This window comes from Leiobunum rupestre, chromosome 1 (genome assembly GCF_980474605.1).
Source record: "Leiobunum rupestre chromosome 1, qqLeiRupe1.1.hap1, whole genome shotgun sequence".
In the NCBI taxonomy this organism is placed as follows: domain Eukaryota; kingdom Metazoa; phylum Arthropoda; class Arachnida; order Opiliones; family Sclerosomatidae; genus Leiobunum; species Leiobunum rupestre.
The window spans coordinates 94968777-95040865 of NC_143384.1; the positions used below are offsets into that span (position 1 = coordinate 94968777).

Here is a 72089-nt window from a genome sequence, read left to right on the forward strand (position 1 = left end):
ACCTATTTTCAGCAATCCCTTATATCGGACCTAATCTAGTAATCTGAATTTGAGGGGGATTTTAAATTGATAACGCCACCCTAACTCGATTCTTCACGTTACATTTTCTATTTCCCCATATTTTAATTGCGCTAATTTTTATTCATATTGTATTCCTCCACCACAAAGGCTACAATAACCCATTAGGACTAAATAGAAATTTAGACAAAATTTAATTCCACCCTTATTTTTCAATTAAGAATATTTTAGGCTACACTTACAATTTTTATTTTAGTCATCCTTATTAACCCTAATTTCTTCAATGACCCAGAAAACTTTAATCGAGCTAACCCTCTTGTTACACCTCCCCATATCCAACCTGAATGATATTTTTTATTTGCTTATGCTATTTTACGCTCAATTCCTAATAAATTGGGGTGCGTTCTAGCTTTAGTTTCTTCGATCTTAATTTTATTAACACTCCCCCTAAGAAAAAGAAAGTTTGAAGGGTTTCAATTCTACCTGTTAAACCAATTTATATTCTGAAGTTTTCTTACACTAGTTATTCTACTAACATCGATTGGAGCCTCCCCAATTGAAGAACCTTACCTCAATTTAGGACAAATTTTTACAATCGCGTACTTCGCCTACTTCTTATTTAACCCTCTAGCTATAAAAATTCAAGATAACAGACTAAATTAATCATTTAGCTAAGTAAAAGCAATTTGCTTTTAAAGCAAAATATAGGTAACCTAATGATTTATTTGATTCAAAACTAAATCCCAAAACACCCTCAGCAAAAGAGATAAAGGAAGGAAAAAAATTCTTGTACTATTACCTGACCTAAGCCCTATTTAAATTCTAAATTTAACTCAATCTATCTGACAAAGTAATTTAAGAATGCTTAAACTAGCACCCCATACAAAAATCCAAAATATCCCAAAACTAAAGGTAAAATACACATTCAAGCTAACATTATTAATTTATCATAACGATAACGAGGAACAGAACCCCGCACCCATAGAAATAAAAATATAACCATGAATAAAACTAAAAAAATCCATAATAAAAAACCAACAGCAGCTAAGCAAACTTATGAAGATAATATTACCATACTCTGCAATAAAAATTAAGGAAAACCCCCAGAGCCATACTCTACATTGAACCCAGATACCAGTTCAGAAATCAAAAGGACTACGGTTAGTTTCTACAAGACAAGATAAGAGCCACACACCCAATAAAACTGATAAAAGACCTAACTTTACTAAAGAGAACACCCAACTCTCTACCAAATTAAAGCTACCAACTAACTGAACAATACTGAATGAAATTAAAGCCAAACTTACCTCGTAAGAAATGGTTTGAGCTACAGCTCGATAACAAACTAACATTCTATAAACAGAATTAGAACTTCAACAAGCCCCCACAAGAGAATAAACACCCAAACTCGACAAAATTAAAAAATAAAATAAACTATACTGGTAAAAAAAACACCTCCTAAGTTACATAAAGCCCAATAAGCCAAAGCTAAAAATAAGCCTACTACCGGTCTTAAATAAAAAATCATTTTATTAGAATACAAGGGCCAAATCTGCTCTTAAGTTAATAATTTTAAACCATCCGAGAAAGGCTGTAAAAGACCCATATAACCAACCCTATATCTATTGATATTAAGTTTAGGAGGGATACCCCCCTATAATTGGATTTTTCCCAAAAATCTTAGTTCTAGCCCTGCTAATTACAAGTGCTAGATACCTACTAATTTTGTTAATATTGCTAGGCTCCATAATAAACTTATATTTTTACCTACGAATAACTTATAGCGCCTTAGTCATATTTAACCAAAGACCCCCTAAGCTACAAAAAGAACAAAATTGGCTTTCAATTTTATTCCTTTTGTCAGGCCCACTAATTATACTAAGCTATTAAAGCTTTAAGTTAAAAAAACTATAAACCTTCAAAGTTTACATTTAATAACGTATATCTTAAAATTTGCAATTTTAAATTTATTTTAAACTTTAAAGCCCTAGTAAAAGGAATAACCCATAAATTTTCAATTTACCTCCTATTTTCAGACCTTTTACCGCGATGATTATGCTCAACTAACCATAAGGATATTGGCTCACTATATATAATTTTTGGAGTTTGGGCCGCAATGGTCGGCTCTGCCCTAAGCATCCTAATTCGAATTGACTTAGGGCAACCGGGCTCAAAAATAGAAAATGAACAGATTTACAACGTATTTGTTACATCCCACGCTTTTGTCATAATTTTCTTTATAGTTATACCTATTATAATGGGTAGTTTTGGAAACTGGCTAGTCCCATTAATGCTAGGAGCCCCAGATATAGCTTTCCCCCGTTTAACCAATATAAGATTTTGGTTATTAGCCACCTCCTTCCTATTACTTTTAAGATCAACTATAGTGGAAAGAGGTGCCGGTACCGGGTGGACTATTTTTTCTTTACATTTAGCAGGTATCTCCTCAATTCTTGGAGCTGTAAATTTCATCACAACTGTAATTAATATACGAACCTCGGGAATAATTTTTGAACGAGTACCTTTATTCGTCTGATCAATTAATATTACAGCAATTCTTCTCCTGCTTTCGCTACCAGTTCTCGCAGGAGCTATTACAATACTCTTAACTGACCGTAATTTAAATACTTCTTCTTTTGATCCAGATGGTGGAGGAGACCCAATTTTATACCAACACCTATTCTGATTTTTTGGCCATCCGGAAGTTTATATTTTAATCCTCCCAGGATTTGGCATAGTCTCCCACGTTATTAGTCACTTAACAGGAAAAAAAGAACCATTTGGGACACTAGGAATAATGTACGCAAAGTTAGCTATTGGTATTTTAGGCTTTGTAGTTTGGGCCCATCACATATTTTCTGTAGGAATAGATGTAGACACTCGAGCTTACTTCACCACTGCCACAATAATCATTGCCGTACCAACAGGAATTAAATTTTGTTAGCTGATTAGCAACAATACACGGATCAAAATTAAACTTAGACCCTTCCCTTTATTGAAGTCTGGGTTTTGTCTTTTTATTTACTGTAGGGGGGCTTACAGGAGTAATCTTGGCAAACTCCTCACTAGATATTATCCTCCATGACACCTATTATGTAGTCGCACATTTTCATTATGTCCTATCAATAGGAGCAGTCTTCGCCATTATAGGGGGAATTGCCCACTGGATACCTCTATTTACAGGACTAATTATAAACCCTAAATGATTAAAAACACATTTTATCCTTATATTTTTAGGAGTTAATTTAACCTTTTTTCCCCAACACTTTCTTGGTTTGGGGGGAATACCCCGACGCTACTCAGATTACCCAGATGCCTACACCTCATGAAATGTCATATCCTCACTTGGTTCCACTCTATCCATGATTGCAATAAAGGCCAATTCAAACTATACATTTAATTGAACCACTTAATGGTATCCAACTAATTGTAAGCAAGAAAATTGTATAGTGTGAACAGAAAAAGTGGGAGTTATTGTTACAATTTTTCTGTTCACACTTTTAAATTTTCTTGCTTACAATTAGTGAGATACAATTAAGTGTCCCATTTAATTGTATAGTGTGAACTGGGCTTAATTTATTAAATTTTCATCATTTGAGAAAGCATAGTAGCCCAACGAGTTATAGTATTCTCCTCACATATACCGACTTCTGTAGAGTGGGCGCATCAACATCCTCCAATAAGTCATACTAACACTCAATTAAATTTCGTATTGAATTATGGAAACTTGAAATAAAATTCTCTTCCCAGACGCAGCTTCCCCTATTATGGAACAAATAATCTTTTTCCACGATCATACTTTCATTATTTCAATCTTTATCACCATCCTAGTTTCCTATATGATAATTAATTCATTAATCAATAGATACTCAAATCGACTTCTATTGCAAGGGCAGGAAATAGGAACTTTCTGAACAATCATCCCCGCTTTCATACTAATTTTTATCGCCTTCCCATCACTACAATTACTCTATATAATAGATAAAACAAACCACCCAAACATAACCATTAGGACAATAGGGCACCAATGGTACTGATCATATGAATATACAGATTTCAAGGACATTATTTTTGACTCAAACATAATTCAAACAAATGACCTTTCAAGAAATAATTTCCGCCTCCTCGAAGTAGACAACCGGGTAGTCATCGCAACTAACTTTAATGTCCACCTTTTAATTTCAGCCACTGATGTGATCCATTCATGAGCTATACCCCCAAAAGGTATCAAAGAAGATGCTGTCCCCGGACGAATCAACCAACTCCCTCTTTTTTTCTCTACGAAATGGGGTCTTCGACAGCCAATGCTCAGAAATTAGTGGAGCTGAATACAGTTTTATACCCATCGTGGTACAAAGTGTTCCAACACAAAATTATATCAATTGGATTAACACGGAAGGTTGGGAGAGTATATAAATAACACCATTAAGTGGCTGAAATTATAAGCAATGGTCTCTTAAACCATCCTATGGGTCCTTCCCTTAATGAAGAGGGTAGTTAACAAATAACAGTATTTTGTCAAGATACAATCGCAATCGCCCCTTTTATTGCCACAAATAGCCCCTATAATATGAACAAGCCTTTTCTTTTACCCTATAATTTTAATAGGATTAACTTTAATCATCCTAAATTTTTACAAAACATTTAATGCTATGAATACAAATAACTTTTTGTTTTGCTTTTTTGGGAACCTAAGTTGACAATGATAACTAATTTATTCTCCACTTTTGACCCTTCCACTTTGCAAAATTTCACAATAAACTGAATTAGTGCCTTTAGCCCTATCTTCATTATACCCTTATGATTTTGACTCTTACCAACTCGAAGCAATACTTTAATAAATTACCTGGTAAATTCCTTAACTAAAGAACTAACAGCTCTATTAGGTTGAATTTCAACGCAAGGGATACCTCTAATTATTATTGCTCTAATGTGAATAATTCTAATCAATAATTTGATAGGAATGCTCTCATTTATCTTCACAGCCACAAGTGATCTTACTAAGCTTAGCCCTACCAATCTGAATTACATTTGGGTAATTCCATGCCAAATCACCCGTTTTCGGAAAAAATTTCCGACGGCACCATGCGCGATTTCGACGTTACTTTACACGTTAGTAATATAGATAGTGTTAGTGGGAAATCCAAATTTTTAGCCCAAAATTCAACGTAGTTTTTAAAATATGATTTTTTTAAAAAATGATGTCTAGGGTGTACATTTTCGAAATGCCGAAAATCTTGGTATATGCGTACGAATAACTCATAACGTATTCAAGATAGACCCACGAAACTTTTTATTCTATAAATATAGGTAACAGTGAGTAACTAGGAGGTTTTTTTCCGAAATATGTAAATTAGGTTTTTAATAAAAAATATTTGAAAATGGCGATTTTAACTGAAATTTCGTTTTTTGAGGTATACTAAAGATGATGTTGTCGCCAAGATATTAAATCGGAGATAAATATGAGAGTTGATATTATGTTAAATGGACCCAATGAACACGAAAATAGCGCTGAAAGAAATCTCAGGAATTTAGTTTTTGAGTTATAGCTACGTGAACCGACCTATTTTTTTGAAAAACTACCAAACATGGTAGTGATTGCGGCAAAATTACGGTACGTAGGGAATTGAAAATCAAAAAAAGATTGCCACCGCTAAAAAGCTAAGATTTTAAGCTACAAAATACGTAAAGAAAAAAGTTGTTTATGGGAGACCTAAATAACCAAAATCAAGATTCAATTTTAAGTTATTTCAACTTGCTACGTAAGTTCCAAAACTTCGCACACGTGTCGCGGCAAACTGTAACGTTTGTTTCTATAGTTTCTACCCTTAGATATTCCTTTTTTACGGATTATGTCGTGGGCTTATCAGATTATAAACAGATAAACTAAAGATTTGGTCTGCTACAAACTTCCAAAATATCGTCTAGTCACAGTATACAGGGTGTTAACTAAAAAACGATACAGAGCCAATTACTCAAAATGTGTTTTATGTAAGAATTGGAAATTTGCAGGTTACATAGAGGGTGCAGGGGGACAAATGACAATGGTAATTTCAATGACCTTGAACCAGGTCTTCAAGGTCATTCAAATTTTATCTCTAGAATCGTTAGGATTAAAAGAATGGTTCCAATTAGAAATGTGTTCTACGTTTAATTTTAAGTCAAAACAGCTTTGACCCGATCTAATTTGACTAATGGGAAGCCGAGAAATGTTAGACCAAAAACAATAAGGTCGTGTGTGGTATTCTAATCAAGACACGACCTTTAAGGGCTTATAAATCGAAAACTACCAGATGTAATGAATCAAAATTGTCGTGAAACTCTAAACTGAGTTCGTAAATTGTAACTTGTGATGACCTTGAAACATTAGCTCAAGGTCATTCAAAATTTATCTCGAGAACCATTTTGCAATAAACGAACTTAAGAACTTAAGAATGGTTCTAATTAGGAAAATGCCCGCCAAGGTTTTTTAAGTCAAATTACTTTTTACCCAAGGTAAATAAACCAATAAAACTCCAAAATAAACGTTAATTAATTGATTTAAGACGTACCAAGTACTTTTATTAACATTTTTTTAGTTTAAATGTTTTAAACACAAAAGAAACTAAATAAGTAATTGAAATAAATTATAAAGTTAGAATTGGGGGTACCGTGAAACGGCTAGTGGCCAAGGCGAGCCTACAGGCAACGAAAACCTCCCAAATACAAAAACCTGAAGAAATGTTCATGTGGTGTACACAAAATGTTAAAAACATCCATTTTAGCTGTTTAGACTTAAAATTAAACGTAGAACACATTTCTAATTGGAACCATTCTTTTAATCCTAACGATTCTAGAGATAAAATTTGAATGACCTTGAAGACCTTGTTCAAGGTCATTGAAATTTCCATTGTCATTTGTCCCCCTGCACCCTCTATGTAACCTGCAAATTTCAAATTCTTACATAAAACCCATTTTGAGTAATTATCTCTGTATCGTTTTTTAGTTAACACCCTGTATACTGTGACTAGACGATATTTTGGAAGTTTGTAGCAGACCAAATCTTTAGTTTATCTGTTTATAATCTGATAAGCCCACGACATAATCCGTAAAAAAGGAATATCTAAGAGTAGAAACTAGAAACAAACGTTATAGTTTGCCGCGCCACGTGTGCGAAGTTTTGGAACTTACGTAGCAAGTTGAAATAAGTTAAAATTGAATCTTGATTTTGGTTATTTAGGTCTCCCATAAACAACTTTTTTACTTACGTATTTTGTAGCTTAAAACCTTAGCTTTTTAGCGGTGGCAACCTTTTTTTGATTTTCAACTCCCTACGTACCGTAATTTTGCCGCAATCACTACCATGTTTGGTAGTTTTTCAAAAAAATAGGTCGGTTCACGTAGCTATAACTCAAAAACTAAATTCCTGAGATTTCTTTCAGCGCTAATTTCGTGTGTGTTCATTGGGTCCATTTAACATAATATCAACTCTCATATTTATCTCCGATTTAATATCTTGGCGACAACATCATCTTTAGTATACCTCAAAAAACTAAATTTCAGTTAAAATCGCCATTTTCAAATATTTTTTATTAAAAACTTAATTTATATATTTCGGAAAAAAACTTTCTAGTTACTCACTGTTACCTATATTTATAGTATAAAAAGTTTCGTGGGTCTATCTTGAATACGTTATGAGTTATTCGTACGCACATACCAAGATTTTCGGCATTTCGAAAGGGTACACCCTAGACATCATTTTTTAAAAAAATCATATTTTAAAAACTACGTTGAATTTTGGGCTAAAAATTTGGATTTCCCTTTAAAACTATCTATATTACTAACGTGTAAAGTAACGTCGAAATCGCGCATGGTGCCGTGGGAAAATTTTTCCGAAAACGGGTGATTTGGCATGGAATTACCCATTTATACTATTCGGGTGGTAAAATAATACAAATAGGATATTTGCACGCTGACTCCCAAACAACACCCCCGTTGCTTTAATAATCTTCATAATTCTAATTGAAACAATTAGTAACACAATTCGACCTATTACCCTCGCTATTCGACTATCTGCTAATATAATTGCTGGGCACCTTCTTCTAACACTCCTAGGTAACCAGGGAACAATTAATTCATTAACTAAAAGAGGAGCAATTATTTCAACACAATTCTTACTCTTAACCCTGGAATGAGCGGTAGTCATAATCCAAGCTTACGTTTTCATTGTTTTAATCACTTTATACTCAACAGAAATTAACTATGAAAAACTTTCACCCCTACCATATTGTAGATCAAAGCCCATGGCCTTTAATAACATCATTTAGTATCATATTTATAACTTCAGGTATTATTAGATGGATATACCTAAAAGTTAACTTTTTGCTATTGATTAGACTAATAATACTATCTCTATCAGCATACCAATGATGATGTGATATCACTCGAGAAGCTACATTCCAAGGAATGCACTCCAACAAAGTTATAATAGGGCTCCGATAGGGTATAATCCTATTTATTTCCTCAGAAGTATTTTTCTTTATCTCTTTCTTCTGAGCTTTTTTACATAGAAGATTATCCCCCAATATCGAAGTAGGAATAATCTGACCACCACAGAGAATCCAACCTTTTAATCCTCTCCAAATCCCCTTACTTAATACAACAATCCTTTTATCTTCAGACATCTAAATTACATGAGCACATCACAGACTTCTACATAATAATTTTTCACAAGCTAAATCAGCCCTCATAATCACCCTAGCACTAGGAGTATACTTCACACTTCTACAAGCCTGAGAGCATATTGAAGCTACTTTTACCATCGCAGATTCAATTTATGGGACCACATTTTTTTGTCTCAACAGGTTTTCATGGATTACATGTAATAGTAGGGTCAACGCTCCTACACTGTTAATGAAAAGGGTTCAATGGTGGTTAAATTTTTAACCCTTAGAGGTTCTTTTGCCAAAAAGTTAAATTTTTCACCTTTTTAGGTTATTATTCCACATAAGGTTCAGAGGCGGTTATAAATTGAACCATACAAGGTTAAAACTTTTAAGTGGTTAAGATATAATCTTTTGTAGGTTCAGATTCAAAGGGGGTTGACCTTTGATCCTCTAAAGGTTAAGATAACATTAAAGACTCATCGATGGTTAAAAATTAAGCCATTCAAGGTTTAGTTATCATAAAAGGTTTAGTAGTGATTAATATTTAAACCATTAAAGGTTCATATTCGAAAAGAGCTTACAAGATAATCTAAATATACACTGTAACAGGTTCAGTTTCCATAAGAAGTTCAAAATAATTATTTCACAAAACATAAATGTGAAAGCCCTGTATATTAATTTCGACTGTCAGTGGCGGATCCAGACCATCTAGTAAGGAAGGGCAGACATTTTTGTAGGGTAAGGAAAAAAGTTAGCACTACCTGGAATTCGTGTTATAAATTGTGAAAATAATCAACCACAACCACCCAAGGTTTCAGATACATTATTAGGCTAACAACTAAACTGTGTAATCTTCATCAAATATATTTCAATTACTTGAAAATTGCTAAAAAAATGTCCCAAGTATTCTAATGGAGCCGCTCGCCCCCAACGCCACATCCCTATAGATCCGTCCCTGGCGACTGTTAGTCAGTGGCGTCGGAGCGTTTTAAGAGCTGAGGGGGGGACAAGGACGTGAAAATATGTACATTATACAACCACATTTTATAAACCACCACTTCTTATAAATGGGCATATATTATAACAAAAACAGTTCTTCGAACATCAACATTTTAAAATTTATTATTATTAGTTTATTTGTTATTTATTGCAGTAATCTGCAACAAAAAATAAACTAATAATAATTAATTTTAAAATTTTAATGTTAAATGAGTAGTGAAGAAAATAAATATAAATACGGATACATTTGTGGGCAAAATTTGACCCAAGATTTTGTGTTAAAAATTGGAGGAGCAGTGGACTGTGATTTGAAAGCTGAATGACGTCTTTCTGTTCTTCACAGGAATATTTTTTAATTTTATTTCAATTAATTTGACAAATTAATCAACAATAAAAAATAATATATGTCCCTTTAAGGCCGCACCTATAACGAGCTCTAAACTGTTTTTTTCAGTTCGAAGAACTGTTTTTGTTATAATACTTCAAGACGTTAAATCTGATTTAGTTTTCCTAATTAGACTTGTCTAATATTAAGTTAAAATTGTTTATCCAAGTCAAAAATGTATATATATTTATATTTTGAGAATGATTATGTCGCGACAATAGACGGTCCCGTTGATAGCCTTTTTCCCCGTCTCACGCGGGGGAAAGGCAAAACATCACTGGCGTTTGATTCCATCGCGTCGGGTGACGAAATTTTTACATATCCAATGAAATATCGGGATTTTTTGATTTGTTATAAGCGTAGGAGCGTACCGCGGGGACCAGAAGGTGGATTAAGAGAAACGCTATAAAACGTCTCGACATATACATTCTCGTATAAATAAATAAATTTATCCTAACATCACTAGAACAATTCATATTTTAATACTATTGGCTTGCGCAATTCGCACTGGGCTAAAAAACGTTAAAGGTGCCTAACACTCTTAGGAACTAGAAATGTTTTACGATAAATTTAAATATTAAAAGATTTATATTGTTGTTAGTTGAAGTCCCGCCAGGGCCGTGCTTAGGTGTTCAGCGGCCTTGGAATAAGTGGCCTTTTTCTATGGGTGAACATATTTTAGCGTATATGTACTTTTCAATGAATGTTAAACGTTTAGCGGTCCTGGGTGGCTGCCCCGCTCGCCCCACCCCCTTAAGCACACTCCCCTGAGTCCCGCTCTATGTGCGGGCTTCAGCTAGATGCAATGGAGATGTTTAAAAAAAAAAACACAATTTCAAAAGTTCTTTATTTTATACTTTGTCCACTCATTGTAGAATGCTAATTAAATAACCTATTTTTCACCCCTCCCTCCCCAAACACCATTCCAATTTAGTCAATGTAAAATATTAATAGAGCGTTCTATGAAATCTACCTAAGCCGGCCAAACTTTCTTACAGACTATAGAGCTAGTTCAGCAGGACTAACAACCTTTGCTATTATTTGGCTAAAAATAATTCGCGTCTGTCTTGGAAATAGTGATATTGTCAACAGGAGTCCTACGGGCCCCACCCCTTATTTTTATTTTTATTGAGGGCCGGAAGTGTGAAATAGGGAAAAGGTTTAAAAATAGGTTGGGAAAATACGAGAATGTTGGTTTTTTTTTACGTTCGTACACTTGTGACGTAAAGGGACTGGCAACTACGTTTATAAAGACGAAAAACTGTACTTAATATTTTAAGGACAAGCGATTTTTCAGTGGCGTAGGAACGGGGGTACATGGGTACAATGCACCCCATTGAAACTCGACAGGGGCGCCATAAGTCACTGGATAAGGGGGCGCCAATTCAATATGAACGTTGTACCCCCTGCTACGCCACTATCAATTTTAGTTTAGATTCAATAATTTATCATAATTTGATCAAAGTAAACTTTATTTTCCACTTTTAGATCAAAGTAAACTTTATTTTCCACTTTTAGATCAAAGTAAACTTTATTTTCCACTTTTAGATACGTTTTAATTTTCAATGGGCCTTGGCTTCTAGCTCGTTAAAGAGACTCTTCGTCTAGGTCACCTGGATGCTACACAGAGCGAGGACAGCGCCATTTTCATTTGAGGAATTATATATGAACTACGTAAATGGGTCGATAATTTTTTATAGCACGAACGCGGTTGCCAGCCCCTTTAATTATTTTTAACAACCAATAGTATTACAGATTTCAGATAAATTTCAAATAAGTATTTTTATTTACTTATTTAATTTTAGCCCCCCGGTGGCCCGCAAACCCTTTCCATTGATTCCTTTTAAGGGCCCCCTGAAATTTTTTAAGAGCCATTGGCCCCAGGACTCCGCTATTTTCAAGTCAGAATCGGCGTTTGTCCGGTCTTTAAATGGGGTGGAAATAAGTCAAATTTTGTAACGACTATTTTTGGTTTTAGCCAGAGAGTCGTACTATTACTGTGCCTAAAAATAAAAGAATAACTTGGAAGAAAAGGGGAAATACCTGTTGTATCCCTAATTGTAGAAGTAAGAATATTTTCTTGATCTGTTTATTATTAAAAGGATGGATTTGGGACTAGTATTTTGTTTATTTGCCATTATAAATATATTACAAATATCAATTAAAATAATAAATTCGGCGCGGAAAGCAGGAAATTAGTTGAGCCTAGGCTAGCAGCTATCTATCTGGAAAATCTCTGTTCTCAAACTCTTAAGGGTTGCCAGATAGATAGTATTATCTCACTCGAAAAACCGGCCAGACCTTCACTTCCTAGGCTCCTCCGTACTCAAAAGGGGAAAAGCACACGTCACCGATTTTATAGAACGGTTTATTATCATTTATTATTTATCAGATCATCTTAGACACTAAGCAATATTTCGCTTAATACATAAATAGTCAAGTTGACATTTGATCTCTGCACCTTCCACCTGTTGCAGTTGATATTATCGGGAACTGTACGGGCGGTTAACGGTTTGACTTTGGAGTACAGGGAAGGTCCTAACAACGAAAATACGGTCTGTTTTCCATTGAAAATTGTTTAACAGTAAGTAACGAGTCTAACTCGGAATTTGAAGAGTGTTTGAAATCGCGAGAAAGTAGAAAAGTCCATCACAAAAGGGGGACTAATATTACAAAAAACCCTAACATAAATTAAAAACATTTAAAATAATAATTAACACGTCAGATAGGCCTTCGAGTCGAAAACAATATAATAATTAATATAAAATACCAGAATTACCACCAATTAATTTGTTGTTATTTGAAATGTTTTTAATTTCTGTTAGGGTTTTTTTTATACCCCCCCCCCCCCCCTTTGTGATGGACCTTTCTACTTTTCGCGATTTCAAACATTCTTTGAACGTTACTCCATCGATTTTTAGTTTTAACTTTACATTTGAAGATACTATCAGCGTCGAAAAAAAATCGGTTACAAAATTAACATTATAGCAATAAGAAGTTATACATATTGTAATTATTCTACTTATGATATAGTCAGTTTTATATCGGTTTAGCTTTCAAAATGTGTTCTATTTTTACTACTCCTTGTAAATAAATATCAGAATAGGGGTTATTTTAAAATATAGCCTAGAATATTTATTTTCAAAGTGGCATAGATCTATTCGAATGCTATAGACCCATATTAAAAGGTGGGTAAAAATGTCAACCCTACCAGCAGAATTTGAATATATATGAAAGCCAATATCCGGCTCAGCGCAGTTTATGGTATTCGGCATATAATAGTCTGCATTTTAGATGACGTGTAACTAAATAGCTGATTCTGATTGGTTTTCATACCAATTCAAATTCCGGAGGGAGGGTTGACAATTTCATCCATCTTTAGTATAGGTCTATTATCAGTTTTGTTTTAAATGTAGTGAAAGGTTTAATAACCAATTATGTTACAGGACAAGATTTAAAATGTACACGGTGCCAAACTTTACTATTGAAATCGAAAATATGATTCTCAACGAAAATGAAGAGGTTTTTCTCGAAGAATTAGATGTAAAATCAAACAAATTTTGTATGAAGATTTGTCCCTCCATACGATGTACGTTAATAATAGAACGTTTTAGATTACTGTCAAAAATTAATATATTTTCCATAAGGCGCTAGTTGACTTAGACCTTGGTGGTGCCTTGGGTGTAAACTTTCTTGTTAGCGAAACCAAGAACGCATAGAGGTAGTAAGAACTTGGAACCTTAACATTAACCCATGCGGGCCATGCTGCCTTGACGTTTTACTTTCAGAATCAGTTTAAGCAGACGACGGTTCTCTCTCTAAAATTCCATTACACCAAGGCCCAAGGTAGGCTTAAGTCATGGGCAATGTATAACTTCATGGTACCACCCAAGGGGGTCTCATGTACGGAAAAAAATGCTATTGGCCGAACCAGGTGACGTCAACTGTAACTTTGAAAAGGCTAGCATTTTCCGAACCAGCGACGCCTGTACTACAGTAGAAGGCTGAGTATCTGACCTAGAATCAGACGACACATAAAACCAAAACCTCTTTTCGAGGCAACCTTTTCCAGTCTAAATCTTACCAACCTTGGGTGCCACCATGTAATTTTTTCATAGTTCGTAGTACCTCTATACGTTCTTGGCGAAGCATTATAAACTCGAATATTGTAGGTATCCTTCCCAATATATTGAGTGTGTTGAAGGATTGGTGCAAAAACACAAAATTTCTCAGTGACCAAAGGCTTACGTAAGTTAATCTTATCTATAATTTCAATATACTTTGTTTTCTTAAAACCTGTAAATGTTTCTCACAGAATTCTTGGTTGAAATCCTTAACAAATAAATTTAGACATGCAAGATTGAAACAACTGAGGAAGTATGTACTTTTTTGGGCCCTTCTGCTGCAATATGTTATGAATTCATTCTGTAAATAAAACTTGGAAAAATAAACAAAGAAAATATCAAAAGTGTTTATATAAAGAATTAATGAGTATAAAAATTGTCTAAAAACAGATTTTATTTAGATTAAATCATGCACCATTATTAAAGTTAGTGCGCCCGCCAAAAAAAATCACGCTTTATAGAAAGAACTATTTCGTACTAGAAAGCGACCGAAACGATTGAGAGTGGCAAGGCAGCGCCGAAATTCGCCAGTTCTTGTGTGTGTGTGGTTGTGTGGGTGTGTGGTTGTGTGTGTGTGGGTGTGTGTGTGTGTGTGTAGCGTCTGCTAGAGCCTAAAATACTTTAATCTGTTAGTTGAGGCTGTTCTATGTTGCATTGTGGTAAAAGAGCGGTACCTCCCAAGAGAAATAATGTATATTATAATAATTGTTAGCGCAATGGGGATATACGCTAATGATAATCCCGGTAGGTTCGTGACCGAGCTAGCGGTCCTCTAAGCGGACGATGTGTTTTTTTATATTTGGGAATAATCCGTCGTCTGCTTAGCGGACCTCGAGCTCGGTCACGAACCTAGCGGGAACATTAGCATAGATCTCAATTTGAAACATTGATTGTCAGTAACGACTGTTACAGTTTTCTGTTAGAGCGTATTATATAATACCGAAATGCACCATAATTCAAACCTATTGTACTATATTGGTACTATTTTTAAATTTTCATCATTTCTACTACTATACATAAAATTGTCACCTTAAAGTAAAACCCACGTAACTCTAGCTATAATTACCATAAAGTTACGTGGTTTCTACTTTCAGGTGACCAAAAATTAAGCCCATGTTCAAGTGCTGCCAGATCACTCGATAGTCGATACCCGATACTGACTACATCCACCCCACCGCAGCCCCATTGCACAGGCTTGCTCCGCTTAGATTCCAACAAAAAAACTACACACGAGAACACTTATCGACATATTTTGCAACCAACACCTTAAATTAAATTTAATTAAAACCATTTTCTATTAGTACCATAATTCATATTGTTGTACTTTAATTTTTTACTTTTTGTGCAATAATTCGGTCAGAAAAATCTGGCAACGCTGGCCACATTCCACAAGTTGGACAGTGCGAAGCAGCGTGGGAAATAAGGCGGTGGCAGTGGGCAAATGACCAATTTAAAAATTGCACGGACCAGTTTATTAATTAAATCCGAGGGGGGTTAGTGGTCCACTGGACCACTTAATTAATTCGAGGTGTTTTAATTTTTTCAAGTGATTCAGCTTGAATATTTTGCAATTGGTAGATCCAAATGTTATATTATTAGTATTTGAATTTGAAGGTATGTGTTTTGGCGGCTGTGGCATGTTTGTACCATAGATATATTAAAGAAATAGATACCGGACGTGTTATTCGCCTAAAATATACGGGAGCGATAAATAGACAAATAAACCTTGCCCGTATTCCTGGTGTACTACGTGTAAAACACCACCTAACGCTTAACAATATTCATGGAGTTAAAAATCACGGGATGATTTTTACCTCTCCGAGGGTACTTTGTACCCTGGAGGGGTTATACAATCACCGTGTCTGTGGGTGGGTGTGTGTGTGGGTTTGTGTGTCCTGCGAACGCGTACGCATTTTCGGGGCAAAGTGTAATCACTGCGTACGCTTGGTGTTGAAATCACCGCGTTCGCAGTTGCTAGGAATTAGGGAGCGAAGTCTAACGGATGGCAAAACCACCGTTTGACGGTGAGCGTTATGGGATTACAATGCGGTTGGGTTTGGTTTTGATGGTTTTACGCTCACCGTCGCTACAGTGTGGATGCAGTTTGATTGGATATTACTTTATTTTTATGTTTATGTGTAAGGCGTGAATGTTTAGTTTGGGTTATGACGGTTGTGGGTGTTGAGTGTGTTATGTTAGTGTTGGTTATGTGTACGTGCATTTGCTCTCCAACGTTTTCTTGTAAACTTTTGGGACGGACCGAATGCTGAGTGTTTAACAACCTCTCAACTTCCAATGGCAGGGTTTCCACCAATTGTTCACGGTATTCGTCTTAGTGTCTATTTGCGATTTCTTGGCGCCGGCCGGGAATCGAACCCGGGTCTGCTGCGTGGAGAGATTTACTCTAACACCTCAGCCACCGACGCTTGTTAAGCTTAGGTGTTTTTCAAAAACAGCTAAGCGATAGTCCTTTACGCTGTTATAAAGTTATTGAAATTAATTTTTTTCCTACAACATTTTACACTTTTGTGAATTATATTGAATTTAAAATTAATTGATTATTTTTATGTAAAATGCGATCGGTAGCAGAAATCGATCCCGGGTCACCTAGTTTTATATACGGCGTAAAAATAACTATATTTGTCTTTATAAAAAATGTCTTTAGTTTCTGATTTATTTTAATTTGTTTAATCTCTTTATTTTCTGGTTGAGATAACGAGTGTTTTCTATTTACCTTTTTTTGGTATTATTGGTGTTGGTAGGTTTTTTCACGTCCATAGTACGCTGTTATCTATTATTTTTTAAGAGTAATAACTTTTTGGTATTGTCAAGGTTTGTGAGATCGTTAATTTTTCGAGGAACCTTTAAGTTGTCGGCATGTACGTCGTTGTCTAATGTTTGATTAACTTAGTCACATATTCGGAATTTATTTAACGAATTCTTTTAACGGCTTAAAATGTGTGATATAATTTTATTAATCGGGTGATACCGGTTTGACGTGTCTTCAATATTTAGACAAGTCGCTTTTTCGTGCTTTGTAGGGTGTGTTCGTTTCTTGCTATTAGAATTGTATGTTAATACAATGCTATTAGTGTGGGTGTTTGGATTGACTTTTGCTTAAATTGTCAGTTAATTTGTTGATTGCGTTGTTTATTTTTCTATTGGTTACCTTTGTTTTGAAGCCTAATTGTTTAAGTTAGTATTATATATTTGAATATTAAAAATTGCGGTAGTATCGAGCGGGGTTTGAACTCGACTCCTTCCGCATGAAAGACAGGCGTCAAACCACGGAACCGACGACGCACCCTCCACTGTGCAGTTATGAAGTTACTTAGATGTAACGAATTTAAGTTTTACGTTACGCGATTTCAAAGTATAATAGCGTTAGTTGCTCTCGAAATATTTTATTAAATATTTTAAATTAAACTCGCTTGTTTCGTCTGAGTCATTTAATCCGTCGCAGGAGGTTTACAATTCCACCGAGGAGAGTTTATATTTGGGGCTTGACCCACTTGTTATTTTATCACCTACTCGATAGGCGTCACTTAAACGTAGTGCCCCAGGAAATGATTGTATGCTTGGCGTCGCTTTCGTATTAACCACCCGTAGAATCTTTTGTCTATTTCTTTATTATGTCTATGGTTTGTACACTCCAACTCAAAGTCACTAGGACTGTGCGAGTAGTGGTTTTAGGCAATCGAGTCGGGTATCGAGTACGAATTTTTTTCATCGAGTATTCAAGTCGAGTCGAGTAATCGAGTACTTGATTAAAGGGAAATTTTCTCTTGTTCGAGTCAAGTAAATCAGAAAAAACATCGAGTAATATTTTTAACGAGTAGGGTTATCGAGTATACTTGATTAGGAGCTGGTCTCATTCGAGTAATTAGGTAATTAAATTTAAAATGAGTATAAACCAGCTTTCAATGCTGAAAAATATTCCTTTAATTGAAATTAACCACAATTTACAGAACTTTAGTAACCTTAATAACTAGCCTAATTATAGTAATTATTAGTAAAATAACAATACAATATACATTTTTTAAATTATTAATGTACCGTCTGTCCGTATATTGCTTAAGAAGTTAAGACTCCTAAGTTCTAACGCCGACCGACATCCGAATTCGTGAAGTGACACTCCAAAACAAAACTAAAACTTAATAATATTGTTTAAATATTAAAAACCGTGATCCATCCCCAAGGTCATTCAAAGCATTTGTTGTTTGTACGTCTTGTAGGTACCGTTTATTATTTCCACCCCAAAAAGTGGCAAAAACCCGTCTTTGAACTTACAGCAGCTTTTTCAAGTAATCAGATACCCGACTATTTAATTTTTTGGTACTCGATAATTGACGAGTGTTTTCCAATTACTTATTAGAGGTCCAGTTCGAGTACTCGATTTCCAAAAATCCCGAGTAATCGATGATGTTAAGTATTCGCACCATAGAAATAGAAATGAGATTAGAATCAAGATTAAACTGTGGTGAGATGTACGAGTAAGAAAGCTGCCATGAGAGTGCCAGTATTCTTTGTGGGAGCACGCCATCTATTTTAAAAAAAAAATTATAGTTCCAATTTATTTAATAGTTGGCGCACTCCTGCGGGGATTAGTAGCGATTCCACTCCCCTGCAAAGCTTCTAGCTTGCCCGTTTCCATTGAGATTACCGGATACCGCAGTGCTGGTTCTAGTCTCATTTCTATTTCTATGACTCGCACAGCCCTAGATTTAATTCTATTAAAAACGGTTAAAAGATAAAACACGCTATTCTAATGTAGCAGACGACGTGCACTGGTCATGGTCCAGTTTATTTATTCTAGGCCAGGGGGTCACTGGTCAACGGGGTCTCGATCGAGAAACGGTTTGAAAGAATTTTTGGATTGCCTCCAAAATTCGTCTGTTACCGACGTCACCCAGATGAGATCGCATTGATTTTCAATTGGATCTCATCTCATTGACGTCACGATGTTCGTTAGCAACGAAGTTACCAACCTTAGCCCTTAGCAACCACAGCGTATCGAGGCAACCTTTTATAGCCTAAAATTTACTAACCTTGGTCACTGGTCACCTGTCCATTTTAAAAAAAATCCTTATTTCCCACCCTGCAGCGGGATTCTGCTGGTCCCCGGTTAACCACGGTTAAGCTTAACCCGCGGTTAAGAGTTATCATAGGCTGAAGTGGCGATGACGTAAGCGTGTTGTAATTGGCTCCTGAAATTTGAAAGGGGAAAGAGTCCCCCCGGCAATTTGGTGTTATCTCTGACTCTTTTCCGGGGGGAAAGAACTTTTAGCTTTGAGGCGCCTTCTGTCTTTGAGCGCGAAAACTAAAATCATAAAAATTCGAACGGATGTGAGATTGTCAAAAGGTCACGGTCAACCGGAAAGAGTGTTAAAGGTCACTTCAAATTTCAAAATGGCGTGTGAAGCTGTGGAAAATGTCCCTCGAACAAGTATGCTAGTGTGGTGTATTAATTTGCAAAAATGTTGAGAAAAATTATATGTAAACCGTAATTTATGCATTCTGGAAGTAGAAAAATGAGGTACGGAGTGCATATTTTTACGAAGAAAGTATATTTGAAGGTTTTAGGTTTCTGGAAGTCGTGCAGTAGTGTAGGCCTGTAACCCTTGCCTTATTGTAAACATGAAGATCTTCGTTTCCAACCGAGGACGTTTCATCTGCAAAAGTAAGATAAGTACACTTGTTATAAGGTATAATTCTTAGACTAATTAAGAACTTATAGATCTCGTTCATGTCAATGTCCTACGAGTAGACTCCAAACATTAGCACTATTTCCTTTAAATACGTCGCGATGAAACCTCCAAAGCGCAAACAAAATGATGGTATGGATAAGAATGGAAATTACTCAATAAACAAAGAATTGGTATGAACATTTTATTGTTGAGAAGTAATTATATTTTTACATTTGTTATAATGGTACCAAAATTTAGAAGGTGGCTTGATGGTTTTGGTTTCATACAATGGCCTTCTCTCATTCTCTACGGATAAATTACGGTTTACATATAATTTTTCTCGACATTTTTGCAAATTAATACACCACACTAGCATACTTGTTCGAGGGACATTTTCCACAGCTTCACACGCCATTTTGAAATTTGAAGTGACCGGTTGACCATGACCTTTTGACAATCTCACTTCCGTTCGAATTTTTATGATTTTAGTTTTCGCGCTCAAAGACAGAAGGCGCCTCAGAGCTAAAAGTTCTTTCCCCCCGGAAAAGAGTCAGAGATAACACCAAATTGCCGGGGGGACTCTTTCCCCTTTCAAATTTCAGGAGCCAATTACAACAGGCCTACGTCATCGCCACTTCAGCCTATGATAACTCTTAACCGCCGGTTAAGCTTAACCGTGGTTAACCGGGGACCAGCAGAATCTAGCCCCTGGTGTGAAGGTCACTTTTGTTATTTTGGGCCGCAACCGGTTTCAGTAGATAGTGCCGGGAAAATTTACGGGCGATTAGGGTAGGCCTAACGGTCGAAGCCAGTCGAAGTTCTACGCTTAGAGCTTCCTACCATACACAACTTTGAAAATACGATCTATTTATTATTAAGGTTGTACCGCGATTTTAAGGTAAATTTAATTAATTTGATTTATCATACTATTTCGGTAATAAGCTTATATTTTATTTGGGGGAGAGGCGACTACCAAGGCTTGGGATCCTTTACACAAAAAAATGAATTTACAATTTTAATGTTTCTAAATGTTATAAAGCTATTATCCATTCATTTATATACTTAAGCCTTTGCCAGTAGCGTTACATCGCGTAAACGGCATCAACAATATTATAATGTGCGATTATTCTATGCTTAGATTTGACACCAGCGTCGCTTTGCCAGAGCACCGAAAGGTAGCAAAACTAACTACCATGATAATGGAGGATACGCGACGCACCTAAATTCACCTCTGGACTTATCTAAAGCAAAACATTTGAAAAATATTTTAAACGAGGGGGGGGGGGATTAATTTATGAATCAGTATTTAAAAGAGGGTAATATTCTCAATTTTTTTAATTTAATATAAATAAATAGATCTATTAATTGCCGTTTAAAACCAATTTAAAATGTTACGGGTTAAATGTACATATAAAATTTAGTTTCGTCGCGTATCCAGCGTTCTAATATAATTTATTTTATCTATCTTTTGGAAGTTTGTCAGATTGACTTTTATAAATAGAACTTAATCAACCTATAATTTGTAGTCGATGCTAAAACCTAAACCAATGTTTTGAAAATGAACGCTTTGAAATCTGGCACCATTTACGATGGGTGCGGTTTGAACTTGGCTAAAATTGAACATTTTAAATTATTTTTTTTCGGACTCGACGAGGAAAACAGCTGTAAAAATAATTTCCAATAGATTTAAATTTTAGCTTTGATTTATATTTGGGCTCCTGCCCGTCTATATGCAAAATGTATCAAGTTGAATCACCAATAGTGAGGTTTTGTTTTAACCGTCAACATAATACACCCTGTTTTTAGGCTTATATTGGGCGATAGTGTCATTTTGCCTTAGAAACCAAAAGAAGAACACGTGACGGGACTAGATTTACATGGACGTTACTCCAGCGATTTTGTTTAGTCTTAGGGATTTAGTCGAAAAACCATTTAATTTACTCAACAATATATAAAACCCGTTTTATATTTTTAAATATAGTTCGTTTTTTTTAATTGTTTACGTATGGTATGTTAAATCATATGTAGAGACAAGTTCAATTTCTGTTAAAAAAATTTTTTGTGTCCATGGTAAAATTATACCTCATTGATATTTTTTATTCTAGGAATTTACAAATTTTAAAATCTGGGTTTTAGTCATTCCATTTTGAGTTGAGTGACATCTGTGTGCAAATTTAGTTTCGTCGCGTATCCTCTTTGATCGTAAAGTTCGTTTTGTTGTAAATTTACATCTCGTCGAAAGTTCCCGACCATTGTCGAAGCGTAGAGGCTGATTTCGAAAGTTAATACTATGATGCCCAACTTTAGGGGCGCGCGTCCATTTCAAGACACTGCTCTGTCCAAAGTTTGACTGTTACTTTCGGTTTATTATTTCTCTTATTACTACTATTAAATACCCCTTTACGAGATGTGTGTTTTATCTATTTATCTAAGCGGAACTAGTATTAAAAAAAAGCTAATTGGGACGGGGATAATTATTTTGGAAAAGGTGTAATTTGTTGTGACAGGAACTACATTTCAATAGCAGTAATTTCACGTTTTCACAAATATTGCTATTTAAATTTAGTGCCTGCCACTAAATGGCATGTTTTCCAAATTATTGCTATTTACATATAGTTCCTGAGACGGAATGGTACGTTTTCCAAAATATTGCTATTTATATTTAGTTCCTTCGAAAATTTTAAAATTGCTCGTATATAATTGTGTAGTTTTGTCCAGTCGATAGACCAAAATTTAAATTTTGTTTTCGCAAGTTGGTTAACATTAAAAAATGGCTTATATTTAACTATTTATCCCTGTCCAAATCCCATATTTTAAATCCTGGTCCGGCTTCGATAAATGAATTAAACATACACTTATCGCTTAAAATATTTCATTCGCGAGTTCGTTAGCATTTAAAATCGAATTTTTGAGAAAAAAAAACAAAGGTAGTCGTCCTCCTTTCATTTTAAATAATTCGTAGTTAAGACTTCAATGATTAAGCTATTTTCGAACTTGGTATTCTTTTTGTATAATTTATATGTATTCTAGATTTGAATGTAATATATACACGTTTAATAATGAAATAATATGCTAAAGATAACTTAAATTCACTAATTTTTTAAAAATAACTTGGATTCACTAAATTTTTAAAAATATTACCTTGATTCACTAAATTTTTAAAAATATTACCTTGATTCACTAAATTTTTAAAAATATTACCTTGATTCACTAAATTTTTAAAAATATTACCTTGATTCATTTAATTTTATCAAATTGCAAGTACGTTTTTAAAGCGAGAACGAGTGTTTTCTGCAATTATGACGAATATTAAGTTAAATTTCAATATCAATGAAATTTTCGAAGGATCATACGCTGGTAATGAACATTTCATAGCAAGTATAGAACGTCTTTAAAAAAGCAATATTTTGTTTTGGTGTCTTGATTGGTTTATCGAAATGACACAGAAAAAAATTCCAATGTTATCTTTGTTATACCAAAAGATGATCACTTTCAACGTATCTAGCTCATATAAGAGACCTTCATAAAGACCGACCTAATTTTAGAGTTCAGTGTTGTATGTTAAACTCACGCTGCCCTAACGTGTTTAAAACATTTTTTGCACTTAAGTCGCATATATATAGCGCACAAGTCAGAAATTAGAAATAAAACTACTAATAACATTGTAAAAGAGCCCAATGTATCTAGCGAAGAATTGTAACGTTATCATGCAGATGATGAAAATGAATTACAGATCCTAAACGAGACGTTATACAAAAACACTTGCAATGATTTAAACGTGTTAAGCAATAACGCAGTACGATTTCTTCTACAAGTACGAGAAGTTCATAAATTACCCATATCAGTAACACAACAAATCGCAAAAGGAGTTTCAAATCTAATCGCACAAGCTCTCGAAATTCAAACCAATAGCTTATCTGGTCCTAGTGATGTTGTGAATAGTTTCACAAATACCATAAAAAATCCCGAAGCGTTGCAAAAGTATTGCTCAACAAATTTACAAATGATCGAACCAATCGAGTATAATCTTGGGCTGTCAAATAAGACTAGGCGAAATGGAATGCCTAATAAGGAATCTTTTCAATATGTGCCAATATTAGACGTTCTTAACTTGTTGCTAAGCAAGAATGACATCTGGATCGAAGTTACTAGATCTAACCAAGCAAATGAAGAGAAAGAGTATCTTTCAGACACAACAGATGGCTCAAATTTTGTTAATCACTGCCTTTTTTCTACAAAACGGTACGCACTTCAATTACATTTATACACTGGCGAAATAGAAGTAGCAAATACGCTCGGTGCAAAGAAAGGAACACAAGATTAGCCTGACGTACATGACGCTTGGGAACAGATTCCAAACACCGTAGCAAATTGTCCAATATATATTTAGTTTGGATAGGTATATTAAAAAATATGGTTATGGGAAAATTTACCAGCCCTGAATTGACGATATTTCGAAATTACACAGTGAGGGTATAACTATATCATTCGGTAACCGAACTGAAATCTTTTACGGGACGGTGTTAACTGTTAGCGGTGATAGTTTATCTTGTCATGCTCTTGCCGGGTTATTTCAATCATTTGCTAAAGGACGTATTTGTAGGTATTGCATGGCATCGCATGAGGAAATTGGATGAAAATTTAAAGAAAGTCAGTTTGTGTTAAGATCGGAGAATGTTATAGATTACCAAGTGAATAATGTTAAAAAAAAACATTTAAATGCTTAAATTTACGGTGTTAGAAATAAATGTTGCTTTAAGCAACTAACTGACTTTAAAGTTTCGCAATCTTTCCCCCCAGATTGCATGCATGATTTATTCGAGGGTATTGCACCAAAATTTCTTCGTTCTTTAATGATGCAATTAGTGAAAGATGGATTTCTTTCTCTAAAGATTATAAATGAAAGGATTTTAAAGTTTAAATATGGTCCAATTACAAAAACCAAGATACCCAGTGTTATCTCTGAGGGGGTAATTTTAGGAAGGTCAAACATTAGTGGATCGGCCTCGCAAAAACAGTGTTTTTTTTCAGCTATTTCCGATAATGTTTGGAGATTTGGTAAATGAAGATAATAAATATTGGGAACGTCTTTTAATTTTATGTGAAATATTCGAAATTATTCGTGCCCCGATAGTAGAAAAGGTGTGACTCCCATATCTCAAAACAATTATTGAGGATTTTCTTTTGTTAGCGGCAGAACTAGAATTAAAAATTTTCATTCCTAAATTACATTATCTTATTCATTATCCCCGTTTAATATCTGAATTCGGGCGACTGATTAAATTGTGGTGTATGAGATATGAGGCCAAACACCAATACTTCAAAGAGATCGTCAAACGTTGCCGAAACTTTATTAACGTTCCCAAAACCGCAGCAAAACGACACCAATATCTTCAGAGTTACGAATTAAGTGGCGCTAACGGATTAGTAACAGATTACGTCGACGGAGGAAAGTCAGTTGTAATTAAATCATCTGTGTTGCCCAAACCTCTACTTGAAAATATAAAACTAAATTTGCAAGCTAAATATCCTTCTAAATCAGTTGAAGATTTTTACAATACGCCAACGCTTCAGCTTCATGGGGTAGGCCCCATGATTTGTCTAAAAAAGTTCTTAAAGTTAAAGAAGATTCTACCTACTTGGATCTCTTAAATGAAATTTTGAAAGCATTCAAAATAAATAATTCAACCGACCAACTAATTTTACAAGTTTTTCAAATTAAATACGATGATTGGCTTGACATTGAAAACGAATTACCCGACGATGGATCACAAGGGCGTATCCAGGATTTTATTTCAGGGGGGGGGTGAGGGAAAATTTCAAGGGGGGGATGCTGACGGAAGTTTTACTGATATTTATTAGGCACCCCGCCCGTCATCAGCATTTCGGGGGGGGGGGGCGTTTTGAACAGCCAAACCCCCCCCCCTTAAATACGCCCTTGATGGATCAAGATTGTAAATAAAATTCATGGCTCAGACTGGCGGGGAATAGACGCCAAAAGAAATTATTCGCTCCAAAATAAAAACCGTCAAAAGGAAGGGTTTTTAAATTAAAAACGCGTGAATCTCGATGATATCGCCCATTTTTTCGTCGCACGTGCAATTATTTATTCTGATAATAAAATAGAATCACGTGGGCTTAGCAATATTTATCCGCATTTGTCTTAGCCAATAAGATTATCCCTTCCGAGCAAGCACGCGCCAATTTACACAATGAACCGATGAAGATTTTCAAATCAATTTCTTTTAAGATCTATTAGCTGATGAAATTATTTATAGTCAACCAATTTCAAATGAATGTGAAACTTCAGAATGTTATAAGTGTGTTATATTATTGTGTTATATAAGTTCAAATCAAAATCAAAATTTTTTATAGTACATCTCAACTAAGGAAACCAAAATTTCCTCTCGTTTATACCGTGTCACGGTTTGCTACGACTATAGAAAATATGTTTTTTTAAAAAAAACGAAGAGGTATTAAATCGCAGCAACCGAAATAAAATTATAAAATCATTATACGAAGACTTATCCCGCTATACAATATACGTTGAAAATGTAAATTTATAGTTAATTTGGGGGGGGGGTGCAGCTCACTATCTTAATTTGTACTAAACTGATAAATGATTAAAGAATATATAATCATCACTAAAAATGATTAATTTTAATATCTGTTTATTTTATTGTATAGATTTTAAAAAGGTTCAGTCGTGAGAGAAAATGAATAATCATAATTTAATTTTAGTTTTGTTCATTATTAGTGACCTGCCCCTCGTTTTTAGCGAATATTATAGTTAGTATAAAATAAAATGTGCTAAAAATGTTAGGTATCCTACTCACGATCAATATATCGAATGTGTAAAGAGACTGGTCCTAAAACACCAATTTCTCAGTGAACGGGATGAGCATGGGAATTTGCACTCGCTCCCAAAGGCTTACGTACGTTCCAGTTAGACTCATCTATACTCGCATTCTTGTTGCAAAAATACTTAAGACTTCTGATTTTTACAGACTACCTGGTGGCAATCATTAAAAAATAAATTCAAGCATGAGAGACTACCCCTAACTAACGACGAAGACGTCGCCAAAGCAAAACAAATTCATGGAACCCTGCAATTAATAATAAAAGACAAAGATCTCAAAGTAAAGAACTGTCTGCAGCAGGTGGTGATAATAACAATCAGCCGCAAAGAAAATGACGTGGGGTATGTTCCACATTTGATTGTCATATAAAGAAACCTTGAATTATGGTAGAATTTGCTTGTTAGTGACTTTGGAGGAGAAGACGATAAGAGCATTAAAGCTCATATTTCCCAGCTTCAAAAGGATTGGACTAAAAGTGAGCCGGACCAAATTTTCATTGATTCTAAAATGACTGTTACCATGAGGTATAGAGAGAAATTGGCTACAAATCCATTATGTCCGATTTCGGAAATATTTCGTCAATTTCCCACCTTATTTTGCGAAAAACAAGTATGTTGAGAAACTGCTAACTTAGGTTAAATGTATTGTAGTTTTTAAATTAATTATTTATTTTATTACAGATATTTAAAGAGATGCACCGTAGAGTTACTTTGAGTAGTGAAGTGGATGAAATAATTTGGAATTTTTCCCAAATTTACCATGAGAAGATATTGACTCTTATTACGAAAAAGCCAAAAAGGAAACCATTTATAACAAAATTGGAATATTTTTGCGACGGACTTAGCTGTGAAAAAGCTAAAGGTATCTATTTTTATTATTTGTCTAAAATTTAAATATTGCCATTTCTCTTCAACGAGGAGTTAAAAACATGGATTTCTGAAACGGTACGCGTGTGTACGCAATCTTTTTTCTCTCCTTCAAATCGCAGAAAATAAACTAATTGGAATAATTTTTAATGTAGGATGACAAATGTGAAACCCCATTGGTCCGAACGTTGCCCGACTCATTTTTTACTAAGCCGATTGCTGTAACTATTGGAAAGGATCGAGTGCCGTGTAGTAGCGTCGTAAATGCCATAGTGGTTAATTGCTCTAGCTACTATATTTGTAATTTAGAATATGAAAATAATGTAAAAAAAACTTTAGAATTTATTCAAACTGTTGTTTTGAAGATAGACCCACCGAAACGCATATCTGCCTCATTTCAGACGATTATTAATTCATTGTCTAAGTAGAGAAAACCCTAATAATACATGGTATTTTTTGCACATTTTGCATTCATTATTGTAAATTGTTAAATGAAACTACCCATCAATAAATCACTTTTCCAAAATTAATTTTTCAAAGTTCGTGTTTGACCTTTTGACAGTTAAGTAATTCAACCTTCACGAAGGTTCTAATATAATTTATTAAACATTTCGCAGGTGCGAAAGTGGACCTTTAGCAGGTGCGAATGTGAACCTTTCGCAGGTATGAAAGTGGACTTATCGCAGGTGCGAATGTGTACCTTTCGCGGGCGTGAAATTGATCCCTTTGTAGGTGAGATATTGATCCTTTCGCAGGTGAAAAATTGATCCATTCGCAGGTGAGAAATTGATCCTTTTGCGGGCGCGACATTGATCCCTTTGCAGGTGCGAAATTGATCCCTTTGTAGGTTATAAATTGATCCTTTCGCGGGCGCGACATTGATCCTTTCGCGGGCGCGACATTGATCCTTTCGCGGGCGCGAAATTGATCCTTTCGCGGGTGCGAAATTGATCCTTTCGCAGGTGCGAAATTGTACCTTTCGCAAGTTGCGACATTGATCCTTTCGCAGGTGAGAAATTGAACTCATTTTTAATGATTGAATATTTAACTATTTAGAAAGGTTCTATATTGCACCATTTGAAAAGGTTCTATATTGCACCATTTAAAAAGGTTCTATGTTGCACCATTTGAAAAGGTTCTATATTGCGCCATTTAAAAAGGTTCAAAATAGAACCAAATAAGGTCATTAATGTGATGCATGAGTTTGAACCTCAAAAGAGTCAATTTTAAACCCTTCTCATTAACAGTGTACTAATCTCTTTGCTACGACATAACAACCTTAATTTCTCAAATCTTCATTACTTAGGATTTGAAGCTTCAGCTTGATACTGGCATTTCTCAGATGTAGTTTGGCTACTACTTTACTCAATAATCTACTGATGGGGCAGTTATCTAATTAGTATAATCAAAGTACAATTAGCTTCCAACTAAAAGGTTTAAATATATTAGATAATCATTATTATACTAGTTTTAATCGCTCTAATAATTAGAATCTCATTTATATTCCTCACCTCTAATTTAGCCTTTACCCCCACAATGCACTAGAGAAGATTTCTCCCTTTAAGTGCGGATTCAACCCTCTCTATAAAAACCGAGTCCTGTTATCTCTACAATTTTTTTTAATTGCATTAATTTTCGTCGTATTTGATATCGAAATTGTAATTGTAACCCGGCCACCTGAATTAAAGGCTTTAAAAGTCGCGCGATGACTAAGGCCTAAGGTGGGGCCTTGGGTATTAGCATAGCTGATTTAGCTCAATCCCTCTCCCTATTAGAGACTTTCTATCAACGACAATAGTAACATCTGTTATTATTCTAATAGTCATCTTAATACTAGGATTACTGCACGAGTGAAACCAAGGGGCACTTAAATTAATTAAAAATAAAGTTTAATTTGCAATTAAAAATTGTAAGTCTACCTAGCCTTAACCCCCGGGCTGAATTTTTACAAACACCTTTATTTAGTGTCTATAAAGGTTGTGTCAAAAGTCCCCTATCATTGGGGTGTATGGAACCTTTTTGGCGGGAAAATGACCGGCAAAAATGTTTTTTTACCAATATCTTTGTTATTATTACTTTAAATTCTATACTAACAATTAAATTTAATGCTGAGCACGTTCTTGACAAGAATGGTCTGTTTTGAATTTAGCTTCTGAGCAGTCGTTTTTGCGCAATCGCAGTGTGTTTTTTGTACGGCTTCAATGTTTTTTTGTGGAAAAAAATATGCCATAACTAAAATTTCACAATTGAAAGAGGTTATGGTCTTATAGAACCTCCCCAAAGTCCTAAAATCTGCGGTGCCAACTTTCACCGCCATCTTGGAAAATGGCTGCCATTTTATATTGACTTATAATTCAAAAAATATTTACCCAAACTCAACATATGAAATGTCATTCTTCTTCAAGTGGTCTTATCCTTCGTTATAAAGGTAAAATATCTTTAAATTATAATGAAAAACGGAACATTTCTGACATATTGCTGATTAATTAAAACTTAAATTAAAGTAGCCCTGTTGCTCTGGAGAAGGTCAAAGTTTAATTGGATTAAATTAATTAGATAGTTATTTTAAAAATAATTGATAAGCCACCCTTCGTTTTCTCATAAAAAACGCAATTGGTTTATAGCCAATTTCGAATGAAGAGTGTTCTAAGGCGAATTCCAAGTCAAGTTGTTGCGCTTAGTTCGAAAAAAATTGTTTCACTCAACCACCAGAGGGTATTCTAGGTCTTTATGACCACAGTACATGCAGTTTCAAAGTGAACAGTACAGAAGATATTTTTGGAAAATATTTTTATAAAATACATATTTCATGATCTACAAAAAAGGTCCTATGCAATTAAGCCGTACGAGCCATCGCTTTCGCTCAATATCAGATGGAACACTTGATTTAAAACGCGTCTTTGAATTTTTCCAGTCTCGGACTAAAAATGCAACCTCGCTCCTTACACTGCTCCGTAAGTTTAAATTTGCGGGAACGGACTGTCATGAATTGCAGTCGTGTTTTCATCCATGTAATGGCGTGGATGCATTTAAAATGGATAACACAGACGACGATTCTTGACTTAAAAATCGAGATAATTTGATAGTAACGCGTGGATTGGATAATTTGATAGAAGCTAGTATCGAGAGAAATGACAGAAAAGAAAAATTACTTCACAGAGTCACTTTAATTAAAGTTCACGTTGAATGCTCTACTGGCCACAGGTCCAGTTTAAATAAATCCGTATTTCTCACCCTGGTTTGGACTCTGTTTATTTGCATAGACAATTTAGCTCGAAACGTTTAATAGATACTTTAGCGTGACTAGGTCAATGCGCAACATACAAAGAAACAGTTCTATTAGCGGCTTCAAGTGTACTACAGCCTCGCCCGTTAATTTCTTCACCAGAAGAGGCGTGTTTTATACAATATGTTTGTGACAACGCCGACCTGATGATGCGACTGAACGGCAGAGAAACTGATCGTGTCTTTTAATAAAACATTTTTAAATTTTACTATGCAAGAGTGGTCATTTTCTCAAACTTTCTACATGTATTTATTTATTCATATTTGATATTTACTTTTTTATTTTTATAAATTTTTTTTTACAAAAATATCTTTGGTACCGTTCGCTTTGAAACTGCATATGCTGTGGTTGTAATGACCTAGAATGCCCTCTGGTGGTTGAATGTCAAGTCGGGCAGTCTTGCCATTCGAAATTGGCGTAAACCAAGGGCGTTGTTTATTAAAAAACGAAGGGTGAGGTATCAATTATAATTTAATATTAAAATAACTCCGTAATAAATTTAATCCAATTAATCTTTGACCTCCTCCAGAGCAACTGGGCTACTTTTTAATATAACTTGAATTTGTATTTAATAAGCAATATGTAAGAAATATACCGTTTTTCATTATAATTTATAGATGTTTTATGTTTTGCAAAGAAGGATAAGACAATTTGAAGAAGAATGACACCTCATATTTTTAGTTTGGGTAACTAGTTTTTACCCTCTCTGTCTCTGTCTGTCTGTCTGTCTATCTGTGTGCGTGCTTGCGTCCGTCCGTCCGTCAGTCCGTCCGTCCGTGCATCCGTGCGTCTGTCTGTCCGTCTGTGGGCTGCAAACACGTTACGAGGGCAAAGTCCAAAACGCGTTACCAGAGCAAAGTCGAAAAACCGTTTTTGCAGTTTAAAGGTTGGCAAAACCACCGTCTGACGGTGAGAGTTAACGGATAAATTTGCGGTTGGTGGGGTTTGGTTTTTTTTTTTCGTTAACGTTCACCGTCGTGACGGTTTCAATTCAGTTTTATTGGAAAGTTTGTTATGTAATGTTTATGTTTAGTGTGGGAATGTTGAGTTTCTGTTTATGTGTAGTGTGGGAATGTTGAGTTTATGTTCATGTGTAGTGTGGGAATGTTGAGTTTGTGTTATGGCGGTTGTGGGTGATGTGTGGGTTGTGTTTACGGTTTGTATGTATAGGTGTTTTCTCTCCAACTTCTGCTTATTGACTTTTGGGACGGACCGAGTGCTGATGGTTACGGTAAACGTCTCAACGTCCAAATGACAGGGTTTCCACGAAATGTTAACCGTATACGTTCTATTATCAATTTGCGATAGTATCGGGCGGGATTTGAACCCGAGCTCTCCTGCATGACAGGCGAGTGTTCTACCACAGAATCACCGATACATGTTACGCTTCATTGAATATTACAAAAACAATTTAGCGGAAAAGTATATTAATAGTTATTAAAGTCTACATTTTCTGCGTATGAAATTTTAAAAGTCAAATCTTGTTTTAGCGTAGTCAGCAGAGATAAGATGGTTAAAGGGTAGAACCCGTGGGTGGTCCACTTAGTTTTTTGTAATTTTTTTACGGGTTTTCTTATTGACTTAGATATATTCGTTTATAGATAAATGAGCTGTCGTCTAGTCATGTGGCTTTCTGTGCTTTGTTAATGGTAAGGTTTTCGCTTCTTGGTAATACATTTTCTATTGGTGTGGATATTTGGATATCTATGATTCCTAATGCAGTCATTGATTTCCTGGGTGTGCGAGTCATTATATGATATTGGAAATTGGACGGTATTGGTCTTTTTCATGCGGTATGTGTCACAACTTAAACAGGAAGTCTACGTGTCTTTCACTACCAGATGTCATCTTCATCAAGGGCGATTGTTGAAATAAAATGAGCGTTAAAGATGCGGCAAGTATTTCGTGAGCGAGAAAAATAGAAATACCCTCTGTAGATATTTATTTCATTAAAATTGGCTTCGTATTATATTTAACTGATAAACGTGTACTGTAAATAGGGTTAAATTGTTTTAGTACGTCTAACTCATTGTTGTAACTACTTAATTTATAATATTCTGAATAAATTAAACTCGGTTGTTTCGTCTCAATTATTTTAATTATAATTAAAATTTTATTCCGGGCGGGATTGAACCGGGATTACGTTTTTAGTAAATAACTCTGAATTGCAGATATATATCTTTAAGGGTCATCTCGACGATTCTTCCGAGGAGAGGTATATTTTGGCTTGCCAACTTGATGAATTATAGTTTTTGAATTATAAGCGAATATAAAATGGCGGCCATTTTCCAAGATGGCGGTGAAAGTTGGCACCGCAGATTTAGGACTTTGGGGAGGTTCTATAAGACCATTACTTCTTTAAATTGTGAAATTTTTAGGTAAGGCATATTTTTTCCAGAAACAAAAATTGAAGCCGTACTAAAAACATCGTTACTGCGAGTGCGTTGAAAGACTGTTCAGACGCTAAATTCAAATAAGACTATTCTTGTCAAGAATTTGCTCAGCATTAATTTTGTTATTGAGATTATAGTTTGACCGAGTTCGACAGTTGCTAACGGGAGTATAGAAGCAAGAACTAATGAAAACTCTCCCTCATTTTTGTGACGTAGTTATACGAGGAGGGACAACTCGCGAACAGCATGGGCGGATGGGGGAATCTTGGCATTCAGTAGGTCAAATAGTGAAAGCTCCGTTCTTCGACCCTACAAAAATTCAACTCACGAAGGGGGTACGGAAAGTTTTCGTCTCTTAACGTAGATAATAGAGAGGGGAATTTGTACATTTGGTGGGCTACAATTTCGAAGCTCACTTTTTCAACGCAGTCCGCTTATTTAAATCGACAGCAAAATGGTTGGCGCATTTTTTCAGGGCAAAAAGAAGAATAACCAAGAACACTTTGAGCTTATATTTAAACAAAGCTCTAAACAGAAGATATTGTATACAATGTCTAAGAAATCAAGTAGAATTTGTGTGCTATTGTGTAACGGTTTTAGAAACGACTCATCATACTCAACATTAATTAGATTGATGAGAAATGAAGAATCTTACAAAGAGTTCAAAAGTACGGGTATAATATTTCAGATAAGAATTTGATTTTTAAATAAATATATTCACAGTAAATATTGAAAAGTGCTATGTGTAAAACTCAATTCATCTAGATTTATCTTTTACAGCTCTCACTAGACTCACTTTATTATATTAATAACAACCAAAGAGAGAATATTAAAAAAAACACCGATTTATAACAAATTTGGCCACAATTTACTTTAATTAGTCTTGGGATATGGCAACGTTACTTGAAAGTTTTAACAATTTTATAAATGCTTAAAATTTTAAAAACCGAGAATTACCGTCTCTTTTTTTATCAATTGTATTAATTATAGTTAAATGCTGAAATCTACAAGTAAACTTTTACGAGTGGGGTTTACCATAGACTTCATTAACAAATTGAATGCATATTAAAGTTTTGATGTCAAAAAAGAGAACAAATGAAGACAAGGAATTATTCAGTCCAGAAAAGAGGCAATTCTTAAAGCGCCAACAAAATCATTGAAATTTAAATGTAAATTAAAATTGATAATTCTATTTTTTACGCTTTCCGAAACAGCAGAAATAATAGTTTAATAATCAATTATTTCCACTATCATCTGTTTTGACAAGCTAAAACCACGAATTATTCAAAATTAAATTTCTATATTAAATAAAATTTATTAAGATGCATGCTTCTCAAGTATAACCAGATGCAGAACAAAATGACGTTTCTCCAGTGGAACCCAATGGAAAACAAAATGTTTCTCCAGTGGAACCAGGTAAGAAAAATCCGATGCTAAAAAAACTATATCATGGTAGGAATGATTTCATTTTCCATTTATATATAAATTTTAGGGAGTTCTCCTTATAAAGTTGCGTCTTCCTAAGTGCCCCCCTTAGTGCTTGTATAAGATATTTCCTAAAATTGTAATAATGTATGGTTCTTTTGTTTATATTTCTGTAAATTTGTACGTCCATGTAATATGCTCTTTTTTGTATCTCTGTACACAAGTTGGTCACGGCTTGTGTACAGACTATATTGTTACAATAAATGAATATAAACTAAGTGACGCTGCTCTTAGCGCACTTAGTTTTTATCTTGATTGCAACCAAAGGGTAAAACTTATTTTTACAAAAATTCAATTTTCTTTGAGCTAGATTAACCTGTTTTATATTCATGGTGTTAAATAAATGCGCTTATCTTCAATCTTGATTATTTTAGGATTGTAAATAATGCCACTGAAATGGTGGGTGTTCGTTCTAGGACCAGTTTTACACTGGCTTATACGTTGCCCGAATTACCGGAGATATAAAAATTATAACAAAAACAGTTCTTCGAACTGAAAAAAAAAACAGTTTAGAGCACGTTAGAGGTTCGGCCTTAAAGGGACATATATATTTTTTTATTGTTGATTAATTTGTCAAATTAATTGAAATAGTTTAAAAAAATACTCCTGTGAACAACAGAATGACGTCATTCTGCTTTCAAATCACAGTCCACTGCTCCTCCAATTTTTAACACAAAATCTTTGGTCAAATTTTGCCCACAAAGGTATCCATATTTATATTTATTTTCTTCACTTCTCATTTAACATTTAAATTTTAAAATTTATTATAATTAGTTTATTACTTATTTATTGCAGTAATCTGCAACAAAAAATAAACTAATATTAATAAATTTCAAAATTTAAATTAATCAATAATAAAAAATAATATATGTCCCTTTAAGGCCGCACCTCTAACGAGCTCTTAACTGTTTTTTCAGTTCGAAGAACTGTTTTTGTTATAATATATGCCCATTTATGAGAAGTGGTGGTTTAGAAAATTTGGTTGAGTCACTCTTGTAATGTTTAATTAACTGAAGCTTATGACTTTCTATCAGCATTTGCCGTTTGGATTTCAACTTACTGGATATTTAATATCCAATTTCCTAGCACGTTGATCAAAACTTTGTCATTAAGTGAAACTAAATGTGTTGCCATGGTGAAAAAAATTGTAGCAAAACTTAATACAAATTTTGACTGAATACTAAATAGGTTTCAATTTGAGTACGTTAACGGGAAACCACTTTCACTACACAGGGTTTTAATAAATGCTATTAATATTACGTTTTTGAAATTGGTTAAGAAATAAACGATTAAGTATGTAAAATTATACTTTAAAAAAGTATTTTGTTAAACCTATGTCTCGTACGGTTTTCGGTAATGGTTTATTTATAAACTAAAATAGGTTAAAATGTCGAAAAATAATATTTTTATTGCAGTTAATGTGAACCATAATATTTTTAAAGGTCTTTAAATAAAACCTTTTGCGTATATTTTTCAACCATTTTAATTTGAATATATTAAAAAATGTGATTTGATCAAATCTTTCTAATTTTTAATAAACCATTAATGGTTTGGGAGCGTCCATTAATTACGTGAGGCGATTTTGGCAATATTGAACCCCCTCCCCCCCCTTGGTGAGATGTCGTGAGATTTGGCTCGACCCCCTCCCTCCCCCCTAATATTACGTGAGATTTTTCAAAATGCGTATTTTTAGTGTAAATACGCTAATCTGTGTTTCATTGCGTTGTATTTATTTAAAAAAAAACATAATTAGCTTCATTATTTATATGACTAGTATTTTGGACAGAACGTAGTCTAGAATCACAGTGAGAAAATCGAACAGTAATATACTTAAAGTTTAAGTATTACGTGATATTTGCCGAAACCCCCCTCTCCTCCACGTGAGATTGGGTGAGATTCAGCTCGACCCCCTCCCTCCCCTAAACGCCTCACGTCATTTATGGACGCTCCCTTTCAAGAAAGACATATTTCTAGCCTAATTTAAACTATTTTTTGTGGTTTCAGAACTATGTAGTTGGAAAGGGTTTAGATTCAAACCATTATATAACAAAATAGTTTGTCATTAAACCTTCGACGGTTTCGATTTTGGACAAAAATGACCAAACCATATATGGTCTAATTTAAAACCCATGCTTTTATCAGTGCACCTACTTCAATAGCCGTTATATATAGGGTGAAAAGTAAAACAGTAATATATAGGATCATTTTTGTACTTTAGTGTTGTATACTTGGTTAAAACTTCGATATATTTATTCAAATTTCAAAAGCGGTCTACGGGTATTAAACAATTGTGGTTACCATAACGGTGTTTTTTGGTATGTTTTGTTGTATACATACGGCGTTGGTCGCCAGATGGTGACAGTAAAAACTAAACAATTTTAAAAAGTATAGGTTAACTTCGGAAATTGCGGATGAGTGTAAACCAAAAATCTAAAATATATTCGAATTTATTTCCTAATAAAACTATTTATTATTCAATTCAATTCAATTTTATTTCCTGTAAAACAACATGTTCATACACTTTTTATAGGAAAACCGGTTTTATATAATTTGTACTTAACTAGGGTTTTTAATTGTTACATCAATGGTCTTTCCGTTACATTTTACAATTTTCGGTTGGCTTACATAATTAGGTTTATTGGGTATATATATAAATCAAATTTAGAAGTTTATTAAAGATTGGTTATCACAGTAGTTCGGACCATTTGACCCAGTCAACTAAGCATACATTTATACAATGTGCAGATAATAAAAATAAATGCTCTCAAATACCTGACTCTTCTTGGCCGCAGTGAACTGACACACAGCTACCTATATATCATCTTTTTCCTCAGCGTAGCTGAGTATTTTCCTATAATAAATGTTCCTTCTTCAGAACTGCAGAAAATACTTTAAAAAATATTTTTACAAAGAAGTATTATTTTATTTAAAATTTTAATAATAACATAACAACAATAAGTATGACAATTAACAAAATTATCACTGATCTGATTTTCAGAGCTATTGGGTAATCCAGGTTTAGTTCAACACAGAGACCCTTAGTCCCTAAAACATGCCAAAGTCGAAAAAGACTTCTACCAAGGACGATAATATACTACTAAAATCGGTTGCACGTCCAACTTGAAGCTACGCGATCGTCAGTGTCAAAAATTGGTTAAGTTAGAAAACTTGCATTAACACCCCAGCAAGTGTCATACTTGTTATTATTTCACTTATGATATTACTAAATATTTAATAATATTTCATACTTTAATAGTAATACAAAATGAATCATATTAATAAAAACTACTGATTATAATCGTTTGAAGAATCTATCACTATCTAATAAAAGAAAAAACCAACTAGTTTTGATTCCCAAAAAAACCATATAAAGCCATTTTGCAAAATGGCGTACGTCAAAATAGCTCATGTTCCGATAAGTTCCGTAATTATTCTTAAAATATTCTCAAATTTTCTACCTTTCATTATCTGACCAAGTATATCGGTCCTAAATCCTGCGCCGTTTTTGCGAAATTGCACATATCAATGTATCTCGATCTAGGTGCGATAAATTCCATAATATTATTGTTACTTGAAAAATTATGGGCAAATTCATATTAAATGGGTAAATTTGAATACATTTCGGCAATTTCAAATAATATTAGGTATGTTCTTATATTATTGCGTTAACTGAAATAATTAGGGTTCAATTCATATTAAATTATGAAATTTCGAATACATTTAGGTAAATTCATATAATTTGGGTAAATTGAAATAATTTTAATTAAGTTCAAATGGCATAGTCTATATTCAATTAAATTTGAAGAAATTCCAATTATAGTTAGTGTTGTATTGGAAAATATTGCGTAAATTCAAATAAAATAAGGCAAATTCCAATAATTTTGTTTACATTCGAAACATTTTGAGTAAATTCCAATAATATGGGCTTTTTTGATATGATATTGCGCAAATTCTAATAATATTGTTTATATTTATGTAAAATTGGGTAAATGGAAATATCTCAATTTACCCAATTTTATATAAATATAAACTACGTTATTTGAATTTGCCGAAATGTATTCAAATGTACCCATTTTATATGAATTTGCCCATAATTTTTCTAATAACAGGACTTATAATTCGGAATTTATTGCACCAAGGAATACATTGATATGTGCAATTTTCCAAAACCGGAGCAAGGATTCTTGCAAAAGAAATAGGACCGATATACTTGGTCAGATAATGAAAGGTAGAAATTTTGAGAATAATTGAAGAATAATTACAGAACTTTTCGGAACGTGAGCTATTTTGACATACGCCATCTTGCAAAATGGCTTCGGATTTCTTTCAAAATAAAAAGGACGGAAAATGCAGATTATTCGTCGAATAATTACGGAACTTATAGGACCGTGAGACATTTTGACATCCACCATTTTGCAAATTGACTTCAAATTTTTATTACAATTAATAGGACTTAATGTCTTTAATAGATAATGTTAAAGGGGAACGGCCAAGCTTTTCCAAATATGGCCTTATTTCCGTATCAAAAGATTAACTAGACGTTCAATATACTAACACGTACCTTTTTTTGTCTTGAAAAAATAGCTTTTGGCCCAAAAAGTTGAAACGAAATATAATCCCAAGTGTTTGCGCGATTTGCGAACTAGCGTTACTTTTGAAATCGCTCAATTTAGACTTAGGTCTCTTATAACTGGAAAGCGCCGCGCGTGCAAATTAAAAAATAAAAATAAAACCTTTCGCACCTACAGCAGCGCGAGCTTTTTTTAAATCAAGTGTCGCGGTGGACGCGCGCTTTTCGATTTCCCGAAATTTCTTTATTTTTTAAAAATAACCACTCAATATTTTTGATGCGGTTTTCGCCATAAATTTTAGATAGCCCTTTAGCGCATTAAAAACTTACTGGTTAAAGCTTGACCGTTCCCCTTTAAGTAGAAAATTTCAAAAAAACAGCGAATAATTTCGGCAGTTATCGCATCATGAGAATGATGAGATATTGATATCCACCATTTTGCAAAATGGCGTCAGATTTTTATCAAAATATAAGAGGCTTATTAATTCGGTCAGATAATGTAACGTAGAAAAGTAAAAAAAATCAGCGAATTATTTCGGCAGTTACGGCATCATGAGATAATGATATCCACCATTTTGAAAAATGGCGTCAGATCAAAATATAAGTGGGTAATTACATGTAGTTCGGTAAAATAATGTAACGTAGAAAATTTCAAGAAATCGGCGAATTATTTCGGCAGTTATCGCACCTTGAGTTTTATTGATATCCGCCATTTGGCAAAATAGCAACGAATTTCTATCGATATCCAAAAACTGTTTCTATCGTTCAGATAATGAGAAGTTGATGTTTTCAGATTTATTGGCGAGCATATATGGCAGTTATCACAGCATACGTTTTACAAATATTTTGTATTATACCTAAAATTACGACATATTTATTCAATTTAGCTAGAGTTCACCCAAAATAGTTTTAATTCCCCATTTTTAGTTCAAAGTAATAGGAAACTTTTTTCATTGAAAAAATGGAACTTGTCAGTTTCTCATGTTATTTTATTCATTTTAAGTCGTCAGAAATATTTATGGTTGCCATGGCAAAACGGAATTAAATCGTCACTTTTCCCTTTAGCTTATCATCCTACAACTAGGTCTAACAATTCCCAAACTTTGAACAAAATTGGTTAGAACATAGTCTCCTTGTATGTTATTTAGTAACTTTTAAAGATACTAATTTAATAATGCATAAGAAATGTATATATTAAATTCAAATATTTAATTACAAGTAGGAAGTTTGTTATGTCAATTTTAGGGCATATTTAATTTATATGGGATTATATAATTTTATTAGACTTAGGTAGAAGGTGATTGGAAATTTGTGTACTTAAATGTCCGTGACATGTTGTTTCCTTAAATTTGAAAGCTTGGTAAGGGATTGAATGGCATAAAGGTGAGGAGAGACGTTTGCTTTTTATCAATTTCGAATGCAAGCTCTCATATTGAAATGCTCAAAGCATGCCCTTATTCAAAGAGTGACAATCAGGGCCGTTTTAACCAAATTTGGGCCCCAAGGCAGACTTGTGGTGTGGGCCACTGTGGGCCCTCCCTACCAGAGTTGCAACCACTCAAATATACAATTGCATAGTACAAGTGACAAAAAAACAAAACATTCTAAGAATGCCTGGTTTTTAACGTTGTTTCAATGCAGACTTTACTCGTAGAATTGGTAAAATGCACACTCAATCGTGGATCTATTCTAGTAGTTTGGAAAACCATTTTTTCTTAAACGTTTGTAGTGCGGGCCCCCTTGTGGTGCGAGCCCCAAGGCAGTTGCCTCGCTCGCCTGTGCCTTCAAACGGCTTTGAAGAGAGTATTAGGTACTAGAATTGGTAAAATAGAAAAGTTTTGTTACACATATTTCTGAAAAAATTTACGCTGTTTTGAATTTCAAATTGGCCTTTCAATTTTCGATTTCTGAAATAAGAAATTTTTATTATTTTATTAGAGTTAAATATTATATTGATTAATAAAAGAAGATTTTAATTAGCGTATGACCTCGGACCTTAAATATTTAATTATTATAATCATTGATGGTATCATTTCAAAAATACACACTTGTAAATAAAACTCTCTAAAAAATGTTATCAGAAAAAAATTGCTTTCAATACCTTATACCCAAATTGTCCCATTACCAACATCTGTTGGATTTTTAATTTCGGAATAATCCTAGAGTATAAGAGGTCATTCTGAAGTTATGCTAGATTTCAAGGGATAACTCTGTTACATGCGGGATTCACTAGAATTACAGTTAAGGACAAATTTATTGCTCATAGTAGCAGCAGATATGTTTTTTTTTCATATATACACAATTTGGTTAATATTTAAAACACGATATAGGGATAATATTGTCTTTTTCCTGGGGTTTTGAAGTTTTATTTTCATTTACCAAAATATCATAAACAATTAATAGAGAGCGCTCTTTTGAGCATCGGGGGAAATGGCGCCAGCGTAAAAACATGACCTTAAAATACGGTAACGTTTTTCCGATGAAATACTATAAGTATCTTTTGGGTATGTTTTGACCGGTTAGTAATAGAAAATTTCGGGCTCCGTTGAAGAAGACTGGCTTTTTACGAAAATAGGAAATCAAGAGAAATGAAATCTCAGGAAACAGCCTTGTTCAAAAATGTTGGCAAATAATTGTTTTTTTGGCTACTTCGTGGCCTATCTTCATACCACTTTACATAAGTTTCCAATTAAATCAAAAGTTTTAATTTAATACGAAATGACATAAAAAGCTCAATAATGTTCCATTTTCCGTGATTCACGTTTCCGCACGAGGCCGCATCGCTCTTATTCCAGTTCTCCACTATAAGGGTTATCTTTTCCTTTTTTTTTTAATCCTTAACATGTCGTTTATCTAAATGTTCGAATCAAATACGGCATCCTAAACCCTTTCGAGTTGAAAGTCTTAACACCTTAATTTTAATCACGTTACGGTGCAACACCATTCACGAAAATAACCTTTAGAATTATGTTTTTCTAAACGTGTAATACCTTCACTTGTACGTAGCAACAAATAAACAATTACTTTGCGGGGAAGAAATGAAAACTTTATGTATTATAGTAACAAATAGTAGGCTTAAATAAAATTTGTAAAACATTGTTTTGTGGGGAGAGGGGGATATTTCGATTTTGAACCTAAGCATTTCCCCGTCTACAAAAGACTTTGTTCAGTAAAATAAATACCCATAACACAGGCCAAAAGCCTCTAAATTCTTATTCTTTTTTAGTTATTCAAACGATTTCATAAACTTGCAAATATTACAGAAAGCTTTGAGTGCTTAAGCGATGTTTTCAAATTAGTACTTCAAATTAAAACTTAATCTACTGTTATGTCTAAAACAAGCACCTTCCAAATCACAATAGGTGTTTAAAAAAAGTTAACTAGCGACTTTTAACGTTTATTCCCATTCGACCGAAATCCCATTCGACCGAATCCCATTCGACCGGAAGAATTTCAAAATGTAGCCCAATTGGCGGGGTGATTTGGTATTTTATTTATAAGGTATGTACTATCCAAGATCCATGTTTAGGTTAGGTTAGGTTAGGTTAGGTTAGAGTTGGTTAAGTTTACTATTTCAGTTTTGGTAGTATCTTTCTTTTTATTAAGACGGAATAAATAATTATTATTGATGTATAAATACTCTCCTTTATTAGCTATCCGCTCCATTGCAAACGACTTCAGTAACTAAATTGAAAATATAGCAAAAGCCAATTTATATAGCAGCGTTCGGTCGAATGGGACACATAAAAACCGCACGTTACGGCGGAATTCGGTCGAATGGGACACCTCAAAAACCGCCTTCGGTCGAATGGGATTTCGGTCGAATGGGACTAAAGCACTTTTAATGCTAGAGTAACATTCGAATTGTGTTATGCGTAGTGGATTTTTTTTATCAAATTAGTGGCTAGTAGTGTCAGTGATAAGGCTTAGGTTCAATATTCGAATTCCCAATGAATTAATAGTATTCGCTTACGTTTCCCGATTTTTTACTAAGAAACGCGTAATAATTTTAAAAACAATCTTACACACATGTATAGGTGCTACAAGTCCTTGCAGAAGGTTGCAATTTGACGTTGAAAATGACGTTTATTTCCGAAACGTTGTTTTTTTTTGTGTAGTCTCCATGAGTATTCTATAAACCGTTGAAGATTCAAGTGTTGCGCTAGGCTGATTGAAAAGCCGTTTCACGTGTGTATCGATGATTCTCGATTGTTGTTTATGCGATTGGTAAAGATGTTTATGCTTTTCATAATTAGTAACTGGAAAAGATGATAAAAGAAGCGCAGCTTCATTTCTTGTTAGCGATACGTGGTGATGGACTGTAGCGATAATAAGATCATTGAAATATAGCCAGTCGAAGTTGGAAGTTCCAGTTTGGGTAATCGTCACTGATGTGTCTAGAAAGTCTATCTGGGACCTTAACGGCAAACTAAGCACTAGCTGTCAAAAAGACAGTTTATATTACTGATTTCACGAAAGTATTTTTTATATTTTCGTAAAAACATTAACCAGTATTGTAGACAACCGCTTACTGTTTCTCTAAAGAACAAGAAAACGAGAACCACCTCTGGTCTAAAGATAACAATGAATACGGTTGAAGAGTTAAAAACGACCAACAACGTTTGGGGAAACTAAAATATATTTATTTATGAATTTAAAACGATACCCGGTTCTTTAACCGTATTCTTTGTCTCAAGAGCAACAGATTACCTATAAAATTACCAAGAATACTCGTTATTTACAGTATAAACTGTTTCTATTAATTCATTGCAACTTTCACTAGAAAACACAGACTTGAGTGTTTAATTTTAGGTAAAATTTATAACTGTTAACTAAACAGCGTCATATTACAGATTACACTAAAAATTTATACCAACAACAGCTTTGTACTGCCACCAAACCGTAACTTACTACTTCCATGATTTTATTCATGTTCAAACATGAATAAGGAACAGTAGGTTATAAACCTGGCACCATAATAAATAAAGAAAAATTAAGAACCACTTTGTTTACGTAATACAAATTTTAATTAAAAACAATTTAAAATCGACGACTAGTTTCGCTCTCTATACAGAGGCATCATCAGGTCTGGTCAGGAGAATACAAATTCCAAATGAAGTAAACTACGTTTCGCGATAAAAAACATACAAAAGATAGGGGAAATAAATATACATAGAAATGATCACGTGTCAAGTGTAGAGTTATATAGATTTTTAAACCAGAAATCAGCTAATAGGAAACCTGGGTCGTTGTCTCTATTGAGACATTGGTCAATTTTTCGTTTTTTTTAAATTTTTTAAAGATTCGTATATATTTAATTTAAAGTAATTATCAGTAGTTACAATATTGGTGGCGTTTTTTATATTAATAGAGTGATTGGGGTTATCGGTGGCGTGTTCAGCAAGAGCGGAAGAGTGGATTTTTTTATTTTTAATATCGTTGTTATGTTCATTAAAACGGAATTTTAAGTTTCGTATTGCTTGTCCTATATAAACCATGCTACAAGAACACGGAATTTCATAAATCCCGAATTTTTGTAGAATGCCAATTTTATCTTTGTTGCTACCTAAAAAATTTTGAATTTTATTAATGGGTTTGAAAATGGGGGTAATACCATTGTTGCTGAACACGTCACCGTTCACAAGTATTTTTAATAAAGGGGAGAACAATATATGGTTTATTTTTAATAGTTAAATCCCGCTTGCACTCTGGATTTACAATGTGTCAAGTTTTAGTCTATTTTTTAGACTCCTTAAGATTTACATTAATTATGTTTAAAAAAGTACTTTTACAATGTCCGTTTCTACCTATATGCCTAGTTCAAAAGTGAATCTCTTGAAAGACATTATTTCCACCTCATATGATAATTTTTAGAATAAATCATTAGTTCATTTACCTAACTTATCGAACCTAGGCTTAGCATCATTTGAAGTTCGGTTGAATAATTTTTATATCTTTGGTTACAGTTAGGAATTCTGTTTGAATTTTTTAAATATCATATTCCATTCTGTTAAAATACTTCATTGATAATTATCACAGTCAAGACTGGTTAACTTAGGTTAACAAACGTAAACCAAAATGGTCTATTTGTATGATAATTTTTGGTTTTAAAATACCTTCCTTCTTATCAAGGGCTAGCCAAGCATTAACCTTTTGGATTAATTCTTCACTCGCTAAATTTATTTTAGATTTACTAATATCATTCGCAACTTTCGCGGTTTTTTTACCCATAATTGCTCGTATCAAACGCACTCAAAATATTTATGGACGCGAAATTTTAGCCAAGCAACTATATGCGGTGATGCTACTGCGGGCGGGGTTTAAAATCTCAGCCATTTTTAACATAATAGTTAAATATTAATATGATTAAATTCATGCTACTACCGAAACCCGGGGCGTTGCAACGTTTTGACGACAGAGGGGGCTATTGGACTTTTAAAAATTTTTGTTTTAAGTAAACTAGCAGCTAAATCACCGAACCTTATTCATGATGGCTGACCAATGATATTGAAGAGGATATAAACTTACTCTGTGAGTTGGGAATTATAATCTTAATTTTGAAATTAAAAGGTTTACGATTTTGTTTCACAAGCACTTATATTTTCTTTTCATATAGAACTACCAAATTTAAGAAATCACTACAATATAACTTTAATAACTAACCCTGTCAAATTTCTGGTTTCAGCCAAAAATTCAGACAGATAAAAAACACAGCTGCATACGAATCAGCAGACGACGATAAGTTAGTCTCACTATTAGGATTTACCAGCCGTTACGTGCCTTAAAACGCCAATATCATTGGTCAGCGATCATGAATAACGATGGATGGCGATTTAGCTACTCGTTTTAGTAACGGGAAATGAAGTGGGGTTTGATTTTCGTTTTTTTTTGGTTTCTGAGAAATATTTTTTAGTGATAATCTTAAAAAGAAGAATAGGCTTGACACCCTAAAAGCCGAAGCTGATACATTAATTAAAACCGTGTACTCAAGACAAGAAGTACCTGATTAAAATACAACGTGGGGTTGGCACAGAGATTCCTTTGCAAAGAATTACATCTGGTCCATTGTGCTTATATCCGTCGTCGCAAATCAATTTACAGACGGTTTCTTTATTTGGTAGTGTAGTACAATCTGCCTTCTTAGCATTTATGAATTGGTAAAAACTTGCTATTAGTTTCTCACATATCCGATTCACTATATAAATCAAAAATACAAGAAAGACCAATGAAGAGAATAGAATTTAAAGGCGTGTTATTTCGTGGTAAGAATAGTTATGCGTTCTCTGCCGTCTCACCAAATTGAAATATCCGGTTTCTAAATGCTTGTTAAAATAGAATTGTCCCTGGTTTAAAATAGAATGGGCTTTCTTTTTTAAAATAGAAGAATAATTGTTTTTTAATTTTAAAAACTTATTAGTTTAACGTTTTAAAAATATACAGCATGAGCTTTCGATCCAAAACCTCTTTGTCTACTTTAATTAATTTAAATTAGCATTTCAATTACTTAAGTTTTTTTAAGGGTCGTAGGATCATTTATTTCTTGTGGAATCGATATTTACAAAAAAAAGGAAAGAAAAAAAAACAACAACAAACTAGAGGTGGACCAAATAGTCTTCCAGGGAAGCACCCGGCGGGAAGGTGTGCAACACCGAAGCGGCATTACCGCGTTGAACGGCGACCGCGATGCGCCGGATTAAGTATAAAACGGAGCGCGGTTCACCAGTGACGGAACTAATCCTACGGAATATGGCGTGGATCAGCGCCAAACCCTCGCGGCCGAAGGAGCCAAGGGTTTCAATGGCTACCGGTTTAAACATATAGCGGTGCGCAAGCGCCGAGTATTTGGAGTTCTTCGTTTCAGCCTGGGTAGCGGCCCAGAGAGGGGCTGTTGAAGAAGAACTCAAATTCGAAGGAGCGAGAGGATCGGTTCATGTGAAATCTCATACCAATGATTTCCCTCCGGTCCACGGGATTAAAGACAAACCATCTGGCCGTTTCCCATCGTCCCGAGACAGGCCAGACCGCTCCAAAATAGATGGAACACCCGCGGACGCGAGTGCCCGTTTCAAAATATCGTTGACGGCACTGTGGCGGGAGCGACGGCCCGAACTTTTTTTGCAGCAGAGGCCATGAGAACCGAAGGAGTCAACCAGGCTACCACAAACGCAGGAGTGCGGCACACAAATTGTAGCTCCCAACCGAAGGCCGACGGCTACGCGAAAGGAATCATCCGAGAGATGGGTTCCAAGAGAAGGAGACGGAAGAACATTTAGCCACGCACCGGACTCAGCCGAAGAAACTGCGAGAAGACGCGCTTTATCACGATCTGACGAGGCTCCTTCAGACAGTAGATTGGTGTTCAAGTCGAAAAAAGGTGTTTCCCAAGTGCTCTGGTGCCGCCAGTGATCTTGATGTGGATTCCGAGAGAAGCTCCCATTGCTGAAGAGCGTCGCGAAAAATCTGGTCCCCAGACGTTATTTGTGAACGACCCAGTGCTATCTAAATAACACTTTTAGAGCATATTCCATGCCAGTAGGAAAGTTGACAAAACAGCAAATAGTAACTAGCAAAGAAGCTATTCACTGGATGCTTCATTTGTTCAAAAGGTTTTTATCTTCTATGTAGAAGACGACCCAGCCAGTTCCTTATAAATTGTTATTTCGTTAATAAAATGAAAAAAAAGCTTGTGTTGGCTTAAATCTATTTTCAAAATACTTAACTAAAATATCGCAAATTAAATTTTGTGTGATATTTTAAAAATCTTTGCCTTTATCGGTCATATTTGGCAGTTGGTTATGTCGGTTCCACTTATTTTTCTCACAAATTTGACATCTGTCATTAACCACTTCGGATCCCTGAAAAAATTTAAAACTTACCGCATTTTGGAAATTCATGGTTCCAGGTTCCATTTTCACACTTCAACTCAAAGTCTCCCGTGAGATGAAAATATTTTTGGCACTTTATTGTGCAGTAAAGACTAGCGCCATTTTTGTACCTGTGGCAATGAGTTCTTTCATCGTTGTGAATGAACGGAGGGTTGTCGTAGCATTTCTTGATCACTTAAAAAAATCATTTATTATTTTAAATAAGTGGCTAATAGTGGCTCCTTTACCATAGAAGTAATAATTTTGCTTGGCTGGATAGTGCACAAACATTTTTTCGCGGTTTGCCCTGGCAACATCATTTACATATTTTACGTTGTCACAAATTATTTAATTAGGAGCAACAAAATTTTAATATTTATATTTTAAACGAGTGCAATTTTTAAAGTTACGGTTATTAAAGTTGTGATTAATGGTTATTTACAATTATTTAATGTGATGATAAAAAGTAAAACTATTTATTTGATTTATTAATTAAAGTTTAAATATATTATTGATAGAAATAACAGTCTTGTTTATTGAGACGCTTATCAGCGTTTCGTGAAAGAGCCTAATTTAATATTTTCATAAATGAAAACCAACTTAGGTAAATGCAAATAAATTAGAGAAATAAAATTGGGTAAATGCGAATAATATTGGGTAAATGGAAATATAATTGGATAAATGTAAACGCGAATAAGTTTGGGTTATATATTCCAATACCCCACTGGAATTTTAGGATTTTTGTGGTTTCTTTTATTGTAAACTTTTATCTCGTCAACCGTGCGGCGCGACCCAATCAGGCCCTGCAAGAGGCCCATTCGTCCTAAATGTTTGTTTTTATCACGCGCAAAAGGTTTTATCCCAAGAACCGGAGACCAACGTTCAGATTTTATGGGCTTTCTAATCACTGTAATCAGTGTTATTTTTTCCAAAACATTTGGATCCCAACAGTGCCATGGGCCCCTCGGTCCTGATATTAAGGCCATCGTTAAAGGGTCCACATACACCAACTTATCCTAATGTGTCAAGAGCTTTCTATCGGGAAGCTTAAATACCACTTCTTGTCTTTTGGGGTATTATTAGACCAGTGTGGCAGAATTTATAGCCCGGTGTACCTAGTAACAAAGACCATACCACCGGTGGCCTATCATCATAGTGCCCTACGCCAGCGTCCACCTAGCCCAGACAGGTGACAAATCCAGCATGGGTAGCAGAACCCTACTACCGATGGTCTCACCTTTGACGCAAGCCATTCAACCCAGCAGAAGGTGCAGCAATGGGTGGACCAATCCCCACTTCGCACACAGCAGTGGGATTTAGAATGGATGCTCTGGCAACTCCAGCGACACCCTACCTACCTAGGTAAGGAGCCAAGCTCTTTGGAGAGAGCTCCTAAAGGGGAACGACGAGCACACAGCAGCCCAAGTAACCCGGCACAGCTGGCACCGGAGATCCCGGTGGAACCCAAAAGGCCGGGAAACAGGACCGCCGTGCCCGCATATGGAGGCCCGCCGCCCCACAGCAGGCTACCCAATCCGCCGAGGCGGCCAGCTTGCCTGGACCCTCTCCGTTAGCCTGAACCGAAGTTCGGTATCCAGCTCAAACCTGACCGAAGTCGGAGGTGGAGATAGGAAAATTTGATCAGAGCTAACATCTCCCAGTGCGCCACCGCCCTTATGGGTTACAAGAGCCGGACCCCGACTCCCCGGTAAAGCCACCAGTTATTGCACACTCTAACCCATTTAGGGCCAGGTATTATTAGACCGATAGATGTTCATGATCGTCTTAATTCTAACCTGCATTTCAAACTTAACTACCATTTGTTTTTTATTTGATTAGGTTTACGTTTGGCCAAAGACGTTTTGTTTCTCCGCAGATAACTTTGCGGCTTTGCTTTATACGAGTTTCTTTGCAAATAGGTTGCGAACAAATAATAACACAATATGTTAAAAATCCTTTAAATATTGGAGGGCTAAAGAGTAGATTGAGCGTTGTAATTTTTTATTTCCAAACGGTAGCTTAAGTTTCTTTTCCTTGGCCAAAACATTTGTGCGTGTCAAACCTAACAAACGATTCGTTACAAACGCTCGTGGGAACCAAGCATAGGATTTGGTATAGATTGAAATTTTAATCAAAATTATTGTATGAAATATATTAAAATAAGTCGGACACTTACGGCCTTCTTTAGGTTCGTGGCATTTGCACTTTGGATATCCTGTTTTCGGGCAGTAACAGTCGTAACCACAGAAGTCTGCTTTTTCATTTTTGCAATCTAAGGAATAAAAGAAAATTTAGATTTATAAATTACAGCATCAGGTGAGTGCACTAGTATATAACACTAGTAATTTGAAAGTAGCTACTGATCGACCTTAGCAAGTTCGCAACAAATCGCATTTTAATGCTGCATAAATTCACGCAATGCCTACTCCTCATGGTCTATTCACGCTTTTTTAATTGATTTTAATTTTTTAATTAATATCTAATAATATTAATTCGTTTTTTATTCGCGAATAAAATCCATAAATAAACAGTAAACCGAAATTTTTATGATTAGTTATTAGAAATTCTGGCGGTTAATTTATCTGTTCCTCCAAACGTATTTTCTGATGCTGACATTTATAGGGCGTAAATTAAAAATTAAACAATTGTAACTTTCACAAATACCAAATTATCATTTTTTTACAATATATCAATTAAATGAATAACGCAATTAAAGAAAATAGTATATTTCTATAATTAATGGAATAAAAGGTGTAAAAAATGTTCCAGAAACGGGGCGCAGGGTCGGTATCAAAGAATGTCAGCAGAGCTATTTACTACAGTACCAAGTTCCTCCTTATATGAATCAGTTCCTGATCTTTCCCAATAAAATTATTTCAGTAATAGGATTATGTCAATAAATATAATTTGTTGGTGTAACCGGGTGGTTTTTAATTTAATTCCAAAACTGATCATCACCTCAACACTGGTGACCAATTTAATGCCGTGGACTGATTACTAACTGGTTGGACCGACATGTTTGCCCGGGCCCCGACAGGTAAGGGCCCCAAATCTATGGACGATAAAACAATATTTAATTTAATATAATAAATAAAAATAATCTAAAATTCTACACATTTCTAAAAATATTTCTCGTTCACCGCCATTTGACGAAGCACAACTATTACTACGTCAATTGGCGGGGCAATATTATTTTATTTTGATGAAATTCAAAGAAATAATTTTTTACTGCTAAAGCTTGACATTTTGTAGAAAAACCATTTTTCACTTATTTATGGCAATTGGGAAGTTTATCTAGAAATTATCACTGAAATAAATATACTTTAATTGAAATCGCTGATGTATTAAAACTAGTTTGCGTATTTAACCCTTTTCATTTAATTTTACGGTAATTTCTTCAGTCAAAAAGGTCAAGCCGTAGGCATTTTACTATCCCCACTTTAATGTGAAGTTGACATAATTAAAAAAAATTCTTTAAAACTATAACTTTGTTCAGGCTTCTGGATAGGCGGTATTCTTTCCTTTGTGAAACTTGTTGAACAAAACCATTCAACAATTTTTGAACATCTAAATTGGCTAGATGGGCCAATACAATTTATGTTTGAGCTAGATCCAATCGTAAAATCCCCTTCTCGGACGTTTTAATTTCTAGAACAGATATTTCAATCCAATGTCAGGTAAGCGGAATAAAAGTTCTTAATTTGCCGGAAAAATTAAATGCTGGATAATTTCCAGATACTTTTCCGAATTGCGGAAAATATTTCCAGAAATTGCATTATAAAAATTGAAACATGAATTACTTTTTAAGGGTTTTTAATGTTTTAATCTTTTGATTATTTTATAAAATGTTTAATAACAGTAAACATACTACAAACATTGATAGTGTAACATTGTTATTCAGTTTAAACTAGTCTAGAGGATTAGTTTTACATTTAGATTCGAAAAAAGAGGCAAACAATATATTAGACTACTCATCCAATGAATTTTTTTCGGGAAAAAACGGATAATTTTCCAACTTACAACACTAATAGGAATTACTAAATTCTACATCCCCACGCGAAACGGAATCATCCCGACGTGAAATGCGAGGGGTAAGAAAGTCTCAGATAATCTGACAACGAGCATTTAGCACTGTCAAAGGTACGACAGTGTTCACCAAGTTCGCAGAGTGTCTTACCCCTCGGTGAAATGGAACCATCGCTAAAGCCAAAAAACTTAATTATCCCATATATGAAACCGGTATTCAAGCCCTGCAACAAAAATATTATTTCCCTGCATCCCAAAAATTAAAATTCCGATAACGGTAAATACAATGTATTTTGTACGTATACGTTGGCCAATCGAAACAAAACCTAAATGAAATAAAAAAAATATGTTATAACCTCAGCTGAAAACGCAAAAGAAAATCTGCCTACACTATTTTATTTGACATTTGTAATAATATTTTTCAAATAGACAGCTATGTAAACCTAAATCTTCCAGATCCCTTAAAAATTCTAAGTCGAAAGGAAGCCATCGTTAGGTCCAGCGTTGAATATGACCACGATAAATTCCGCCAAATTGTAGCAACGCGAGTTTCATTTCCTGAACGAGCCGCACTTTTGGCCGTTCGTAGGAAAATCTGCTGTCTTCTTTCACTCAAACAGAAATATCTACTGTCTTTTTGACAGTAAGTGCGAAAATTGGAGAATAAGGATTCGAAAACTATAAATAAATCTCTTTGAAAAACGAAATTCTTTTTGCACTGTTAGTTAAGATGTTTTAGTCAGGGTAGGTTAGATTGGGTCGAGTAATCAGTTAGGTAATGATTTTAATCCAGCCAATGATACCCGCTTGTACACCGAATACAGGGCGTGATCAGCCCCTACGGTTAGATTTAAAAATGTAATGTTTGACGGCTCCTTTTTCAAGTTCACCCTGGCCCTAATTTTGTTATAAATACATCTTTTGAATGACTTTGCAAAAACATTCTGGAATTTTGAAAATAAAACTTTGTGAATTTGAAAAATTCTACTGTAACAAATACCCAATAAATTAAAAATAATAATACAAAAAGGTTTTAAAGATGTTTATGTATTATTTAAACCTTTAGAAAGAAAAAATAAAAAATTCGATTGGGTGAAACTTGTAGGAATATAATTATATCTGAATTAAGGGCTTCAAAAGTCGCATGATGACTTAGGCCTAAGGTGGTGCCTTGGGTATTAGGCTAGCTGATTATTATTATTATATTTGCACGTTCATCAGGCACATCTTACAACTTCCTCTCGGAGATTATAGTTGGTGCGATTTTATTCGGGGTCGGGGTCAGGGTTCGGGTCGAAGGCAAATAAAAACACCAAAAGTGGGGTTTGGGTTAATTTAAAATTATTTAAGAACTATAGTTAACTTAAAGGTTCATATTAATATTTTAAAAGTTTTTATTTCATAAAATTAAATCCGTCAAATGAAGAATCATGCATCGATTGTCAACAATCGAAAACGAATATGGCGGCGTGCAGTTGGCTTAAACAACCAAAGAAATCCTTCTTCTTATGTTCTAGCCGATCAAGAGATGCAATGTTAATCAGAAAATGGCGGGATTTCAAAGTAAGAAAAATCCCTGGCTCTGAAAAATGATCATAATAACGGATGGCGGTTCTACAAATCGGAACGAATTTCCAAAACAAATTTAAGAATCCACTTTAGATAATGAACTTCTTAGTGCGTTTGATACGCCTTTTTTCAAAGAGTTTATGCATCCGTCAGTTCTATTTTAAAAGCTTTCAAGGAACCCGCAGTTAAAATGTCGTACCCGTTAGTTGTCGTAAAATTTTGTTTATAGATAGATTTAATAATGGACTAATCAACTTATTCGCTAATTATATAATCCTTTACAATGCAGTCCATAGGTGGTCTATTAACTTTACATTGCGTAAATACTACTCTCCACCACTGTCCCCCTATTCGGCTTTCCGTTGCTATGCAACTCGTTTTGAAATTTTTAATATTTAGGCTTAGTTTCTCTATTTGGTGTTATACACTCTTTTACGAAGTCGGCCATTTCATTACAAGCCGAATTTAAAATATTACAGACCAGGGCGCTTGCAGGTGCTCATCAGCTCGAGACGTCGCGTGCACTTGACCGCAGGAAGCGGCCTTGCTGGCACTACTTGAAATCAGACCTGTAATAAAATGGCAGCTCTCACAATTAAGGATATAAAAGAGTGTATAGTCGCAAGCCAGATTTCCCGCACTGTACTGACGAGTCCCAAATAGGATGAAACCGGTCTACCGTTGGAATTTATGGTTATTTAATTTCTTTTCATTTAGTTTGGCACTCGAAGATCTATTTGGTCCGAGTTTCGCGTCTTTTTGTTGTTCGAAGACCTATCGGTACGAGCTATTAGTAAGTTTTTTAATTTCTTCAAATTTGTTTAGGGTTTAGCTTTTATATCCCTTTTCATAATGGACTAATCTACTTATTCGCTAATTATATAATCATATTAGAACGGCCTTGATAAATTCGCGTATAGTCTCTAAAACCACGCGTATTTCCAATGTTGGAAGTTGAGGGGGTACGTATACGCTGTCCAAAAAACCTTACTTAGAATTAAACTTAAGCAACGTAATTGCAATTCTAGGTTATATGGAAACCACAGCCATTCAAAAATATAACTTTCATGAAAGTTGGACTTAAATTAAGGAACGTTATGTAGAATTTTGGGGAAAATATAAACACACGAAAATTGGGGTCCCGTAAACTACCCTGAAAACTATACTTAAATTTAATATTTACTGATATAACCGAAGTTGTAGATCCTTACCTATCCAATAATATTTTTTTAACGTTATCTTACTTAATTTTAAATAAAATATCTACCACATAGAGCGAAACCACCGAAAATACACGGTTAAAAATTGCGGTTAAAATTTACAGGAATTTACCTGGCAGAAAATTACTAGGAAAGTTCCTGTAAAATTACAGGTATTTTTTCCTGTAACCGTAGCAAGTAAAAACCTGTTCTAGACACGAGAAATATAAAGTACCATTAACAGTAAATTTTAAATTGCTGTTGTTCCAACATGAAATTTCCCATTACGTTTACGGTAATTTAACAATAGAACTTTATTATCCTGTTGTCGCAAAAATTATGCTGGGGCTATAGGCCTACCCAAAATTAATTCCAAATATTAATTACTACATTATAATTGTACATGAATGGCAATTTTAAATTTAAATAGATAAAACTAAATTATTGATGAACTTTTTATTTGAAAAACATGATACAGCAATTGAATCAAATCAGGTTATGTGAACAAAATTTTTAAAACATCAAAAAGTGCATAAACCTCACCAAGATTGTTTTTACTAAAAATACTTATACAATTTATAAAATTTAAAGTTCAAATTTTCAAATCAATTAATAAAATAAAATCTGTCAACGTTCGTTAACACTTGTATTTCGGTGAAATTAAATTATAAACGTGAATTTTCTGCTATTTAATACTCTAAGGGTTAGGTTTTCTTCTTCCTGTCACCCTTTAAATTTACTTTCCTGCCACACAAATAAACTGGTGGTAGGCCAACTGCAGAAAACGTTGGCCTGCCACCAGGGTATTTGTGCGGCAGGTAAGTAAATTTAAAGGGTAACAGGCAGAAAAAAAAGACCTTTAATTTAATTTAACAATTGATGTTTTTTGAAATTATCAGCTTCAGCTTTCTTGTTTGATTGCCATTGATGGAGATACTCGAAATGAAACTTTAGTCAAATCCTGGAATCCAGCTGTTTCCATTTCTGAATCTTGATTTTAATAAATTCAGCCAAAATATTTTTCAATTTGAATTAAACTCTTCATCAGTGTTCAATGTCTTCTATGAGTGTACTGCAGCTAAACAATATAATAATTTTAATAACTGGAAATTCTTCATACAAAATCACAATTATTGAACCAAAACATATGCACATTAAGCATAGTCATTAAGATTTTAGGCAGGTTCTTTCAGCGGTAGTGATTAAAATACAATTACAATTATTTTTAGTAAAAATGTTTAAATAGATAACAAAATTTCAAACTCAATTTTAAAAAGGGAGCTAAATGGATTTTTTTTCACCTAGCTTACTCAATGGGTGACCACAGACTAAGATAGATAATTTTTGAAGATATTTAAAGGCAACTTCTCTTACATTTCACCCAGAATCACATTTATTGAATAAAGAAAATGTAATCCCCTACTTCAAGACTTGGGCAAGGTGATTTTTTAGAGGTGTTAAAACAATAACTTGAACTTTAAAATAAGTGAAATTTTGGTGGTATACACGCTAGAGCTTTTTTTTCAATTTGATACCATCACTTTGCCAAAGTCTGAATAACTGTGTAAAGTAATAAAAGGGTGGTTAAATATTTTTGGATTCAATAATTGTGATTTAGGGCAAAACAAATTGAATATATTAAAGTTATCGTAGTGAAATAAAATAGTTTCCTTTAAATGCAGCTGAAAAGAAACATCATTAGTTTGTGTTCACCCATTGAATACGGTAGCAGGTGTAAAATTTTCTCTTCGCCAACTTTTTAAAATAAAAAAGTGGTTAAATATCTTTTGGTCCAATAATTGTGGTTCTGGGTTAAAAAAAAATCTTAGATAACAGTATTAAGTTGGTTAAATAAAATTTTTCATCTGCTACCATACCCAATGGTCACACATAGACTAACAAAGATAATTTTTAACTATATTTAAAGGCAACTTCCCTTACATTTCACTGTAAAAACATTGAAACTTCCTTCACTGCCATAACTTTATTATATGCAGTTTTATTTTCCAGAATCACAATTATTGAAGAGAAAAAAATACGTAACCACCTTAAAATTACCCAACACAGGTATTCAGACTTTGGCAAGGTTGTTTTTAAGTGATGGTGTTCAATTTAAAAAAAATTACTTCAGCTTTTAAATAAGATTTTATTCTGTATCTACCCTATATCATTTACATATCATTTTTTATTCTAATTTAACCATCACTTTAAAAACTTTGCAAGTCTGAATAGCTGTGTAGAGTACTATTAACAGAGATAATTATTTCTTGGTTCAGTTAATGTGATGATTCGAGTGAAAAATTTGCATATGTTAAAGTTATTGGATTGAAGGAAACTTCAGTGTTTTCAGGGTGATAATTAAGGGAAGTTGCCTTTCAATATAGTTGGAAATTATCTTTTTCAGTCTGTGGTCACCCATTGAATATGTTAGGAAGTGAAAAAATTTCATTTAGCAAGCTTTTCTTAAATTTTGGTATCCACCCTGTATCCTTTAAAAGCTCGAGCATTTTTTTTTCAAATTAATTTTAACCATATCTTAAAACAAGCTTCCCTAAGTCTGACTAGCTTTGTAAGGTAATAATAAAATAGCGAAATATTTTTTGGGTTTAATAATTGTGATTCTTATTGAAAATTTTGCATATATTACAGAATTAGGCTGGCTAATTTTATTTTCACCTGCTACCATTCTCAATGGGTGAACATAGAATAACAAAGGTAATTTTCCACTATATGTAAAGCCAACTTTCCTTACATTTCACTATGAAAACACTGAAGCTTCTTTCAATGCGATAACTTTATTACATGCAATTTTTTTCCCCAGAATTACAATTATAGAATCGAAAAAAATATGTAACCACCTTTGAATTACCCAACACAGGTATTCAGACTTGGGCATGGTTGTTTTTTAAGTGATGGTGTTCAATTTAAAAAAATTACTTCAGCTTTTAAATAAGATTTTTTTTTGGATCCACCCTATATCATTTATATAAAACCTGAAATAATTTATTTTTTTTATTCTAATTTAACCATCACTTTAATAACCTTGTGCAAGTCAGAGTAGTTGTGTAGAGTACTAATAACGTAGATAAATATTTCTTGATTCAGTTGTGTGTAGGGAAGCTTGTTTTAAGATTTGGTTAAAATGAATTTGGAAAAAAAATGCTTGAGCTTTTAAATATATGATAAAGGGTGGATACCAAAATTTCAAAATAAAATTGAATAAAAGCTTGCTATATGAAATTTTTTCACTTCCTAACATATTAATTGGGTGAACACAGACTTAAAAAGATAATTTTCAACTATATTTAACAGCAACTTCCCTTAAATTTCACCCTGAAAACACTAGTTTCCTGCAATCCAATAACTTTGACTTATGCAAATTTTTCACTCAGAATCATCACATTAAATGTGATCCAATCTGTATCGTAAATTTAAAAGCTCAAGCTTTTTTTTTTTCAAATTCATTTTTAACTTATCTTAAAACAAGCTTCCCTAAGTCTGACTAGCTCTGTAGGGTAATAATAAAATAGCTAAATATTTTTTGGATTCAATAATTTTGATTCTGAGTGAAAACTTTGCATATATTACAGTATTAGTTTGGCTAATTAATTTTGTTTCATCTGCTACCATACTCAATGGGTGAACATAGAATAACAAAGGTAATTTCCCACTATATTTAAAGCCAACTTCCCTTACATTTCACTATGAAAACACTGAAGCTTCTTTCAATGTGATAACTTAATTGCATGCAATTTTTTCCCCAGAATTACAATTATTGAATCGAAAAATTACCCAACGCAGCTTATCAGACTTGGGCCAGGTTGTTTTTAAGTGATGGTGTTAAATAAAAAAATATACTTCAGCTTTTGAATAAGATTTTTTTCTATCCTACCTATATAATTTATATACAAGCTGAAGTAATTTATCCATTCAATCCAACAAGCATTAAAAACCAGGTTCAAGTCAGAATAGCTGTGCAAAGTACTAATAACGTAGAAAATGTTTTTGGTTCAATTGACCTGATGAAAAATGTTCATATGGTAAAGTTACTGGACTGATGGAAGCTTCAGTGTTTTCAGAGCGAAGTCTTCTGTTCACCCACTGAATATGTTAACGAGTGAAAAAATTTAATTTAGCCAGCTTTTACTAAATTTAAGTTTGAAATTTTGGTATCCATCATCGTGTAAAATATACTTAAAAGCTATAGCAAATTTTTTCCAAATTCATTTGAATCATAAGTTAAGACAACCTTCCCTAAGTCTGACTAGGGTAATAATATAATATAATATAATAGCTATACTAAATATTTTTAGTTTCAATAATTGAGATTCTGGGTGAAATATTTGTATATATTAGAGTATTAAGTTGGCTAAGTGTTTTTTTAACTGCTATTTTGCTTAAAAGTGATAACTATAATATATACAAATTTATTACTCAGAATCATAATTAAAGTTTTAAATTATAGCGTTTAACGGGATAATTTAAAAATTGACGCGTTATTGAGTTAAGCCTAGGCGATTTGTTTATACCAATCAATCATAAATAAATACATTCTTGACCAAATACACAATACAAATATCTACTTAACTAAAATGGCCCCATTATTAACTTAATTATTACTTTAAAATAATGAAATTTAAAATTATACTCACAATTTTGTATTTGATGATAATTTGTGTTCCGTGATACGAGAATCTTCAATTGTACCACAGAAAAGCCGTTACACTTTGAAACTAGTGAAAACTGCAACCTCCACAAGATGGCGGGCTCAAGCCGTCGGTTACACGGTATTACCGAAAATTTACTGTTAATATAACGGTTAATCGACGAACAGGACTATAGCTGTTGCGTACAGCAACTATCTAGTAACTCTAACGGTAAAAGTTGGTACTGGAATTTACCTGTTAAAATTTAACAGGAATTTAACAGGAAGCTACAGTAATTTTTAACAGTGTAGTAAATTGGGCAAATGCCCAACTTCTAGGGCTCCGATTTGAAAACTTTATGAAAGGCTATCAATCGCGATGCATGTAAATTCGAACGAGATATCATTGACTCTTCTAGCCCTAACCGTTGAAGAGGTATGCGTGACACGGCGGCAACGGCTACACTGTACGTGAGACTAATACACACACATCCTTGGGATTGTGTAAAAAGTAAGGGACCCCAAATTCTACTTCGAACAGGGCCCCAAATAATGTGAATCCAGCTCTGTGCATAAGCTGTATAAGGTTCATAAATAATACAGAGGATTCATCTTGTTAAAGGCTAAACATTCTGACGCAAACCTCGAATGCTACCTCTACATTTCGTTACGCCGTAGACGGCATTCATGTACTATCGAATGATTGTCGTATAAAATTTTTCCTTTCAAGGAATATTTTTATTCCAGAACTCATTAGATGTTGCCCAATGCATCTCGGCGAGGAAGGAGATATTTTCTACGAAGTTTCTCGAGTTAGACGTAGTTCAATCGAAATCAGGAAATCAAATAAAACCCAACATTCTAAGATAACAAAATCGGATTAGTTGAGAGTTGAACCAGGGACGAAAGGTTGAGATGCTAGAGCTCTAAGTGCGCAGCCGCACCAGCGACATTTGAAAGTGTTTTAAGTATATTTGTAACCAAACAACCTCAATTTTAAAAAAGTACTTACACGAATAGACTGTCCAACGGTACAGTTGTACTAAGAAATCTATTTACTCGTGAACTTTTTTAGGTTATAAAAATTCTGAGGGGGGGGGGGGGCGGTGCCCTGCCTTGCAGTAAACAAATGACGTCCTTGGTTTCCCGTCATCGCGGGATAGCCCTTAGAATTTATTTATTTGAACTATATAGTTTACCGTGTGAGGAACGCCAATGCACGCGCCCAGATGGAGACCAATGACTCCGAAACGAGATTGTTGATAATAACTGAAATCAACTAGTCAAATACCTAAGGCACAACCATAGCCGAAGAAAGCTAGCGACTTTTATTGCCTTGTTCACCGATCGCCGGGTTCAAATGCGTAAGAGAGCGATTACAGCCGCTTATCACCTCTTGTCCATCTCGTCTCATGGTTTTTCATCCAAGATCAAGTACATTAAATCACGTATTGCCTGTCGTCTGCTCATGCTGATATGATCCGAATGCCGGTATTTCGCGAGTTCGCAATATTTAATACTTCATTTTAACAAATAAATATTAAATATTTATTTTAAAAGTAAAATACTTTCTATAATGGTTTGATTTGTCCAGAGGTGTAAGAAGAATGAAGCTTGCTGGTAACTTTTCGTAGGCGAGGATGCGCATATAGCCAAAGCTTTAATATACTCGACGATTCACCGTGTTTTTCAAGTAATTCCATGTTATTGAAAGTTAAATTAAATCACTATATATTTGCATTATTATAATTTATATAATAAATATATTAATGTTGTAATAAATAACAAATTTATTTCTTTATATTATAGTACGATGAAATAAAATTTCAATTATATATTAGGAGTGGTAAGTAGTATTTTTTGAGAATCATAGCGAATTCGAAATTTTACGAAAACAAATTCCACCCAGTCATTTTAAAAAAGACGCTTTCGTGGAAAAAAAAAGAAAAACCCTTTTGAATTTTCTCAGTGGTGTCAATTAGTGTTCATGTGTATTAAAAGCTTATTTCGTTTAAATTATTTTTTGAAATAAAATCTTAGAAGAAATTTAACTTACCCTGATCTTCCTTTTCATATTGTAAGGGGCAGACAACAGTTGATATTAAAAGAAGCTCCAACAGAAATTTCGCTATCAGAAAACCCATTTCGCATTCGGTATTAAAGATCTGTTTTGCGCTTTGCAAATAATAATTTGATCTATAAGGAACCTGGAAGTCTTAAACGAAATGATTTTAAAATTTTGAATCTGATCAACAGGGGTTTCTATGAAATACGCGAGGTCATGTTATAATGTTTTGTCTACGTAGCTTTCGAAGGTAAAGAGCGCGCGCTGCAGTCGTGAGACCCTCCGGAATCTGAAACCCGCGTGCAAAACTCGCGTGCCAAAAAGCACTTAAATATCTTGTTCTCGTAACGCTGATAAAAACATTTTATACTTTTTTTATTATATGTTTTATAGAAACACCTATTCATACATACTCTAGTTTGTCCAACTTCTTAAAGTTAAAATTGTATAATTTCCTATTGAATCAAGTTGACAAAATAAAATATTACTCAGTGGTAAACAATCAGTCTGCTTAAAAAACCCGGTTACGATTTCTGGCCACGACTGTATTTTATATTAAAATAACTAATTAATTTTATATACATTCAGAGTGTTCTATATATTAGTTTTACTGATTTGGGCAGATTTCCGAGTAAAGCCGGAGTTCCTACACAGTACTGATGAGCCCCAAAAGGGCGAAACCAGTCTACTGTTGGAGTCTCTGGCTAAATTTCTTACTTTTGATAGAATTTATTTGAATTTTAATTTATTGATAAATATTAAAAGTATTGCAGAGTAAATTACCGTGAATTCGTTTATAAAAGCGTAAACGAAAACGGACTTTCGCCAAAGCTATTTCTCTTAATATGTGTCGGTGGTTCTATGGTAGAACACTTGCATGCCAAATCGGAAGGACCGGGTTCAATTACCGATGGCCAGGATTGTCTTTGTTCAATAGACAAGCCACATCTTTTGAACGTCTTCTACGCAATAATATAAATCGAACATGAAATTTCGTTAAATTTATATAAGAAATAAAGTGTAAAAATCTATTAACTATTAATATACGCTTCCGCTGTCCCAACAGGTCATTAACTGTATTTTTAGAATGTTAATATGACATTAACCGGTATGGTGCCAAATTTGAAAACGATGGTGCACAATGGTGCAAAATACCCGCAACACTATGTGATATTACCTTTTGGAAAACTTGGAAGTGGCGAGCTACCATTAACTCGACCCGCCGGGTTTCAAATGAATTAAGCTCATTTAGTGCAAAATTTAAAATTATTGGTGCACAATGGTGCTAGTTAGTTTCATCAGGATTGACTTTTTCCATTTTGAAAATGCAATGTGGCAAGCTACCATTAACTTCGCAAGCCAGGTTTCAAATCAATATATATATTTAACCATTTTGTTGCAAATTATTTTGGTGCACAATGGTGCCAAATTGGTGCAACGAGATAGTTAACTTAATTCTTTGAATTTAGGAAAGTGGCGAGCTGCCCTTAACTGAGCCTGCCAAGTTCCAAATTTAAATAACTCGTAACAATTGGAAAGTGCCCTTCCAAAATTGTGTTTCTATAGCTATTTCGATAATTCCAAAGGGTTTCTAAAAAAATGTTTGATTCGTGAAAACGAATAAAGAAATATTTATTTGCAATTTGTGTCGAAATATATGAATTTTAAGAAGGGGCTAGAAATTTAGTACCTTGTCTACGCCACTGTGAAATGTAATCAATGGCGTACCCAAAATTGGAAATATGAAAGTCGACGATCGCTAGACAATTAAATATGTTTTAAGTTATTTATGTGTTTCCCCTCAGATATTTGAGATTTAATTAATTTTTTTTATAAATTTTAAAGTCAATATGCTCAGTATTATCAAATCTAATTTTGAAAATTATATTTATTCCCCAAATTTAAAAACTTAAAACAAATTTTAAAACCAGTGTTTAATCATTGAAATATGTTCATGGTTTAGTTACTATATATTTCTCCAATTTAACAAGAAAATTACATTTAATTTTTTAAAAGACCTAATTAATCATTTAAGGTTTAAAGCAAATTTGACTGCTTAAATATGGTTTAAATTTTTTAATTTCATTTAACAAGGTATTATATTTTTTAATTATAATGATTAACATTTTTTTAATTATAATGATTAACATTTTTTTAATTATAATGGATTATTTAATTTTTAAATAAATAATTTACACAATTAGATTGTAATTTAATCAGACTCCAGATTTGCTTTAAGATCTAAAATATATAAAAAATGTCCAAATTGTTCGGCACCAAAAACTACAACTTTCCTATTAATATCCAAAATTGGATAGCCTACCACTGACTTCATTACTTTTGGTTTTGTAAGAACCATATTTAATTTTCGAGATTGGTGATATACTTTAATTTTTTTAACTATCACAAAATAGTAAATTTTGCAAGATATGTAACTGATCTATGATTACAAAACACATCTTTGACACAGTAAAAACATAAAATTATTCCGAAATGGTTATCTTTAAGCTTGACACCATAGTTATTTCTTTTCGAAAGTTCCTTGCAACTATACTTAACACCAGATAAGGTCATTGTCTGAAATTTACAAACATTTACCAAATTTATATTACAATCAATATACGGGCTTAAAGCAGTTTTTTCATTGTCAATCAAATTATAGGCTTTAGGGAGACCATGGCAAAATGTAGCTTTATTTATAAGACATACTTTTTTCAATAGTGGAAATCCCCATAGTAGATCACTAAAATATTCACCAATCCCACTCTCGATACTTAAAAATGAATGTTGAGCAAGTTGGGATATTTTTGACAAAATTACAATTTTTTCTGCAATTTGTAGCGGTACGTGTTGCGTACCATGAAACAATTTCATGAGTTTTCCGTTCATATTCTCGAATTGGAAACATGAAACTGACCACAATGGGCCCCAATGTTTTACCGTTTCTGGTAAATGTAAAACTAAGTGTACATTAAATGACCTATTTTCATTCCCGTAAAGTTTCCCAAATTTTTCTACAAATTTTCTTAAGTAATTTTCTGATTCTTCAACCATTTCTATGGTTACTTCCTCGGATAATAAAATTGATATGCCAATAACTAATTGTAACCAATGGTTGTAATACTTTTTCGGTAAGAACCCACTTAATAATACTGGTGAATAATAAAGCAGCCACGAACGCCACTCATTCGCTTTCCATTGTTTTCGTTCATTAATGGTTCTTGGGGTACGGGTAATTTCATCAGAAGGTTTCAGTGACAGAAATATTTTATCTATTTCTTTAATTTTTTTCCTAGGTAACACTCTTTTTGGTGGTTTGCAGAATCAAACCACATGCACGTGGTTGCTTTAACTACACCTTCACAAACAGCATGCATATAGTCAACTACGAACCCGTTTATTATATCAAAATACGAAAGCATCAGTAAAACTGAAAAACCTTTCACACCATTAACAGGCTTTCTATTGGTAACAGCTTTTTCCGCGTCTCTTCTGGTTTGAAGGGAGGTTCTTTTTTCTTTAGTTTCAGAATCATAAATCCGACAGCGACCCTTTCCTTTCGCAACTGTTTGTCCTTCATTTAAAAACCAATTACCACCAAATGCACCATTATATTGTGTGAGATACTGTAAAATACATCGTGCAACTGAATCACATGTCAGTGGTCCTGGAAACTTTAATAGTTTTAAGTCTACCGTTACGCTCATGAGAAAATCCAACACTAGAAAGTTTATTCATTTTTTCAATAACAGGCTTCAAAAATGTGTTCATATCTGGTTTGTAATTTCCATCGATGTTTAACTCATTAACGACATACAACAACGGCCAAATAGAAAAACCAGACGATTGAAACACTGAGACTCCATCCGTGGTAAAAGAAATAGAGAGATCATGCTTGCTTAAAGTTAATTTTTTATACATATACCCATGCCTCAAGTAGGGTTTCTTCCTTGTTTTAATATTTGAGGCTTCTAGTTCCGTTAAGAGTGTTTCAATTTGTTCTTTTATGGAAAAAACCACAAAGTAGTTACCATTTTCCATGCTTGATTGAAGTGATACTATTTTCCCAGTATAATCGATTCACTATGACTTGTCTCCAATTGTGGCCTGGACGGTACTCCACTGTTAGCACTTTGCGAAAAGCTAGCACTTACACTATTGGTGTCATACTCTTGTTCAGCAGTTTCAGCTATTAAAATTGGTATCTGATTTACACTAACAGTCCTGTTTACATTTGCCACAGATAGTTGAGAACTGTTATCATACAATCCCAAGCTTCTTCCAATCAAGTCTCTTTCTGATATTTCTTTCTAGCTAATTTTAATCTATAGGTTGTTTTTCTTGGTATTGCTTTTGATTCCCAAAAATAATATTTATATATTCTCCCATTTGCAGCTATTTTTGGAAATATTAACTTTTTTTATTTTATCAAAATTTTTCCATCAAGCGGCTTATTTACGGCCCGATATATTAAACTATATGCAACAAGCAGCCAATCACTGTGAGCTCTAGCGGGTTCCTTCTGGTGATTCATGAGCGCGGTAAAAAATCGGTGCTGAAAATCAGCAGAATCATTTTTTTTAATTTATTATTCACGCATTTTTTGTTTATAATATTGCTTAACAAGTCTTCGAACAAAAATAATACTATAATAAAAGAATACTGGCATAGAAGTCGTTACCGCGGCTTAGAAGTGTGTTTATTAAATAAAATAAAAAAATATTGCAATGGTTTTACAGTCCCGCTCATTTTCTTATCTGTATTATGATGTCAGTGTTTCATCCACCATTACAAGCAGAGGTAGAAAATAATCTATGATTACATGTTTAAACCAAAGAAATTTTGGTTGACTCTTCACCGTTTTCAGTTCTCCAGAAACTTCTGAGACCCCAAAAAGGTATTTTTTTATATTAATAGGTACATTAAATAAGACTATGCATAAAATAACACGTTGCTGGTGTTTTAGTTGCAGTGGGAAACATTTTTCTTTAGGACCAAATGGTTTGAAGCTCAACGTTATTGTTTTTGTTAAGCCAAAATAGAAATTCCAACTGATATTTGTGTTTGTAAACTTAATATAATTAACGCGTTTATGGTTACTTCTATTGAGATGTGAATTCACAACAGGGCTATCAGGTTTTAGGGAGTAGTGAAGCTTGTAGCTGCTACCTGTTATGAAATTTCCATTGCTCAGTGAGAATCTGAATGTCTGAATAATTTAATCAGAGCCACTGGTGTTAATGGTACCACTCAATAAATGGTAATATAGCCTTAAAACTATTATATATAAAAATTGGACGGAGTTGAGCCTATTTAGTTTGTGTTATGAAATTTTCATTACTCGATGAGAATCCCTGAACACTGGTTTTGTCGGTAATTTTAAATGCTACTATACATAACTTTGATTATATATTGATTTTTTTGTAGATTTTAACGTGGTTTTAAAATGTCAAAGACAAATTTGAATTAAATTGATCTGGTGAAATGGGAGGGTTGTGGAATATGGGATGTTCTACTTGTTGATTTGGCATTTAAAACAGACTTACAACTGTTAAAAAAAAGTTCAAAAAGACCATCAGTCATTTATGGGGAAAGTGTTAAATGTTTGTTGCCTGATGGAAAGTTCGGAATCTGCATCTGCAGTTCTAATTGATTATGGTAATGTATAGTTTCAATTTATAACTTTTAATAGAGGCGTAGACAAGGGGGGGACCGTATCAACCCCCTTACCTCCCCCCGGCCTACCTTTGACTGTACTACATTTCCACCCCTTCCCGACCCCTCTTAATACTCCCATACTTGGACCCCCCTTGAAGACTTTTTGGCTACGACACTGACTTTAAAATGGTATAGTTTTTATGACATTTATGATTTTTAGGGAAAAGTAAAGATTTGGAAAAGAAAAGAACTAATCTCATCATTGATCATTACAAGGCAATTGGTGAAGATATTCCAGATCTGGTGCCAGACGAAGTCTCTGGTCCAACTCATGTAAGTATTAATTTTAATATCCCCCATTTACTAATATTAAATCAAACTTATTACTATACTTGGTGTTTTCAATATAGCTGAAGGCTTTGAAGTTCAAATAACATGCGTCAGATTTATAGCCTGGTGTACCGGTAAGATTTAAACCACACCACCGGAGGTCTGTCATCATTATGCCCTACGCCAGCGTCCACAGTTTCGGACAGGCGGCAAAACCAGCATGGGTAGTAGTACCCTACTACTGATGGTCGTGCCCTCGACGCAAGCCACTCAACCCAGCAGAAGGTGCAGCAATGGGTCGACCAGCCCCCACTTCGCACACAGTAGTGGGAATAAGAGCGGATGCTCTGGAAACGCCAGCCGACACCCTACCTAGAAAGTTAGAGAGCCAAGCCCATTGAAAGGAGCGCCTAAATGGGAACGGCGGGCACACGGCAGCCCGCATAACCCGGCACAGCTGGCACCGGATATCCCGGTGGAACCCCAAAAGGCCGGGAGATGGGTCCGCCGTGCCCTCATACGGAGGCCCGCAGCCCCACAGCAGGCAACGCAATCCGCCGAGACAGCCAGTTTGCCCGGCCCCTCTCCGTTAGCCTCGGCCGAAGCCCAGTTACCAGCCCACACCGGACCGAAGTCGGAGGTGGAGATAGGACCATTTGGACGGAGCTAACATCTCCCAGTGCGCCACCGCCCGTGCTGGGGTACAAGAGCCGGACCCCGACTCCCCGGTAAAGCCACCAGATATTGCACACTCCGACCCCTCGTGGGCCAGTTCAAACAACAGTCAATACTTTATGAGTAAGATTTTAGATGGCCAATCATATGAGACTATTCGCAAGAAATTAACTCTGGTATAGATAGCTGTGTTATTACGCGGGTGATTATAATATTAAAAAACTAATATATCTAATGATAACGGTGTTATGTAAATATTGTTCAATATATAAAGCTGAAGCCGAGCTGTGAAAAGCCAGTCTCGTTCTCCAGCAGTTCCTGTAACTACGTTTTAATGTTATGTAAATAAACCAGTTTTATTATACGTACCTCGAGTCGTTACTGCCCTAACCATACCGTACCATACCATAACATTACATGGTGTCAGAAGTCTTGAAAGATCTACGAATTCCTGACGTTGTTCCGTACATCTGTGAAGATGCCACCGAAACTGGAAGATAAAGAGACCTCGCCAGCCACGGTTTCTACCTTGTACCAAGTGGCGACTCCAGATCCCTTTGACTTCGGGAATCCGACCCGTTGGACCAAGTGGAGGAGACGATTCGATTGTTTTCGCCGGGCGTCTGGGTTGAAGGAGAAACCGGATGAAGAACAGGTTGATGCGTTACTTTATATTATGGGCGATAAATCAGAAGATATTTTTGAAGCCTTTAAGCTATCTGATGCTGAGCGAAAAGATTACGACAAGGTCGAAGAAGCGTTCGAGAACCATTTTATTGGGAAGCGGAATATACCATACGAGAGGGCGAAATTCAATAGCCGTGTCTAAGCTGAAGAGGAAGGAGTAGAAGCGTTCGTGACGGAGCTGCATGCCTTGGCGCGGCACTGCGAGTTTGGTGTCCTTTACGACGATCTAGTCAGAGACAGGTTCGTAGTGGGCATTCGAGATAAAACTCTTTCACAGAGATTACAGTTGGACACGGGCCTGACGTTGGAGAAAGCTGTACACAAGGCGCAACAGGTTGAGACAGTTCGACGACAGCAGACCGAGATGGGAGATTGTCCATCAGGTTCAATGACTGGAACGTTGGAAAGGGTACAAGCCAAATTCAAGCCACGTTCCAATGGAAAGAAACAGAGGCGAAGACAAATCCATGACGGCGGGGCGTCCACTTCTGTTCAGTGTTCAAAGAGGTGTGGACGTTGCGGACGAAGCGAGAACCACAGTAGAGCCCAGTGCCCAGCTATCAATGCCACTTGCCATAAGTGCAATAAAAAGGACATTTCCAGGGGGAATGCCGCACGAAGATGAGAAATGTTCAGGAGGTCACAGAGAAGAGTTGTCGGTCCCAGAGCACACTCGATGCATTTCTTGGCTCTGTAACAGATGGGTCAGCTAGCCGGTGGGTGGTGGACGTCAAAGTCAATGGCCAGACAGTCAAGTTCAAGGTAGACACGGGTGCCGAGGTGAACGCTGTTCCAGAGTCGATACTTAAGACAGTCACTACAACATTGCAGCCATCCGATCTGAGACTTTTTGGCCCTGGCCAGGTGGAGTTGCGTTGTCTGGGTTTCGTTGAGGTTGACTTAGCACACGGCGGGTCAAAGGTCGAAGACCGTCTCTACATTTTGGAGCATCTACGAGAGCCACTCTTGGGGTTGCAAGCAAGCCAGAAGCTACAAATTGTCCAGAGAAGTTTGGGCAGCCATGTCGACCAGTTGACAAAGGTCGACCCGAAACTGGAGTTCAGCGGGCTGTTTGACGGTCTTGGCAAGATGCAGAAAGAGTACAGAATCAAACTGGTGTCTGGGGCCGTCCCATATTCCATATCAACGCCGAGGAGGGTTGCCATACCGTTAATGGGTAAACTCAAAGAGCAACTACAGAAGATGGTAGAGCAAGGAATAATCAAAGCAGTCGAGGAGCCTACGGATTGGTGTGCGCCTATGGTCGTTGTTGGCAAACCATCTGGTGACATCAGAGTCTGCGTGGATCTGACCGAGCTCAACAAGCAAATTCAGGGGGAGCGTTTACAAATGCCTGCTGTGGATCACTTGTTGGGGCAACTTGCTGGAGCAAAGATTTTCAGCAAGTTAGACTGTAATTCAGGATACTGGCAAGTACCACTCCATACCGATTCACAAAAATTGACAACGTTTATAACGCCATTTGGAAGGTTTTTTTTACAAGGCTACCGTTTGGGCTGAGTTCATCTGCTGAGCATTATCAGAGAAGAATCAGCGAGTGCATCGAAGGAATCGAAAAGGCAGTCAACCTTCAAGATGATATCCTAGTTTGGGGTTCGGGCATAGAAGACCACGACGAACACCTTCGAGACGTTTTAGCAAGGCTCAACGGTAATGGTATCACGTTGAACGAAGGAAAGTGTCAGTTCGGAAAGTCGTCGATCAAGTTCTTGGGACATATCATTGGAGCGGATGGCATTAAGCCAGACCCAGACAAGGTCAGAGCTATCCAAGAAATGCCGCAGCCACAGAATGTTCCAGGAGTAAGACGACTTCTAGGTATGGTCAACTATCTGACGAAATTTATTCCGAACGCCGCGGATAATTTACAGCCGTTGAACGATCTGCTGAAAAGGGGGAATTTATGGACCTGGGGCCCTGACCAGGAGAAAGCGTTCCGGTATGTAGTCACAATGCTTACAAGCGACCCGGTTCTTGGAGTATTCTGTCCAACCAGAGAGACAACTGTCTCTGCCGATGCGTCGAACTTTGGTATAGGAGCGTTGATCAGTCAGAAGCAGCCCAATGGATCAACGACGGTCATAGCGTACGCCTCTAAAACACTTACCGACGCGGAGAGGAAATATGCACAGATCGAGAAAGAGGCACTTGCTCTTACTTGGGCATGTGAAAGATTTAAGGACTATGTTACTGGCATTTAGATAGTCCTAGAGACAGATCACAAGCCTCTACTGTCTATCCTGCAGTTTAAACCGATTGATGACCTGTCACCGAGATTGCAGAGGTTCAGACTCAGGCTGATGCGGTACTCTTACGTCGGTCAATTCGTTCCGGGGAAGTTCCTTGTACCAACTGACGCACTTTCTCGGGGTCCACTTAGCGACGAAGATCGTGAGCTTCAAGAGGAGGTCACAGCTCATGTACAGTTGATCTTGTCCAGCCTACCAGCCTCTGATAATAAACTAGCTGACGTACTCAAGGGTCAGTTGGCGGATGAATCCTGCATAACGCTTCGACGCTACGTTCAAGATGGTTGGCCCGAGAAGAAGAAGGTAGAGCTGAGATGTCAACGATTTTATTCGTCACGGCACGAGTTGACAGTGCAGGAAGGTCTTCTGTTGTACAACAGTCGACTGGTTATTCCTGCGAAGATGCGACACGACGTGATGCAGCGCTTACACGAGGGACATCTCGGTATTGTTAAATGCAGAGAGAGAGAGAGCCAAACAGTCCGTTTGGTGGCCTGGGATTTCAGAGGAGATTAAGACCATGGTGACGACGTGTGAAAAATGCATTAAAGAGTCTTCAAATCGACAACAGCCACTGATGGCGTCAGAATTTCCAGACCGGCCGTGGCAGATCGTTGCGTTGGACATTCAACACTGTGAAGCTAAATGGTACTTACTTTTATTGGATTATTACTCACGTTTTTTCGAACTTATCCAGTTGCGAGACCAAACTACGAGAACAACCATCGAAGCGGTGAAGTCTGTTTTCGCACGGTTTGGTATACCGGAAGTAGTTCGTTCGGA

General features: G+C 34.9%; 1 long non-coding RNA gene across 1 annotated transcript; it reads right to left on the reverse strand.

Annotated features, from left to right (window-relative positions):
• Window positions 1-48200: 48200 nt before the first annotated feature.
• On the reverse strand, window positions 48201-51217 carry LOC149969020 (uncharacterized). Its single transcript, XR_016480745.1, has 3 exons — window positions 51141-51217; window positions 50359-50454; window positions 48201-48377 (listed from the first exon to the last, which is right to left on the reverse strand). It is a non-coding gene; the product is annotated as an uncharacterized LOC149969020 (long non-coding RNA).
• Window positions 51218-72089: the final 20872 nt, after the last annotated feature.